This window comes from Marmota flaviventris, chromosome 16 (genome assembly GCF_047511675.1).
Source record: "Marmota flaviventris isolate mMarFla1 chromosome 16, mMarFla1.hap1, whole genome shotgun sequence".
NCBI lineage: Eukaryota > Metazoa > Chordata > Mammalia > Rodentia > Sciuridae > Marmota > Marmota flaviventris.
Window position 1 is genome coordinate 40,415,401 of NC_092513.1, and position 67,852 is coordinate 40,483,252.

At 35.8% G+C, this 67,852-nt stretch overlaps 1 protein-coding gene across 2 annotated transcripts; it reads left to right on the forward strand.

Annotated features, from left to right (window-relative positions):
- The first annotated feature begins 16,905 nt into the window (after window positions 1–16,905).
- Window positions 16,906–47,731, forward strand: Dsc2 (desmocollin 2). 2 transcript variants are annotated; one of them, XM_027935680.2, is made up of 16 exons: window positions 16,906–16,974; window positions 24,758–24,842; window positions 26,118–26,317; window positions 27,266–27,385; window positions 28,718–28,873; window positions 30,267–30,411; window positions 31,539–31,705; window positions 36,090–36,224; window positions 36,695–36,880; window positions 38,359–38,615; window positions 38,732–38,874; window positions 41,128–41,352; window positions 44,538–44,774; window positions 45,172–45,296; window positions 46,589–46,843; window positions 47,534–47,731. In XM_027935680.2, the coding sequence occupies exons 1-16, from the start codon at window positions 16,906–16,908 to the stop codon at window positions 47,729–47,731; spliced, it is 2,703 nt and encodes a 900-aa protein (XP_027791481.2). The 2 variants fall into 2 exon arrangements, with proteins under 2 accessions (XP_027791481.2, XP_027791482.2); XM_027935681.2 differs by lacking the exon at window positions 47,534–47,731 and adding an exon at window positions 47,401–47,436.
- Window positions 47,732–67,852: the final 20,121 nt, after the last annotated feature.

Sequence of the window (67,852 nt, forward strand, 5' to 3'; positions counted from 1 at the left end):
GAACTTAATGCTCATTCTGCATTGGTAATTATTTTAAAAACTAGAAAATTAGAAATAGTGTTTGGTTTGCATATGTTAAAATATTAAAATCTATTAGAGTAACACGGACAAAAAATTTGTTGACTGGTAGATAAATGAACAAACAGTTAAGTAAATAAGTTATTTTGAAGGCATAACATATTAATAGAATATCATGTTTTATTGATTTAGAGAAAACTACATATTTAAATAATGTTTTATTAGTCATTTGTGGCAAATTCTGAATCTATAAACAATAGTAATATATAAAATGGGGCAATTTTTCATTCAAAAAAACCTATTTTTTAAAAAATTTGTTAACTATTGAAAATGAGTGATAACTGTTTTAAATATTGTGAATGGTCTCTTATTCTCAGTTTCTTAGAAAAGGTGCTTTTTGATAGGAAATTGGATATTGGAACAAAATGTAGTCTTAATAAGTTGGATTTGATTTTATAAGATATCCATAATGTGCGATTTTTATAATCATTATAAGACAATTTGAGGGTGTAATGTAATTTTCATTTCATGACGTACATGTTACTCTGAAAATAATATGCATTTAAAAAATTTTAAGTATAGCATAATAAATTTAGACATATCATAATATTGTCAATTATATTATTAGATGTAGGTATAGAATATACTCTGAGAAATTAAAAATTGTTTGCTGAATGTAAATTTATATGTGTTTGTTTGTCTTCGTATTTCTCTTATGCTTGTTTAAGTATGGAAAATAAAATTTATAACTCAACATAAAAGTACAATTAATGTCCATAGTTAGATTTCTCAGTTAGCAAGCAAAGACACGTTAAAAGTATTATAAGAAATATTTTTAAAATGTGGAAAATTAATTTTGTATTAAGTAGTTTGGATTTTATAAGTATTATTAAAATGTGTCTCACAGCCACGTACAGTGGTGCATATCTGTAATCCCAGGGACTAGGGAGGCTAAGGCAAGAGGATCATAAGTTTGAGGCCAGACTCAGCAACTTAGTGAGACCCTGTTTCAAAATAAAAAAATAAAAAGAACTAGGGATATAGCTCAGTGGTAAAGTTCCCCTGAGTTTAATTCCTGGTACAAAATAATAATAATAATAATAATAATAATAATAATAATAATAATAATATCACAGAGAACCTATAACTGTTGTTTGATTTATTTCAGCAATTCAAAATCATTTTCTGTTTATGCACAAACTAAGTATAAATTGTATGATTGGTGAAATTTGCGAAACTCCACCAGACTGCTAATAAATTAGTTTGTTAATAAAATGCTATATTTCATGTAAGTTGTCAGCTAATTGTCAATTCACAAGCTAATAGTTATACTTAAGTCTATAATGAGGGAAAAAACAATTCAAATTTTCTCATCTTGATTCAGATTTCAAACATTTCATGTAAAAAAATTCCATGAGAACCCCACGTAGATGAAAATTGATCCGTGTAATTTTTTAGAGTTTCATTAAACACTTCCTAACTTTGAACTTTTAATTCCTCCTGAGTTTATTAAAAGCATTTCATAAAACCTGATACCTATGTATATGTTTATTTGTAGAAAATGCCATATGTTGTGCTATTGGGAAAATGTTCAAACTAGGTGTTTTCGAGTTGAGGATGTTCTTGATCCTTTTTGAAAATGTGTTGGTTATGAAAGTCTTTACCCATTGAAAATCTTAACTACATTGCTCCATTGATCTAGCCTCTTTTACCACTAATAAATCTGAAAGTGTCTGACCAAATAAATTTAATCGTACACTGCCTTTGTCTTTTTGCTTGGATATGGAAAAGGAAAAAGAAGTATAGCAGGAGATAGCATTACTAAGGATGGGTATAATGCCCTTGCATATTTTATAGGGCTTTAAAATTCTTGGAATAGATATTGTTTGCATAAAAGATAAAAAATTATACTTACCTCAAATTTTTAGTACCAACAATATGATAATAACTGCTTTCAAATATATAAACAGAGAATGAGTATATAAGTTCTATGAAAACAAATGTGTGAAGTACATTCAAAATGTATATTTTATGAAAAAAATGATTTTTAAAATTTTTACTTCTTAAGGTAAGCTTTTGATTGATGGAAATAAAATAGCCTTTGATCAATGAATTTACAGAATTAGATATTGCTTATTCCCTAACTTTGGTGGAAAACCAAAAAAAAAAAAAAAAAACAAAAACCAAAAAACAAAAAAACAAATGTGGCCCTCCTTTGATCTGCATTTTACCAGAGAATACACAGGCTTTAAAAAAAAAAAAAAAAAAAGAACTCTTATATAATTATCAGTGTGCAATCGAGATCTGTAGTTGTGGATTTTTTTGTCCATGTTTTAGGAATTTTTAAATGACAATTATTAATACTAAAATGAAAAGTCAAGACTTCATTTTAGAAACATGAGCTTTTATCTAGAATTCACACTTAAAATAGATGGAGAGTTATTTCAACCAGGTGAAGTTCAATAAAAATTTAAAAACAAAATAACAAACACTCATCCAAAGTGCAAATGAAAAGATTTCCTTTATTTGCTTTTGCCTTCCTGAAAATATATAATTAGGAATTAAAGGGTAACTAAGTAGTGGATAAACTTTCAGTCTCCTTTATAATGGAAATCCATCAGGACATTTTATCCATGGTAGGTATCCTACAAGGATGTGCGGCTATTCTAGACCTACCATATTTCTCTTCTAGGAGTACCATAGCTAAGAAAAAAAATTACATTTCTGTTGGGGATTTAATTCCAGACCTCACTTTCTACCCCTGAGCTACAACACTGATCTAAACCTGAACTCTCAAAAAACCCTCAAAAACCCTCAACCCCTATACTAAAATTCTAAATCACTGATTCCAGATGTGATTCTTGGACCAACAGGATCAGCATCCTCCCTACACTGCGTTGATATGTTAGAAATGCAAATTCCTGGATCCCTTGCCCACATCTACTGCAGAGGAAGCTCCAGGCTGTTTTAACCAGATCCCAGGGGGTTTCTGATGTCCTATCAAGTCTGAAAATGCCTGTCCTTGTGACATCTTTCTCCTCAGCACCAGCTCTTAGGTTTCCAGTATGCTATGCAGCCCAGCAGCACTTGGGGTAGTGGATTCCTGAGACCCACTCAGCCCTGTGGGATCAGAATCTGCATTTTAACATGATCCCCAGGAGGTGTGCATGCACTGGCATCTTTGATAAGCACTGCATTTATAGTTAAGTGAGATGAAAAGCACCAAAAACTAGTAGGTGAACATCATAGTCAATTAGAAGGAACAACACAGGCAGCCTAAGGCTGCAGGTCCATGACCAACCTACAGGGAAGCAAGTTTGTCCTGGCTCAGTTAGACACAAATTCAGGACCTGAGGAGTCTCAACTCTCACAAGGCAGTAACTCCTCCCTCTGTATATCCTCACCGCCCTGGACACTGATTTACACTTAATTACTGGACCACATATTGGAGGGTCTACAATGACATAAAATAAATCAAATTTAAGAAAATCATGTATTCATTTCCACTTTACAGAGTAAATTTATTTTGATAATCTATAATTAAGAAATCATATTAGTTTTGGTCAAGCCTATCCAACAAATTTACCAAATTATGTTTGAAAACCAATGTAAATATCCCTGAAAGTTGATTAAAAAGTCCTGAGATCATTTTGACAAGTAGGTGCCTTGATGTAATCTTTGCTTACTAAACCAATTTATCCCCATGCATGCTCTAAAAACTTTAAATTTGTGGGTGTAGCTGACTTCTAATATCACAGGTGTGGCTAAGATGTTGTCAGAACCAGTTATTTATATTAAGCAAATATATTCTATCAAGATTTTTTTTTTGACCTGGAAATCATGCAAAAAAAAAATTGACAGGTTTATAACCATTTTAAAATTGCAACATTTCAATGTAATATTAATTGAGCATTAATTTTGTTGCTAAATGTTGTTAAATATTCAGTATAAATATGTTATCTAATATAAGTAACAATTATTAAATATAACATATTATTTATCATATTAAAATTAATTTAAAGTTAATGTCTTAATATTAAATATATTCACAGTTAAACATTAAGAGGACACTTACCACTAACAAACACAGGTCCTTTAGTATCTTATAAGAGTTGTGGCAGTGACTCCCGTCTATCTATTAACTGTCTCTTAACCTCATTCTTTCCTGGAGATTAAGAGTTTCATTAAGAGTGGCTCTGTGCCTAGCTGAGAGACCATTATTTCCCAACCCCTTGAACTAAATGTGACCATGTTTTAAATTCTGACCAATAAGAAGTGAAAATGTTATAGATGAGACTTCTGAGTATGTGTCTGTAAGGAAATTGATGATGTTGGAAGATTTATTTTCCTGCTTCCCCAATTGTATTTCATAATATTTGAAACACAGATGTGATTCTCAGTGCCCATTTGGCCATTTTCTGATCTTCACATTGGAAACCTGGGACTTCCCTGACTTTTTTTGCTCATGTGAGTGAATTAACTTCTGTGTGTTTAGGTCAGAAAATTGCAGGTTTTCTATAATTTATAACTGAGTCTAATTTGACATAGGGAGGAAACAAAGATTGTATGGAGATAAATTTTACCCAAGTCATCATTCAATAAAGCTAAAATGCTGTAAAAACTCAATTTTTAAAAATTAAGAGTTTTTAAAAAAACTATATTGTCAATATCTTTCAGTGTTCTATTAAACAGCCTCAAAGCAATGCAAAAAAGGGATATTAAAGGCTGGGGTTGTGGCTCTGTCGTAGAGTGCTCGCCTAGCCTGCACGAGGCACTAGGCTCAATCCTCAGCACCACATAAATGTAAAATAAAGATATCATGTCCACCTAAAACTAAGAAATAAATATTAAAAAAGGGATATTAATTATTTCATGGAAATCCCACAGTGTAATGATGGGTCCCTTGGAAGTACTCTTCCATCCTCTAAAGTCAGAAAAGCCTTACTTTGTAATAAGTCACAGATCTAGGAGCTGGGAATCTCATATTTATTTACAATCTTGCTGTGTGATATTTATTAAGTCATTTAATCTCATTTACTTTGACCCTTCAACTCTGAGAAGTATTTTATCTGTTGGTTTACCAAATTGTGGTTGTATGTGTGTGTGTGTGGGGGAGGGGAGGGTTGGAATTGAACCCAGGACTTTCTGCATGCTAGGAAAGTGCTCTACCACTGAACTACATTCCCAGATCTTTTAATTTTTATTTTGAGATACATTCTAAGTTGCAGAGGGTGGCCTCAAATTTGTGATCCTCCTGTCTCAGATTTTAAGTAGCTGGGATTATAGGCATGCACCATCACATCTTGATAATTAATGATGATGCAGGGATAATGTTGTATTAATTTCCCTCATACCTATTGTTTGACAGGGTTTTGTTATATTTTGTTTTTAATACTCTTTTTCTTCTCTTGCAATGCCAAGATCTAACCCAGGAACTTGTGGGTGCTGAACACACCCTTTACTACTGAACTCCAGTGCTGTTGTTGTTGTTTTTTGAGTGTGAATACAAATGAAATTTAATATTTAACTGTTGCATTAACCTAAAAGTATAAGTAAAAACATATTAAGTATATACATTTTTAATTGGCATTGCTTCCTGGGTTCCCAATGGTCCAAGGCTCAAATGGTCCAAGGCTCTGTTTCTTTGACTCGATACTGTTTTTTTTTTTTTTTTTAAATGCTTGCTCATATAGAACAGAATGAGTAAAGGTGAGCTTAACAAATAGAAATTGTAGCAGTTTCAGCTTGTGACAAACGAGACCATTTTATGATTTTGTTGTGTGACAAATGGTGATTACATACTCTAACTCACCAAGTTGGAATTCTGCTCCACATAAGAAGCTATATAATAAGACATTTTATTTTATTTTTTAATGAACTGGACAGGACTTCCATGAAGCTGCTGGTAACGAAAATAACAGTGGCCTAAACAGGATACAAGTTTATTTTTCTCTAATGTAAAACAAGTTGCATTTGGGGCTCATGCAGATACTTCTTAATGCTGTCCAATGTCCTACAATTCTTCTCTTTTTCTGCCCAAATATCTTTTGTACCAGTTGTTTCACAGTCACAAAATGATTAATTCAACTCCTGCCATCACATCTGTGCCTAAAGCAAAAAGAGAGAGAAAGGGGATCTCTTGTTCTTATAGAACTTTTCCAGAAGCTCCCCCACAACAACTTCTGCCTGCCACACATTGATAGAACCAGCCTGGTTTTCTCTTAAAATTGGGAGCCATCTTGCCACAAAGCCATGAAAAGATAATTTCAGCTTTACTATAAATTACTGCAAATTCTGAACTTGCTTGGAATGCCTGCCCGTTCCTTGAACTCACCTATGCCTGACTCTCTGACCAGATAGCAGCCCTCTCTGAAACTTTAGTGACGCCTCATAAATCTTGGCCTTCCCTGGCCAGATAACGACCCTCTCTGAGCTCTGATGCCTTCAAAAATTCTGATGTCGGGGCCAGCTAAAATGTAAACTAGCCTTTGTTTTGTTATCTGTAACCCCCATTTGTGTAACTTTCTGGGCTATAAAGCTGGGCTTCAAGAAAGCTGCAGGGCTGTCTTGTTCCCTCGGTTTTTGTTGGGAGACGCAGCCCGGCCAGTCGAAATAATAAGCTTGCTTTAATTTGATTTTAATTGGAGTCAGTGGTCTTTTCTTGCGTCCTGGTCTAACAACATCTTTGGGAGCACTTGGTCACATGCTCAGCTCTGTCTGCAAAGGCAAGTGAGAAATATGGGTTTTCAGATGAGTATACCACACTGTAACTAAGGCTATCAGGTAATCCAGGGGGAGAGATACAAATCTTCTTTACCAATGTAACACTGTCCCAGGTCAATATAATTTCTTGCAAAATGTTCATTCCTTATATAATAGGTAAGGGACTGTATACTTAGAGTAGGGAAGCATGATGTTTCACTTGCCAAGTTTTATTAAATATAGCAGAACAAATAACTATTTGAAAGTTACATAAATAAAATCTCAGTATTTTTCAGAAATTAAAACCTGACTACCAGGCCAGATGTGGCTTGAGTTTTTTTAAAGGATTATGTTGGGGCAGGCCTTTTATAATTTAAAAAATCATGAAGAAATCAATTCAATAAAAATGAGAATATTTCACCCAAATGCAAAATTTGGGCTTCTTTTGAAAAATTAGAAAACCTGGTAACAGTCCATATTCCAGAAGGACACCAATTGACTGGAGGTAACAAATACCTCCATTTAGACAGTGTCCTTTGCATCTTGCCATTCATATCACACAGAAAGGACTATTTGCTACATTATCATGACATTTGTATGATGGTTTTCTGAAGGAAATTTAAAAGGGGGGGCACACTTTCTGTATTATTACCTTTATCAAAAGTGCAATCATAAAACAAACAACAACAAAAAACTAACCAAAAAAAAAATAACAAAATAAAACACCAAAAAAGAAAGAAAAAACTGCTCTTTTCATCCAGCCTGTCATTTTTATTATTTTTCTAGACCCTGGGGGACTGATACTGGTGACTACACTCACTATGTGAATTTCCAGCATAAAATGGATTATGTTGCCATTTGGCATATACTATAATGCACTTCTTTATCATGTTCCTTTTATATTATTTTCTCTCCCCTTCTGACTTAGAGTGCAAATTTCATGAGAAAAGGACCCAGGACAGTGCATGCTATACGTTTGTTAGTATATGTTTGTTGAAGAAATTGAAGGGGTAGCTACTATGGGAAAGCATTACAGAAATATTTCCCAAGTGTTGAAGTTTAGGTCTTTTTTATTATTCCTATTTACCAATAGGATAACCAAGGCTAATTTACTTAAAATCAGACTGGTAGATTTTCCCTGAGCCAGAATTTAAATACAATTCTAACTAATGATTGCCACCTGAACATTTCTTGAGACTGACCTTCTCAGATCCATAGTACAATAGAAGAAGATGCTTACAGCTTCTTAATCATAACTAAAATTCATTTCTTATGAATTTGTGTTAAATATTTCATACAATTCATACCTTTGTACTATGTGAATTTGATCTTCAGCTAACAAATTACTGCAGGAAGGAGAAAAGCAAAACACAATCTTTTTTTCATTCACAAAACTCTCCCTGAGAATTTTACAGTCATTGTAGAAAATTGTGATGTTCCTCAGAAAATAAAAAATTGAACTGTCATGCAACTATGCAACCCCTAGGCAGGGTTAGCACCCAAAGGAAATGAAAGATATCTGTATGCCCATATATTTGCAGTATTTTTCAGACTAGCCAAAATATGGTAATAATCTCGCTAGCTAATGATGGATGAATATAAAAAGAAATAAAATGGAATATTGTTCAGTCTTTAAAAATGAGGAAATATTGCCATTTGTAGGTATGAACTTGTAAGACATTGCTAAGTTAAATAAGCTAGAGGTAGAAAGAAAAATAGTGTAAAATCTCACTTACATGTGGAATCTAAAGAAAAGTTGAACACATAGAAACAGAGAGTAGAAGATACCTGGGGCAGGGATGGAGTAAAGGAGAGAAAAGGTCAAAGGGTACAACCTGCAGCTCTACATGATGAATAACTCTAGAGATCTAATTGACAGGGCCATGCTTAATATTGTATCCTATGTTGGAATTTTGCCTATATACTAGATTTTGGGTGTTCTCACCATATACCAAAAATGTAACAATGGAAGATAATGGATATGTTAATTTACTTGACTGTGTAATCATCTCACTAAAAATATACATATCAAAACATATTTTATACCTTCAATATAAAACTATCAGTGAGTAATCCTCTCCCTGATATAACCAATGAGTTAATACCATAAAGAAATTATAAGTATATGAGGCAATATACATATCCTGATTTAATCATTCCACAATGTATACACATATTATAACATCACATGTACCTTAATAACTATAAGTAGTGATTATTTGTCAATTGAAAATAAAATTAAAATTTTAAAATTAAATAGATCGCTCTAATTAGTTATCTGAAAGATACATTTACAAATTCTTATGTGCACAAATCAAATATTTCTTTTGAATTCCATATTCATATTGCTTACTGATTACTTCCATTTTTATTGTCCACAGAAATCCCATTCAATATTTTTAAATTATTTAACTCCTTTACAGACTAGCATTTTCTTGCTGTCCCTACCATTGTTTCCAATGACATCATCCACCAATTATCCAAACATATAATTAATCTGGAATTCTGCAATTATGCGAGCAAATGAAAATAGAAAATTAGTGCACTGTAGAAGAGACAGATTTATAAATCAAATAATTACAACACTTTGGTCAGCTGTGATAACAGAAGTACATGCCAAAGTTGTGTGTGTTCATGGAAGAATCCAGTGCTTTTTCCAACATGGAAAAGTCAGTGACGCCCTATGCAGGGGAGAAGAAGGTATTCTAGTTGAAGTAGATGTAAAGACTCTAGCTGGGTGTAGTGGTGCACACCTGTAATTCCAGTGGCTCGGGAAGCTGAGGCAGGAGGATCGTGAATTCAAAGCCAGCCTCAGCCAAGCTACTCAGTGAGACCCTGTCTCTAAATAAAATACAAAAATAGGGCTGGCAATGTGACTCAATGGTCAAGTGCCCCTGAGTTCAATCTCCAGTACCCCCTCCCAAAAAAAAAGAAAAAGAAAAAGAAAACAAACTAAAAAACATAAAGTAGAACAAAACAAGTGAGCTAACAAGAATCACATGAGATCCTAAAGATACTGTTTGAAAACAAACTTTATGCAGAATTGGTTGGAGGTGTTATGGAGCTGGGAGACAATCAAGATGAGAACCTGAAGATTGACAAGATGTGAGGGGGCGGTGGAGAGGATGCCTGGGATGATGCCCTAGTTTCTTTCTTGATTACATGAGAGGATCATTGAAACCATTAACCACAATGAGCAGAGAAGCAAAACAGTTTGGCTGTGGAAGGGTAATGGCTTCGGCTTGGAATATTTTGAACTTGAGATATTTGTGGATATTTCACAAGTTGGAAATGAAGAATGTATTAAAAGCATCCCCTTTGTTATTTAGCATTCATGTAATTCATTCCCAGCACTGGGAGCTCATTTAGGGCACGGGCCAACTTTTATTTAACTAAGTGACTGGTAGTTTGAATAATTCTTCCGGTAGGGATAGTCCAAACATCTTTTCTTTCTTTGCTTAGTTTTGTTATGAAAATTAAAATCATCAATAATATGCTAGAAGGATTACTTTTTTTGAGGGGGCTGTACCAGGGATTGAAACAAGATAATACCTTATCATATCCTATAATCCAGTCCTTTTATATATATTTTTTCTTATTTAAAGACAGAGTCTTGCTGAATTGCATAGGGCCTCACTAAGTTGCTGAGGTTGGCTTTGAACTCTTGATCCTACTGCCTCAGCTTCCAAGATGCTGGGATTACAGGCATGTGCCACTGCGCCCATCCTAAAGATTATTTTCAAGAGAAATAAGGATCTGTCAGTGTGTTTAAAATTTGTCTTTTAGTTTTATTTTTATAAAATATGCTGTTGTTTTTTGGAACTAATTTTTTGTTTATTAAATTTATATTAGATGTAGAAACATTCCATTTTAGTTATTTTACTAGATTGTATGCCACATGTAGGCTATCAGTTCCCAGTGACCCATGGGGTGGATCTGCCACCATATTTTACCTATTTACTCCCCAAAGATGGTAACCAGGTTGCTCCCACTTCCCTGTACCATAAACAACCCTTTGTAGACTTCAACAGGAATTTCTTTGGATTGTATAAGCAAGAAAGAAAATGCTGGATTATAGGATATGATAAGGTATTATCTTGAACCAGTACAGCTAGATTATCTCCTTGAATAGTTGAAAAAATTTGTAATTTTAAAACAATGTACCAGTGTTTTGTATGTTTTAAACATTTGCCCTTGTCTGTTTTAGTTATAACAAATGTGTTCTCTTAATCTAATATCTGCCTTTGCTAAATGGTATCCTTTGCTAAATAGAAAGCATGACTTAAACATAGTCAACTGCATCTTTTAAAAATTTCTTTATAATACATGCTGTTTGAATTTTATTTCAAAAATCTTTTTCTACCCCTGGGTGATATAGATATTTTCCTATATTAACTTTATGTCTTTGTCACTACAGTAAAGATTAATCCATGTGGAGGCCAGTTTGGTGTTAGGTAGGAACCAGTTTTATTTTTCTCTAAGAATGTCTGCTTTTCAGTTCTGCCATGTAATCATCTCTCTGTTTCTTTGTGGTATCTGCAACCACTTTAATCAGATATTAATTCCTATTTATGTACTAGTTTCTTTCTTTTTTCTTTTTGAGTTGTAGGTTAAAATGTATTAGCATATTAGTGTGCAAAAACAACAATGGAAATTCTATTAGGCCCATCTCCCATTGTATCAAATACATTCTACTACATGTCCATTATGTTTGGTATCAGATTAAAGAATTCTTACCCTGCTAAATGTGACCTTGGGCATCACTCTAAAATGTCAACAAACATTGAAAGTAGAAAATGAAAAGCAAAGAATGACTTTCCAAAAAATGTTTACAACCTGGGCTGTTCATTAGCCCTGTAATCATTTTCCATTTGCATACTCCTTGAACAAATACTTGTTGTCTGCTATGTACTGGGAATCACGATAGTGCAAGGGAGACATGGGTGGACCCCCAAAAGACAGAGTACTACAGTAGTGAAAATGCAGTCTTTGGTGAGAAAGAAAAAGCTATTAATCAAGTAATTAGACAAAGAAATTTAACATTGTACCTGTAACAAATACTTTAAATGAAAATCAATCATTTAATGAGTTTGACCAGAGAAGAAAATAAGTGACATTTGTAAGGTGAATGGGAGTGAACTGGGCCAGAGTGGTGGAAAAAGATTCTAGGCAGAGGAAAGAGTACATACACAGCACTTATGTGAGAAGGAGCTTCATGATTGCAAGGATGTTAAACAATACACATGTGGGTGGTGGTATTAGAGGCACAGAGATATTTATAAGTTAGGGGACTAGCAGCCAAAATGACACAGTCACCCAGAGAATGCACAGCCACAGCTGCAAGGAAAGAAGAAAACAGGAAGATGCTGCAGTTCAATTGCCACGAACATAAATGTTCTAGAATATGTTCTCTGTCCAGTGTGTTTCTCATCTCTGAACCCATTTAAGAAGAGAGTAACAATTAATGATCCACAAAGAGATATGAACAAAAAATTTTCATATTGGTAATTGCTCATATTTATAGAATGCTGTTGATTAATTGCTTTTTCCCAAAGAAGTCAACATGATCTAAATCTCAGGTAGATAATACTTCTTGTCCTGCCTAGCTATTTTATCATTCTTAAGTGCTGCCCTTTGTCAGGTGTCATTCTGCCTTGTTTATCACATCATTGTCAGTGTCCAGAACAAAGCCCAAGACATAATAGATGCTCAATAAATATCTGTTAGACTAGTTAGTTTGTAAAATCAGTGAACTTTTCATAATTTTAAGGACATATTCTTTCATAGCACTCTGGAAGGCAAGCAGCATGTGAACATATCAACTACATCTATTCATGGTAGATCAGACATGGTGAACTTTCTCCACTCTTACTCAATTCAGTTGCTTCAGAATTCATTCATTTATTGATTGCCTTTAAAAAACATTTGAGACATAATATTTGTATGTATTTTTATGGGGTATATTATGATAATCAGTATACATCTACAATGTGAAATAAACAAATTAGAGTAATAAGCATTTCCTTCTCATCAAGCATTACATCATCGTTAGGTATTGGGAATTATAATACGCTTCCTTTCTAGATAGTTTGAAAAGTTTTAAGCAATTGTGTTAGTCAGCTTTGCATAGCTGTGACCAAAATGCTTGACAAGAACAACTTAGAGGAGGCAAAATTTATTTTGGATCAAGGTTCCAGAGATTTAGAACATGGTTGACTGTGTCCATTGCTCAGGGCCCAAAGTGAGGCAGCACATCATGGTGGAAGAGCTTGGTGGGGGAGTGCTGCTCCATTCACAGCAGCCAAGAAGAGAGAGAGAGAGAGAGAGAGAGAGAGAGAGAGAGAAAGGGGCCACAAGGGAGATGAATCCTTCTAAGGCACACCCACAGCAGCCCACCTTCTCCAGCCACATCCCATGTGCCTACAGTTACTAACCAGTCACTCCATTTAAACTGGGCTGGACTCATCTCCAAACATTCCTGCATTAACATAGAGCTTTTGGGGGACACAACTCATATCCAAACTATAAAATCAATAATTTCCCTACTGTGCTAAAGGAAAAAAAAAAACAGAAGTAATTTCTCTACTCTTTACTGTGATTTTGATAACTCTCATTGAACTTGTCAGTAGCTTGATTCTACTCAGTGTCTACTAAATAAAATATTAATTGTAAGGATTGATTTATAGTTTATTTCTTACTTTACCATTCATTTATTTTAAAAATATACTTTGAAATATAATCAAAAGTTCATTTGATTAGTACACTATGTTTCTGTCTTTTCTTTCTCCATCTTCTCCTTTTCTTCTTGCGCTGGTATTAAATACAGGGCCTCCTCATGCTAAGTATGCACTCTATTACAGAGCAACACTGTTAGATCTGCATATGCTATATTTCATTGAGGTCAATTTTGAAAATCAAGTTTCTAAGAAATATGCACAGCATTAGAAAACATTTCACTTATTGGAAAATGCAAAAATTTAAAGATTTTTCTCACATTGGAAAGGATTCCTTTTTAAGAATTGGTACAAACCAACTGGTGTCATAAAAAATGACACTAATTGCAAAAATCTCTTCTTAGTGATCTGTAGCTAAGTCAACTTTGCCACAAATGGTCTGGAATCAGTGTTAAGGGAAAGGGAGTTGAAAGACTTGGGAGTGATGAGTGACTTAACACTAAAGTTCAATAGGAGACCAAGACAGAGAGCCACTGGTAGAGAGGTACTGAAAACACAGGGTCACAAAGGAGGAGTTAGGGTGGGTGATGGAGGGCCACAGATGCATGGAAGTACACAGTGCAGGGAAGTGAGACGCCTGTGGTGATTGACTTAGGGAGCACTTAGAATGCTCCAGGTTTTGTTCTGAATATATTTTATGCTACATATAATTTAATCCTTGTGACAATTCTTGGAGGTGAATAATTGTGCCTGTTTTATCTCTACTTCCACCTTTAAATACAACGTCCTTTAATCTTGTTTCTTTTCCCCCTTAGATTTGTGTCTCTCTTGCTTTTGAGTTTCACCTAGAGACAGACTTCCTCTAATGACCACATCTTTCCATGTGAGTCCCTCTTCCAGAGGGTCTGGCAGAGGGCAAGGACTGGCAGGAATCATGTGGCTCAGTAAGAGCAGCCCATATGTGTACATCAGTGGTAAGTGGGATTTTTATGTTGTCCTTAATATATTAAGTTACTGGTTTCTGAAATTAGAAAATTATGAAACTTGGTGGAATAGACTTGGTCCATACGCCTTGGACTATAGACTTTTCATCTCTTTAAGGACCCTCTGGTTCTGCCTTTCTATGATGTCTATGAAATAAAAACAGCCAAACTTCTCTATAAACCTTTCATAAGCATTCTCAGTAGATTACTTTTGCATGTGGAAAGTACAACAGACAGCATCTAGGAATATTTTGGAAATCTTTTAACGAATCAAAGTGCTAAGACCTAAGAGGTTACTGGAGCAGCTCAAGACATACAGAAAGTTGCTCCTTGCTTTGGTCTGATGCACCTGTTATTTTAGTGCAATGGAAAACCTGTTCATATCAGTGGAATTACATTCATAGCCAAAGGACATTCCTAAAAAGTATCACATCTACGCATGTTTCATTATCTCTTTAAACTTATGTCAGATGCTTCAAACCTATTTAATAGAGGAATACATTTCAGTGGCTATACAGTCTAATCAAAATACAGTCAATAAGTTGAGGGCTTGTTATTTAGAGTAACTTATATTTCATTCTTTTGTTTAAAAAATTTTTATCATGAAACAAACAAAAACCACCATTTTAATTGCCCAGTCAGTTACCTAGGATGAAAGATGACAATAAATATCTATGATGACTTCTTGTCAAATTGTCCTCTGCCTTCTTTGGAATGAGGAAAAACATGAGCCATCCTTAAGGCTGAGGGACAGGCAGGAGTTTGGAAACATCCTATTGTCAAAGGCTATGATGACAGTCTGAGTAGATTTCTGGAACCTGAAACTAGCTTGCTTCTTACTTCTGAAAAGCTTCACGCTAGAGACCATGATGTCATCATTAAGTCATTAACAGGATGAGGGGTATTTATGAAGTCATACCTGCAATAAAAAAAGGATTTAAAAATACGGAAATGGATGGATGGCAATTCCAGTCTCATGCTCATGAGCCAGGCTGATTTTACTAGCAAAGGCTCAATGACAATTTTATAGATGTGGAGACAATGGTCTAGTTCATTATGTGGCATTGGCTAATAAACATATCATGGAAAGAAGACATACAAGGCAACCCAGGCACTGTCGGACATTAATTTTGAATCTGAATGTGTGCTCAATAGTACGGTATGGGTATGTTTGACTCTGTGCATAATAGTGTTACCATGGTCATCATGTTCAAGAATTGGAATGCTGTGAGTGATATGGTTGGCTTTACCAACAAGTTTCTTCCAAATATCCCTGAGGAGATTTAAGCCAAACAAAATGTTAGAAGTTTCTCCTTTGTGGTCAGACTTACCTGGTTTAAGTCAGTAATTGAAAAGAAGTTCAGGAGGATGAGTCAGAATGCCATGTCATTGCTTTCTGAGCTGAAAGTGCACAGCGTGTATACTTTAATCTTCCTGGTTATGTACTGCAATAATTCATCCAGTTTAAGTGCACTTCAATTCAAAATTTCAATTACCCCATTCTTTTTCACTTCTCACCGTGAACAGTTTTAGATGGCAGTAAAGAGAGAGACAATGTTCAGGAGTCCAATATAGAAAAGTTTCTGAAATTAGAAAATTTGAAACTTGGTGGGATAGACTTGGCTTGGCTTTATTTATGACAGGGGAGATTCTTGGAGGAAATAACGCAGCCTACATTTAGCCAATGCCTAGGACTTCAGATCTAGGATCTCCGAGGATGCGTTTCCCAAAGTAATTCATCTTTGGTTTCATTATTTTCCTGTAGTCCAGATTCCTTAATTTTACTTACTTAGATCCCTAAGTTACGGCAATTTTTTCCTATCACTGTCATGCCAGGAACTTTCTAAAACAAGAGACCCTGAAAAATGGTGTGTCCAGATAAAGTCCTGTCTGAACCTCAATCAGATGTCCATAGGCATTTTATTCCAGTAAAGATGAGTGCACAATCCTCCCTGGAGTCAACCCTGTAATAGGTGGGTGATAGGCAGCAGTGACAAATAATGCAAACTCTCCAGCTCTGGGCTGTTTTCTTGGGTCTAATTGCCCCCAGGGCAGGGACCTCGTTGGACTCCGAGGGCAGTGGGCTGGGCGGGGCCTGCGTGGCCAGCAAGCTGGGGAGTGAGTCTTTGTACAGTCAGGGCTTCTGCTGGGCAGGGCCAGCGCTAATCCAGCCGGGCGGACACCCGGGCGGGGGAGGGGGAGATGGGGCATATAGGTGGCGTCCGCTGGTGAGAAACACCTAGCACAGGTAAAAGGGTGGCGGCCCAAGGGAGTTCCCACCTGTTGAGTTCTTAAAGAAATGAAGACTTAAGAAAATAGCAAGGAGGGGCTGATCGGTGTCTTTGGAGCCCCACCCTCGGCCACAGGAAAAGCCCCTTGGGAGAGAGGCAGGCGCTTCAGAAAGACTAAGAAAAGCACCGCTTCGCCTCGCACTCCTGCGCGGGCCCAGCCTGCAGCCGCTTCACCCGGCAGAGCGCTCCTACCCCGGCCCTCGGGTGCCTTGGCCGGCGACCGGACCTATCCTCTCCATGGCGGCAGCTGGACCCACACGCTCCAGGATCGGAGCCCTCTGTCGGCAGCTCCTGCTGACCCTCTCAGTGAGTGCCGCCGAGGCCACCGGCTCGGGGAGGGCGGTACGATCCCCTGGGAAGAAGGGAGAAACTTGGGGACCTGGGGTTGGCCAGCGAAGCTGGAGTTAAGGGACCTAGTGGTGGTTGCTAAACATGGAGTAGAGGGTGGGGGGAGGGCAGACAGGAAGAGGAGCGGGACCCGGGCGCCCGGATCCCTAGGGGAGGGAAGGGCGTCTGGGGTAGATGTAATCAGCGCGAGCAGATTGGGAGGGAGGCGTGAGCTGCGAACGCCCATCCAAAAGCTTAGCCTCTGGGTGCTCGCCGGGGAGCCGGGTGCGCCAAGGTTGCTTCTGCGCGCCTCTCCCAAGTCTGGGGAGTGCGCATCCCCTCGGCCTCAGTGCCGGCTTCAGGCCAGGGACAGGGCAGCCGCTGGGCGGACCCCACTGAAAGCGAGTGTCCTTGGGTGGAAGAGGGGACTCCTGGTCTTTGCGGGGGGGTGGGTATTGATCTTGGTGTGCTTTTAGATCTATGTGGGGGATCTTAGGGAAAAGGAGAGGTTCCACTCTGCTCCTGAAGACAGGCACCTAGGCGGACACTAGGTGACCCTTTGAATAGTTTCCATTGTTAGCATAGGAAGCTTCCATCCCCCACATCATTGGGGGGAAAGGTCATCCTGGTACTGATCTCTGGTTCCCAGAGGCGTCTGGATCCCACCCACTTATCCTTCCCTTGCTCCAACTTTTTTTTCTTCCACACGTACAACAACGTCGACTTCACTCCTTCCCAGAGCTGGGAGCCAAAGCAGATGGCCTTATTTTGGACAGGACAGTTCCTCCCTCTCAGGCAGAAAAGACCGGATTTCGCGGGAGAGTCTGAACTCGCAGAAATCCTAAGTGGGGAAGGAGCTCTTGAGGAAATTTGGAATCAAAGGTGCCCCAGACGGGGCTTTTCCTGGGTTTCCTGCCAGAAAACGAAAAAAGTTTAATTCGGCAAGGTGCGAAAAGGTGCTCAAAACTGCCCTTTCGTGTTGAGCCTTCAGCTTGGGCGCAAGTCAACTTTTAAAGACAGGAGGAGGACCTCAGAGAACAATGGAAGAGCGATTCCTTCTGGGAGTGGTAGAATTGAGGGGCAGAAATATTCGAATAACCTCCTCTTCACTACGCTGATTTCACAAAGGATTTCTAAATTTTTAAATTGTAGGTTTTACTATTATTAGAACGTTTTTGGACTTTAAACCCCTAGCCGAAATCCCCAGGGCATTATTAATAATTTAGCACATAGCAGTTAACATTTTATAGTTGAAGAAACTAAAAATAAATAACGGTCACAAAATATATTGCTGATGACAAAGAGATGATTTTTGGTTTGGTTCTTAATCGTCATTTCCTTTTAAACCACTAGTCATTATTATTTAAAGGAAAAGGTATGCTTCAGGTACCACAGTAAATAGCGTTGCTTTGCAGATATCTGCACTCAAAGCTTTCTGTGTGTCATCTTAGATCCTTTATAGAAGAAAGCACAGTTTGAGGGAATGAACTGAAATTGAATCCACCCTCCCTTCCAAGATCTCCCTTAGTTTCAGAGTTTGACAGGCCAAGAGTGAGGCAAAGAGAAATCTGGCCCTGCCTGAACTCCTCATTGTACTTTCAAGTGTTTGTCCCCCAAGTTGTTGTTCCATGTTGTAGTGCATATCTGTTCAAAGTCCTGGCAGCCTCAGGTGGTTGGTGTGGTTGTGAGAAATGTGTGCAGACTAAGTGTGAGATATTAAGTAAGAATGACATTAAGGGGTGGGGCACCCTTTACATTGTGGCCTTCCCATGCAACTTAGTAATCCTTCACCATTCCGCAAATCAGCTTCTCCCCACTTCTTAATATTTATTCACCTCCTACATATCTTAACCACTTAAACTTTCTTATGCTTAAACACCTAATGAAGCCTCTCAGAGATCTCTCAGGCCACCAGGGATGTCCCTGACCCAAATAAGAGACACTTTCCATTCTTTGTACAATGCCACTTTGTAGATTACATATGTGTTCTTGAAATTCACCCCCACCTCCCTTTTCTGACCTTTCTGATCACTCAGAATCTGAAGCTGTTTTTTTTTCCTCCACTAGTGTGTGTGTGTGTGTGTGTGTTTAAAGAGACATGACATGAGATCTACCCTCTTAGCAATGTTTTAAGTGTGCTGATGGTGCAGTTTTCAATATAAGCACAATCTTGTTCAGCAGATCTCTAGAAGTTTTTCATCTTATATAACAGAAACTTTATACCTAATAAGCAACTCCCTATTTTCTCCACACCACAGCACCTGGCAAATGCCCTCCTGTTTTCTGCTTCCATGAGTTTGACTGCTTTTTCCTCCAATCTTAAATGGTGATTTTTTTCTTCTGGCCTTATTTTAGGTCCTATTCCTTGAAATTGACACCCTTACCTAGACCATTTCATTCACTTGTGTTGCTTAAAATATCATAAGGATGATATTTAGGATATCAACAAATCCTAAATTGCTAGTTCAGATGTCATCACTGAACAATAGGCCTTTATGTCTACCTACTAGGTGTGATGCAGCATTCATTGTCTTCCCAGACAATGTTGCTTCTCTTTTAGTGTCCTATGTTTCAATGTATGGCACTCCTATATGCCTTTCTCCTCAAGTAGAAGACTGGAAGCTGTTTATTTTTTCTTCTTTACTGCTTTCCTTCCCTCTTGATAACTCTGCATTCAAAGGTATCTCATTGATCTGTTTACTTGTATTTATCACTTCTGCTGCGAGTTTTTACTATTACAAATAATGTCACAGTGAATAAGCCTGGTATGTTATTTTACTGTGGGAAGGTATAACAATAGAATACCAAAATGGAATTGGTAGGAAAAAAGTATAAATTACTCTATAATTGTGGCAGATACTATGTTCATACACAATAAAGTTGTGTATGACTAGATGAAAAGCTTTTTTATAATACATGGCATGTCACTAATATGTATGATGTTATTAAATAAGAACAACACTACCTGAACTCATTAGAAATTGGCTAAAAGATAAAGTAGAACTCATGCTTTATGCATAACACTATAGAAAACTAAATAGATGAAATTTTTAAATGTAAAATATGATAGCATGTGAGTTATATAAGCAAACACAATGAATTCTTATAAATTTGGAGTCAAGCTGGACATGATGGTGCATGTCTGTAATTCTGGCTATTTAGGAGGCTGTGTCAGGATAATCCACCTGGATCCCCTGCCAGAATCCAAGTTAAGAGCAGCCTTAACCACTTTTCGAGATCCTGCCTCAAAATGAAAATAAAAAGGGCTGCAAATGTAGCTCAGTGAGAGCATGCTCCAGGATCCAACCCCTAGTTCTGAAATAAATAAGTAAACAAACAGACAAACAAGTAGGCCCATTTATGACTTACTTCAAAAGCTGTTTTTAAAATTGGGAAAATCAGTTATATAAAACACACACATACACATAAACACAGTTTCCATAGCAAAAAATACAAACTAAACAAAGAAGAAACACCATAAACCTTTTTTTTAAGTTAAAATGTAGTTGATAAATTGAACAAAGTATTTGCAAACCATATTTTAAAGGGCTAGTCTAGTATAAAGTGTTTGTATAAATTAAGAAGAAAAGATTAGCCAGATGCTATGTTGCACACCTGTAATCCCAGCAGTTTAGGAGACTGGAGGCATGAGGATCGTGAGTTCAAAGCCAGCATCAGCAAAAGGGAGGTACTAAGCAACTCAGTGAGACTCTGTCTCTAAATAAAATACAAAATAGGGCTGGGATGTGGCCGAGTGGTTGAGTGCCTCTGACTTCAATACCTGGTACTGCCCCCCACCACCAAAAAAAAAGAAGAAAAAATCAATGTGAACCAGGACATTAATTTTTTTTTCAAATGACTGTATTCAGTCATATCAAATGCAAATAGGAATTGTTGTATCTTTTCCAATTCATGCCTCTAATATCTGCCTATTCTCCTACTGATAACTGCATTATTTTAATTATTGAGACTATAGAATCTCTTAATATATGTTTGAGCTAATGTTCTTTTGTGGCTCCTCTTTTTCATAATTTTTATGTCTAATTTTAATCTTTCCTATGACATTTTGAATTAACTTCTTTAATTTCAGGAAATATTCTGTTGAGGCTTTGGGTTTTATTTGGATCATAAAATTTATGATTTAACTTAGTGAGAACTGATGTATTATGTTGTTGATTTTTCCAATCTGAGATAATGATACTTCTTTCTTTCTTTTTGTGCAATTCTACTTTTATGACCTGAAGAAATACTTTCAGGTGTTCTTCAAATGGGTTTTGCAAGTTTCTTGTTAATTTCCTTACTTGGCATTCTAACATTATTTTATTGCTTTTGAAAATGACTTATCATGTCATCTAACTGGTTTTATTTATGGGTACGAAGAGTAATGTTGTCTATATTTTAATAGTTATTTCTGCTGCCTTGACTGATTCTGTTATTCTTTATGGTAACTTATTGGTTTATTTCCAGGTAAAGTGATAGTAAATGAAGACATTTCGTTTCCCCTCTTCCTTTGCAATTCATATGTTCTTGCCTAATATACCTTCAATGTAATGTGAACTATATATGATGAGCTTGGAAAGTCTATTTTGCTTGTAAGTTTAGCGGAGTTGCTTCTGGTGCTATTCCCATTGGTTATAATATATAAAAATCACATTGCAGAAGCACTCATTGATTCCTAGATTTTGAGGCTTTTTAAAAGATAAGAATGATATTGAATTTGGTCAAGTACCTTTAGGTCACTAGGTGGTAACCACATGCCAGGCCCAATTCATGGCTCCAGGATTCTAGACCAAGCGAGTGCTGTGAATGTGGATCAGAAATCCACACAAGGTCTAATTTTCTTTCAGCTCAGCTTTAGAATGAAGGGTTAGCATTTGGGAAGCCCAGACTACTGTGGCAACGGTCTTTTGATTGTTGGTGATTTCTCTGCTTTGATTTCATTCCTTCTCTGTAGAAGTCAGCAAATTAGAATAGAATCTTTGCAGATTGGAATTTGTTTCTGGGTTCCTCTTATTGATCTGTGTTCTAGCTTTATCTTCAATTTTTGCCTAGCAATTCCTTATTATTTTTGTTAGCTTTTGGATAGTTTAGGATATTTTAAAAATATGTTATCCAGCATTTCTGGTTAGTTTTGTTTTGGAGTTTTACCTCACCTGCCTGCATTAGAAATGAAAGTTGTTCCCTCCATCCATTTTGAACTTTGCTCAGACTTATATTCAAATATCAAGATGCAAATGCAATTTATTTGCTTGAAGCAAATCTTTGGTTTCTTCTCATTATTATTTTATTTTTTGGTATTGGGGATTTAACTCAGGTTCACTTTACCGCTGAACTACATCCTCAGTCCTTTTTTTTTTCAAAGACAGGGTCTCACTAAGTGGCTGAGGGCCTCACTAAATTACTGAGGCTGGCGTTGAACTTGGAATTCTCATGTCTCAGCCTTCTAAGCTGCTGCAATTACAGACATGTGCCACTGATTTCTTATTATCTTTAGAGAGAAAAATTCATATATTTGGTTGACATCATTTAGAAACTATTCCTCACCTAAATCCTGAATTCATTTTAAACCTCTTCCTCTTTGTATTATACATATCAGCCATTCTAGGTTTCTTTCTCAGGTCTGTGTCATCTTTGGGACTTTATATTATGTTGTTTCTGTATTTTGAATTTAAGCTCTGCTCTTGCCGTGGCTAACTTATAGCCACTTTTCAGGTAATTTAATCTGGCTCTCGGCCCAGGTTATACCTAACCCTCTCACTTTTCCACAGTGTCTTGTACCTCCCTGACATGGTATTCTCTACTTTATTGAAATTACAAATATGTCTTACCTTGAGATTGAACAATTCATGTGGATCATGAATATAAATATTTGCTGAGCATATGAATGAATGGATGTCCAGGATGCCACTACACCCTCCTCCCCAAATTATCTTAATCCAGCCATTTTTTCACTTTCTCCACCATGATTGCCTTCATCCACTTCACCATTGTCCATCTTAGAGTCCTGTCATGTCCTCCTAATTGGCCTGTTGGCTTCCACTTTCTCCTTATTCATGATCTGTTCTCCACAAACTTAGCAGATGTATTTACCACTCCCCATGCTCTAAACCTGCTGTGGCTTCTTTTTGCATTAAAACAAAACCTGTTTCTTACCCTGGCCTTTTAGACTCTACATGATATGCCCTGACTGACCATTGTTTTATCTCCTCATTCTTCCCCATCCTTTTCTTCACTCTGCAGGATTACCATGGGTTCTGGGGAAGTCCTCTTCTAGGGCCTTTGTTCTTACTCCCACCTGGAAGACTTCCCCAATTTAGGAACTCATTTGTTTCCTCACTTCATTTAGGTTTCTGGTCTTCTCTTTGTCATCTTCTTTCTCTGATCTATTTTCCTCATAACCTTTATCTTTCTTTGCCTTGGGATTATGTGAGATTTGTATATTTATTTTTTTGCCTCTTATTACAATGTAATCTTTACGAGGGAAAGAACTTTGCTTTGTTCACTACCTATAGCCTTTGACTCTGTTGAACACCTAGTTACCAACCAATAAATGTTGGCTGAACGAATAAGGATGTATTCTGTCAATCACCTTGAACTAGAATCCTTGGAATCATCTGATCCTGCTCCTACTAGCTCTCAACTTGCTGCCAGTGGAAATTCTTCTCATCTTTTAATTTTCAATTCAAATACAACCTCTTCATTGTGTCCATCTTTAACTTCCAAGTAAAACACAATCTCTTATCTGATCCTTTATATGTTATGGAAATTGCATGATTACAGGTTCCTTAGTATGCATTGCAAATAAAAAATTTCCTTCTAAACTTAGATGGTAATAGGTCATATTTATGAATTTTGTAAATAACACAGTGTAAATGTTTGTTAGCTGTGTTTTGTTTTGGTTTTGGTCAAATGCCTTTGAAAACTGAGGAAAAAAGAATGTAAACATTTCAGAAGCATCCATTGTCAAGTTTCAGAGAGAACAGAATTAAATTTCTACATATTCAAATATATGTTGGGATGGGTTCATCATAAATCATTAAAAAATTATTAAGTAAAACTATTTTCTGAAATAACCTTAAATTAACTTTGACTTATGAGAAAATGCATCTTCACAGTAAGTTCCCATATCGAAAAGTTGCATTGTTTGTGTGAAGTAATTATACATAAATACTCACCAGATCACTCCATGGTGTTTTCTTTAAAAGCACCATTTGGAGATAATGGGTTTGGTATCATAGCTCATAGTCAATTAAAAATTTACTGCAACAATTTGCTGGCTCATTAAATTCATTTTTACTCTTCATTCCTATTTATATCCCTGTGCTGTCTTTAGAACTGTCTTTAGTTTTAAGTACTCTCCACATAGGTTGTTGAATCCTTACTAAACCCACTAAGTTATTCAGAGCTGTTACAAGTAAATAAATTTTATAGAATAGGAAACAAAGCTTAAGAATGTACATAATTCTCTTGAGTTTATGTGCTTTGTGAAGGAGGGAGATAAGACTTTCATGTTTCATTCACCCCTTTGATAACATTTTCTTCTGATTTCTTACTCTAGCATGTTTTTAATTTTATTTTACTAATTATATAAACTGATTCAAAATTATATAAATTTTATGCAGCAATACATATATTTACATATCTAATATTTTATCTATGTAATTAAGTGTATATTACTTAAAATATAAATAAAATTTATATAAACAATGTACTCATTAAAAGGATCTTTTTAAGGCATAGTCTGGATTTGTTTTTTTAATAGATCTTATCATTTGCCTGTGACGCCTGCAAACAGGTGATACTACATGTTCCTTCCAAATTAGATGCTGAAAAATTTGTTGGCAGAGGTAAGATACTACTAAAAGTATGTAATTACCCTAATTTGTGTGATCTGTTAAAAGCTAGTGTAATTTTTAAAACTATAACTGTATTAGGGAATAGTTAAAACTAACAGTCCTTTATCATTTTTAATCCTTGTATCTTGTCAGTGACAGAATATTAGTCTTTGTTTTAAAAATGTGCAATTATTTGAAGATAAAAAAGTTTTAGCTTGAGTAATAAAATAATTTTAATATTAGTTGAAAGATATGGTATAGGCTAAATATGCTTCTAAGAAATTGAGAAATATATTGAAACTATTTCTTTAATTTAAAGATATTGTTTTTGGATTTTCATCATGAAATATTTAGACATCTTATTATATTTTATTTCCATGTACTGTTTTTTATTGCTTAAGCTTTTTACATAACTCACTTATATAAGGAAAGATCAAACTAGTGGGAACACAGAATTTGATGAGTATTTCACAATAGATGTTATGAGTTCTGTGATATTTTAATTTAAGAACCACTGCTTCTAATCAATTAGATTGTGTTAGACATACTTCAGGTACTCTTATGTATTCCTCTACAGCTAATTTCAGTTAATAAAAACATTTTTCATTGTTGGCTTAAACATTCAACATTGTTTCAGGACAGACATTTTAAAATAAGAATGTAAAGTAAACCAGGTGCAGTGGCACTCACCTGTAATCTCAGGGGCTCTGGAGGTTGAGGCGGGAGAATCACAAGTTCAAAGCCAGCCTCAGCAACTTAGAGAGGCCCTATGCAACTCAGTGAGACCCTGTCTGTAAATAAAATATACAAAGGGCTGGGGATGTGGCTCATTGGTTAAGCATCCCTGGGTTCAATCCCTAGTACCAATAAATAAATAAATAAAATAAAATAAGCATTAGAAGTGATGTTTGTGTTTATGCACAGTGTAGCCCACATAGTTTCATATATCCTTTTTTGGGGGGCAGGTACCAATGATTGAACTCAGTGGCACTGGGCCACTCAGTCACATCCCCAGCCCTATTTGTATTTTATTTAGAGACGGTGTCTCACTGAGTTGCTTATTCTGAGGCTGGCTTTGAACTTGCAATCTTCCTGTCTCAGCCTCGTGAGCCACTGGGATTAACAGGTGTATGCCATGGCACCCAGCCTCATATGTCCTTTTAAAAATGCTAAATGTACTAGTGGGAGTGTAATTTAAGTGGCTTCCTACACAAGCATGCATTACTGTTAAAACTATGTATCATTGTGTTTCACCTTAAAAATGATTGCTATGTTTATTTTATACAGTTAACCTGGAGGAGTGCTTTAAATCTGCAAATATCATTCACTCAAGTGATCCTGATTTCCAAATTTTAGAAGATGGTTCAGTCTATACAACCAATGCTGTTCTCCTGTCCTCAGAAACAAGGAGTTTTACCATATTACTTTTTAACACGGACAGCCAAGAGGAGAAGGAAATATCTGTCCTTTTAGAGAAAGAAACACAGGTATATGAAAATAATATGAACAAAGTATAATGATGTCTCGTCTTTAGGTTTTATAATATTGACAGGGTAGAAGTGGAATCAGAAAAGATATGGAATAGATTGGTTTGAATAATGAAAACAATGAAACAACAGTGTGTAAGTGAAAAAGGGCTGTATAAGGTAGTTTGTTAAAGGTTGTATTCCTTCTCATTTAGGACCTGAAAGGAGAAATTGGGATAAGCTACAGCATGAGAATTTGAGATTAGACACAAAGAAACATTTGCTGGTCTTTACTATAGCATGGATTTCCAAAAGCAAAATTTGAAACTCTGTCTCTAGTAAAGAAAAATGTTTCTTTTTTTCTCATGCATCTTAGCATAACTTGTAGTCTTAAATAGATGGCTGTTTTAGGAGGATGGACCACATGCATGCTTATTATCTTGTGACACCAAAAATCAAAGTGTCTTCAATTCAGCATCGATCGTTCCTTACTGCAGTAATTGAGAGGTGTCACCATATTTCTCTCCTCATTCTGACACAGATCTCTTTGTTGGTCCCCTGGCTCTGCTTAGTTGCTGGTGAGTGGAAGATGCTTATGCTAAATTTGGAAGGGCACATACTCACTTCTTTTCTTTGCATATGCCTCCTCCTGTGTTTTGGCATGGCAATGTGACAACAGTCATTTTCTTTTTAGTTTTGCTTCTAGGTTTCCAATTCCATCTCTCTTTCTTCCACATTTCCTCCAAGTTATTCTCTCAAAAAGGATTATTGTCATCACAGCTATGCAGCTATTTGTTTTTTTTTCCATTCTCTTTATGCAATGTTGATATTCCTTTTGGTTTTCAAGCACTATTGTCTTATACCTCCCCAGCTAATCCTCATGAGAGAAGATGTGTCTGACTTCTAATGTTTGAGAATAAAGTGGTCATTGACTTTATTTGTTGATGTATTTCTATCTTCTAAATTGAGGTTCAAAAGAGAAGACATTCTAAAGAAAAAGTTCTAAGACGTGCCAAGAGAAGATGGGCTCCTATTCCTTGTTCCATGATGGAGAATTCCTTGGGTCCTTTCCCACTTTTTCTTCAACAGGTACAGTATATTTTCCTTCTACTGTAAAATCCATTGTTTCCATCTTAACATCAAAATTTGACATTGATCATGCAGTTATTTAGAAATAATTGTGTCAGGGTATAGGATGTACCTCTATGGCAGAGCACGTGTCTAGAATACACAGGACCCTGGGTTCAGTTCCCAGCTATGCAGAAGAAAAAAAAAGCCATAGAAAAGTGATATCATATGAATATTTGATTGCATGGGGATATGTATACATGTTCAGCATATGGATACAAATATATTTCTTTATAGCTTTATACACTTTTTGTAGCTTGAGTTATACAGAGGCTAGCTATCGAACTATAAAACCCATCTAGCACTTTCGAACACCTTTCTTTAATGATTTCTTTTTTTTAATCAACAGAGGAATCACAGACCTTGGGCACAGCCTAGAAAAATTCCCAGGTGTCTTCCATAATAAAGGATGAAATTGCAATTGCCACGAAAGAGGAAGACACATCTGCCTTTCCATTATCAAGTCCATTTCTTAAATCCCACTAAATGCACATTTTCTCTTTTCCTTTTTAACATTTAGTGGACACCCCAGTCAATCTTCTTCCCTTCTTCCACTATTAGTGGCCACTATCACTCAATCTATGACTTGGGTTTCTTTTCCTTTAATTTCTTAAATGGTGAGGGAGATTCTTCCTTTATACCCCACCAACAAACTGAATGCAGCTCAGAGGAGAACAAATTAAAGTTGAGAAAAATGTGTTAGGAAATAATTGTGTTAGTCATCCTGAGATAATGACAGTCAAGATCTCAAAGAGAAAATGAAAACAGCTTGGAAGAATTTTTTTATGAATCAAGGACCAAATATTACCCTTACCTGGATATTATTCCATTTTTATTCTCCTTCACATATTTTTTTCACTTAGCTCTTATAATAAGGAAGATAATAACAAATACTAAAACTCAGCAAGGAAATAGTATACTTTAAACCCACTTTCTTAATTATTTTGTCACTTATACTAAAAATTTATTTTTCTTTTTAAAATAGCCAAGTAATTTTTCATGCTCAGAATATTTTGTTTTCTAATACAGGAAAAACTTTTAAATATTGATTCACATACATACCATTTAGCCTTAATATATTTATTAGTTATTCTTGGAAACCAAGATTCTACTACATCATTTTGCTCTTGCCTTTTTCTTAAAATTTCTCAATCATGAGGCTTTTAGATGTATAATCATAAATTAAAGAGGGTAATATTTATTGTGATAAAATTGAGAATGTGATTGTACAAATATACAGGTAAAAGTTGTGCTGAAATAAAAACTTGTCTCATAATTATATCTACTCTCTAGGTCCAATCTGACGTAGCCCAAAACTACACCATATACTATTCCATTAAAGGGCCTGGAGTTGACCAAGAACCTCTAAATTTATTTTATGTGGAGAGGGATACTGGAAACCTGTACTGTACTCAACGGGTAGATCGTGAGCAATATGAATCCTTTGAGGTAAAACTTAAAGTTTGTGTGTTATATTAATGGTTACTAAGCTTGGCCATTGTTTCTCACATCTCTAATTCATTTACCCTTTTCTATTTTGTGAATTTGTCATTAATACTCTGGCTTTATCTGATAGCACAGCATTGACTTGAAACATAAGAATTTTCATAACAATCCTATAAGATTGTTCCCGGGATTATGGTTTTACTCTTTGTTTTTGATTTTTGTTGTTTTTCTTTCAAAAGAAAAAAAAAATAAGTATCATTTTGAGAACAGGTCTTGAGTTGGTAGAAAAGATTCATGAACCTCTTTATAGTACAGAGGTAACATGGGAGGTAAATGAGGCTCAGAAGTGACATATACCTGAGAACCTTTGCAATAGGAGAAAGTTAACCCATGGGATCAAGTAAGGAGTGTGGCCAGTGCTTAATGTGCTTCATTCAGGCTTCTCCAGTCTCTGCATCTCTTTCCTGTGGTGCAATGTGAGTTCACGTGTGAGAACTTGACCTCATGCTTGTTTTATTTCCCAACAGGACCTGGTCCTCTTGCTTAACTCAGTTTTTTTATTATTTTACATCTATTTTAGATGAATTAATATTCATCAGAAAATCAAATTAACCTACCAGACAGATAAATTTTGGATTAAGTGTTTAGGTTTAAGATTTCTATGATATGACCTTCTAAGTATTTGTGATGCTCTATGTCTATGATATCTATTATGAAAAAAATTAGAATTGAAATTCATATTATGGAATCACAAGAATGGAATATGTTCCTTACATAATTTATAGCCATTCATGTGTTCTGTTTCTGAATCTTGCTTTTTAAATAAAAAAATGATTAGGAAAATACTAATCTAAGTATAAACATTGATATGCATAGGGTTTTAATTAGTAGAAAATAAGATAATATATAGTTAAATCCACCTGGAGAATTTATAGTCCTGAAGATCTAAGTTAAGAAAGACCCAGACAGTTGTATTAAAATCCTTGCACCCAAAACTTTCAAACAAAACAAAATCCTCAAGCCTTTTTTGAAAATAATAACAAGAAAGTTATACTTATGAACAAATATAGCAATGGTGAGGAAATTAAAATGATCTATGTTACTATATTAGATAAATTTAAGCATCAAGTGCTCAACTTCACCAAGGAATTAGCAACCTCTTTTGGCCTTAAAGTTATGTCCACATTCAAAATCAGAAACAAGTGGTGAGACAAACATTGCAGTTCTGAACAATCTCCAAATTAAAGTCCAAGCAAGTTGAAGCCATACTTTATTTTAGAGAATAATTTGGGGAACTGAGGCTCAGTGGTAAAGCATGCATTTAGCATATGCAATGCCCTGAGTTTGATCTCCAGCACCATACACACAAAATGTATTATTTTCACTCAATTCACAGCTAACTGCCTTTGCAACAACTCCAGATGGTTATACACCAGAATATCCATTGCCTCTGATAATCAAAGTAGAGGATGAAAATGATAATGCCCCGATTTTTACAGAAACAACATACACTTTTATGATTCTTGAAAGCTGCAAAGTTGGTGAGTATCCACTTTGATGATAGAAGACAATTTTAATGCATTTCAGCTCATGAACTGAGTTTCACTATGGGCACTAGAAAGCAGCATATAGTGGTGGTTGGAAACACTGAGTGGGATTTTACTTTACCTTTCACTAGTTGTCCTTGCTCAAGCTTCCTAGTTTTGACAAGCCTTAATTTCCTCATCTGTAAAATGGGGTTTCAGTATGCCAGATTACTGTGAAGATTAAATGAAGCATAACATAAATGGAATGGAAATCACAGTGCCTCAGAAACAGGAGTTAATAAAAGTTTTTTTGCCTTTTTTTATAGTAGGGCAAATAAATGCTTGTAAGAGAGCATACTCCAAAAAATGAGTCATTGAGCAATTGGACATAGTCCTAAAGGTGTCTACTGGTGTTCTATAATGGTTAAGTGAGTGATGATATTCTGCGGGTGGTTATGAAAGTCATTGAGAATAATACAAATGTTTTCTCAATCTTGCAAAAACAGTCCATTTTATCTGGAAATCAGAATGAGTCTTTCTTTAGAAAGACCCAACTGCACCATCAATTTTCAAAGAAAACTGGCTCATGTGGTTGAATATAGGCTTGCAAATAAAAAAAAGGCTAGGGCATAATTAGAATATTTTAGTTTAGAAATGCAAAGATCGTAAGGTGTTATATCGACACTTATAAATTCAAACGTGAAGTACAATTAAATGGATTTAATTACCAAACTCTACAATGTAGCAATGCTTGTTTTTTTTTTTAATTTGTTCTAATTAGTTACACATGACAGTAGAGTGCATTTAGATATACATACATAAATGGAGTATAACTTCTCATTCTTCTGGTTGTACATGTTGTAGAATCACACTGACCATGCAATCATATATGTACATAGGGTAATAATGTTCAATTCATTCTACAATCTTTTCTACTTCCATACCCCCTCCCCTCCCTTCATTCCCATCTGCCTAATCCAAAGTACCTCTATTTTTCCCTAGCCACCCCCTCTTATTGTGAATTAGCATTTGCATATCAGAGAAAACAAATTTTTTTTTGAGTTATGTGAAGAGTGAAGTCAGTAAGAATTTGATTATATGAAAGCTTTGACAATTAAATAGGTTGTTTTATTCACAATTAGGTTCCATCGTGGGACAGGTGTCTGCAACTGACAAAGATGAGCCCGACACGATGCACACACGCCTGAGGTACTCCATCCTGGAACAGCTCCCGTCCTCCCCCACACTCTTCTCTATGCATCCAACTACAGGTGTGATCACCACATTGTCATCTCAGCTTGACAGAGAGGTAACAGAATTATTAACAAGTACTACTTGACTGTAATTCATAGTACAGTTTAATTTTCCCTAATCTGAAGATCTGACATCTGAAGTATTCACACTGTTTTGAGAAATGAAAAGAGATCACGAGTGGAAAATTCTATACCTGATCTCATGGGATAGATCACCATCAAAACAGAGGCATAGTAATATGTGCAGAGTAAACAGATTATAGTGGCACCCAACCTGCAATCCCAGAGATTTGGGAGACTGTGGCAGGAGGCTTTCAAATTTTGAGGTCAGGCTCAGCAACTTATGAGACTTTGTCTAAAAATAAAATAATAAAAAAAGGATTGGAGATGTAGCTCTGTGGTAGATGCCCCTAGGGTCAGTCAATCCCCAGTGCCCTCAAACATACAAACTCAACAACAACAACAACAAGGCAAACAAACAACAACAACCAAAACCAAAAACAAAAACAAAAAACAACCCACAGGCACAAGCTATGTATAAATGAAATACAAATGAATTTTGGGTTAATGTGGGTCCTATCACCAATTTGTCAAATCATGTGTATGCAGATATTCCAAAAATCTAAAAAAATCTGAAAAACAAAACACTTTTCATCCCAACTATTTCAGAAAAGGACATTCTACCTGTATCTGGTTATCTCTGTATACCATCTCTAAGTGTGTGGTTTTTTTTAAAGATATATTCTCTTTTTTTATACATTTTATTTTTTCTATTTATTTTTTAGTGGTGCTGAGGATCGAACCCAGTGCCTCACATGTGTGAGGCGAATGCTCTACCACTGAGCCACAACCCCAGTCCTAAATGTGTTTTTTAAAAGCATGATGTGAAAAAAAAATTAGAAAAAATATTTTTATTATTATTATTATTATTATTATTATTATTATTATTATTATTATTAGAATTGAAGCCAGGGCCTCATGCAGCCAGGAAAGAGCTCTACCATTGACCTATCCCTCCATTTTTAGGAAAATTGTTATTTAAAGTAAGTTTTAATCTTCCAGAGTGCTAATTTTTAATCCTATGAATTTAATGTTTCATGAACCAAAATTTCAAATAAAAAAATACTTACAGCATTAAACATAATAGGGAGTGTCAAATATGAAAAGTGAACTGTTTGGTAACATGCAGAAATTTGTTATCTATGAGAGAGATGTTCCTCTTATCTCATAACATAATAGGGAGTGTCAAATATGAAAAGTGAACTGTTTGGTAACATGCAGAAATTTGTTATCTATGAGAGAGATGTTCCTCTTATCTCATGCCCTCTTCAGGGGTCTAATCAATGTTCTTCTTCTTACATAGATGGAAAAAAAAAACTTCATCTCTCTAACTTTAGGTTGCCATGTCCAATTGACTGCTAGAAATCCTTATTTTGATGTTTCACAGGTTCTTTGATGTATCTAAAATTTAACTCATCTTCTAAACATCCTCGCTTTCCCATATTTTTTAGTTAAAATAATATTAATGAATCACCTATTCATAATTTTCTGTTGTTACCTGGGAGTCATATTTTCAAAGTTCTATTTGATTTCTACTTGTACCCTCTCAATCAAATCACTTTACAAAGTATGTTGACTATTTTACTTTCATATTGTCTGTTTCCACTGTAACTACCTTATTTTAATTATACATTTACTTATTCAACTATTACTTCTCCAACACATTATGCTTCTGAATTTTTATAGTAATTTGTCTTGTGTGCTAATTTATATTCCTTAATCTCAAAACATAGTAATATGTGATTATCTGGTATTTTTTTGATTCTTGAAACTTCCTAAAGATTCATTTCCTCTCCATTTCCTTATCCCCTTGTGAATGAGAGCAGTAATCTTCAAAATTTTTGGTCTATGGCCCCTTTACATTCTTAAGTATTGTTGAAGATGCTGAAGACGTTTTATTTATGTGGGTTGTATTTATTGCTTTTTAATCCATTAATATTAAAAGCCAAGGATAGTTTAAAATATGTGTTAACTTACTTAAAATAACAACAAAAATACTACATATTAACACAGATAAAATTTGTATAAAAATAAGTAAATTTTCCAAAACAATAAATATCTTTACTATTTGGCTTAATATAAGACAGGTGGATTCTCAATCGCCTTTCTGTCATAATAAATAGGTAGTTGTAGCAGAAGTGTACAAAGAACATTTGACATTATATGAAGTGAGAAAAGAGGAGCATTTCAATAGTAGTTGAAGATAATTGTGTCTGTTCTGTAATATTAAATCAAAACTTAATAAATGGTTGTTACCTAAACATTTTTAGCAATGCGGACTTTGAAGTCTCATCAATGAACTTTTTTACTTTGTTCCAGTAAAGTCCATTAATCTGTCTGGTACTATGAGTGGATACTTCACTGTTGTATAATATTTACTATCATTGGTCATTTGGAAAACATTGGTTCAGAATTATATAGATATTCCAAATGTTCATGTATTTCATTAAACAATATTAAAAAAATAACTTCTTGATTTCCATTATTATCTCAATGGTTGATAGAAGTTTTCCCAGGTTCTTACTTTTGCTTGAAAACCCTAATTTATCATTTACAAAAAATAATTATTTGTTAAGTGATTTGACAAAGTATCTTCCAAATACTCTAAATAACCACATGAAAAAATAATATTCTGTGGCGAAAAAAATTCCCAAAACAATTTTTAAAAATCACAATGGCTGGTTCAGCTTGCAAGTCAAACAACCACACAAGTACTTTTACCTTAAATAGATGCTTCTTGTAGAATCATTTGAATGCATTTTTACCACTGAGTTTACCCAGTAGTGCTCTATAATGACTTTTTGACTTCAGGATTCCAGTTCCATCTGTTGTCTGTAACTTTAATGCACCAGAATTTCCCTGCCATCTGAATATATCACGAGTATTTAGGATAACCAAACTTCATCTTTCTTTCTTTCTTTCTTTCTGGCACTGGTGATTGAACCCAGGGTGCTTTGTTACTGAGCTACATCCTCAGCCCTTTTTTCTTTTTTATTTTGAGGTAAGGTCTCACCAAGTTGCTGAGGTTGACCTTAAATTCAAATCCTCCTGCCTTTACCTCTTGAGTTGCTAGATTACAGGGATGTGCCACCCCACCTGGCTAAAACTTCATTTCTTTATCAGCCAATTGATTATTTCCAACATTTCTAAGTTCACTGCAAATAAAATATATAATTCCTCTTGAAATCATAGTAGCACAAGGCTTATAAACTTTTCAGTTGAAATAGGCCTTTATTTTTTAAGTCTACACATAGGTTATGAGGGAGGAGTAAATCAAGAAAATTACATGTATCAAATTATGGGAAGAAGGTGGCTTTGTAAAAGAAGGGGGAACATTTTAGGTGGATAGATTTTCACAAATTATTTTGTCTTGGAAAAAGATATACATTAGGTAGGAAAATAATCATTATAATCAATTTATGGTAGAAAACTAGGCAAAGATATATATGCCACTGCCCAAGATTGCACATGTTGTGTTTTGGGGTTGAGAATGGAACCCAAGTCTCCTAAAGTCCAGTCCAGTCCAGAAGCTATTATAATCTTGCTGTTTTATTCCTTCTGTATCTTAATTACTCACGATAAATGGAACCATTATGAGGAGAAGCACATATCTTTAAGGAAATACATGAGCCTTTTGTAACATCTGATGAAAAACCTAATAGCTGGATTCTGTGTTCCGTGTTACATTGCCCCAGACCTTTACCTTCATACTCATTGAATGATCTTTTTTAAAAAATGTAAAGTAAATCCCTAAAATCTTATCTTTACTCACAAGAGGGCATTTCATTTTGTTTATTGCGGAACTATTGTAAAAGTCACTGCTCTATATATTTTTAATGTAAGAATCTACTTTGATAGGAGAGCAAGATTTTGATTAATTGCCAAACAATTTTAAATGTACTTATAACTATAGACCTTCTTTTTTTCTGCTGCAGAATGATAAAATCAATTTATTTCCTATTAAAGTAGATGAGATTACTCAATTTTCACAAATTGAAAATTACTAGAGTAAAGAAGATTCCTTTTTTAATTTGTTCTAATTAGTTATATTTGACAGTATAATGCATTTTTGACATATTATACACAGCTTCTCATTCCTCTGGCTTTACACGGTGCAACATCACTCCAGTAGTGTAATCATATATGTATATAGGGTAATAATGTCTGTCTCATTCTACCATTTCCCATTCCCACAGCCCCATCCTCACTCCCCACTACACAAACTGAAGTTCCTTCAAGTTTTTCTTAATTACATGTGCACCATTAGATTTAAATGTACCTCAGGTTATTAACGAATGGAAAATTTTAGAGTATAAACAAAGATTTCATTTATAATGTTGCTGTTTTCACCCAGTAATTAAGTTCTTTCTTTGTTTTCAGTTAATTGATAAATACCAGTTGAAAATAAAAGTACAAGATATGGATGGTCAATATTTTGGCTTGCACACAACTGCAACTTGTATCATTAATATTGGAGATGTGAATGACAACTTGCCAACATTTACCCGTACTTCTGTAAGTATACGGTATTTATATAAGAAAAATATGTAACAGTGTTGTTAAATATGCACATCTCCATCTGTGCCTCATGATTTCAAATGAAGTACCACAATGACATACTAGTTTGGTGTTGTCAACATAGTTCTTTAGAAATTGGAAGAACAGGATGTGAAGGTGATCTGGCTATGACGTCTGTCACCCACTGATTGACTGATCTGACTGCCTAGGCAGATGTCACCTTCCTCCCTGACCATGTGCATCCCTCCTGAAGCTGCTGTGCACTTAGTTGAAGGGGATGACCTTTCCTGATAGAGGAGATAGAGGAGGACCAGTCTTGGGTCAAGGGTATAGGAGTTGCTGTGCTCCCTGGTAGAACCTCCAAAAACACTCTCAAGAAATTGGAAGAACATAGCTTTCTTCATATGGTGGTTTATTTTTCTGAGGGCTAACTAATGAAATATTTTGTTTCTTTTTATTATTTTTAGTATGAGGCATCAGTGGAAGAAAATACAATTGATGTGGAAATCTTACGTGTTACCGTTGAGGATAAGGATTTAATTAATACTCCTAATTGGAGAGCTAATTATACCATTTTAAAGGGCAATGAAAATGGAAATTTTAAAATTGCAACGGATCCCAGAACCAATGAAGGAGTTCTGTGTGTAGTTAAGGTAAGAATAAATTAGTAAATCAGTTGTTTGTAATTTATAATATTATGGAATAGCATATTGGGGTTTAATAGGAACAAAGAAATTATGGTAGATGCAGGAATAACATACATACAGAGGTAAATGTAAATGCCTATACACACACACACATATACATATATATATATTCAGTTGTGGTGATCTTTATAAAGTCATGGTTTCAAAAAACCATTTATATGTATTCAATTAATTTGATATAGTATCCGCCTTGTAACCAATATCTCTCAACAATTCAAAAGCTAGCATAGCTTTGAGGCTAATTGAACAGAGTCAAGCTCTTCTAGACTGCTCTTTCTTGTAGCTGGGTTAAGAAATCACCACTTAGTACACTTTCCAAATGAGTCACTCCTGGTCAGACCCATAGAGAAGCTGTCTGTAGGTTTGTTCATATATATCCAGCATACAATATATTCGTAACTTCCAGTTTCAGTATGGGAATCCTTCTAATATCATTTTTTATATCTGAGGAGCACTCAGTGCTAATTCAGGAGCCAGAGATAGCACATAAAGCAATCTGAGCTGTTTTGACCTTGGGCAAAGTCATACACATTTCTGCTGTATTTTTAATAACTAGAACATGATTCTCTTGTGGATCTATAGAACTTTCTGTTTGTACTTATTCTCAATTAGTTTTATGGACCAAAAAGGGCAATTTTTTCCTTGCAATGATGAAAATTAGCTGTACTTTGTGAGTTAATTTCTATTTTTCAAAACAGCAAAGAAAAATCTTTTTGAATCCTGTCTCTGTCTTACCCACCCCTTGCCCTAATCCTAAGAAAATGTATTTTTGTGAAGTCTAAAACCTGAAAAAAAATCTTTTATTCATTTTCATTACAAGTACAAATCAGGTCAAATACAATAAAATCTTCTATCAAACTTGGTACTTCCAGTTTTTAAGAAAGGGGGTGGAGGGCAGGAAGATAGAAAAAGAAAGGGTCATGTTCTTAAACTTTCTATATCTGGTATCTCCCCTCCTAAATATATTTTACAAAGCTTGGCTCAGTTTCTCTACACAAATCAAGTCCAAGTAATTTTTATTCATCTCAACAGTGTAAGACAAGCTGTCCTCAAAAAGGGAATGGTATAGTAATGACCATTGATTATGATTATGAAACCACTAAAGGAGGATTCTTATTTGTTAACATCGATTTTAGTAAATTCTTCCTGAAATCATTACCAAGACCTGTTATACTGCCTGTGCTAAATTTGTAGTTGAGGAAGAATTTTTTGTTTAGTTTGTGTCAATTGCACTCAAATCTGAATGAGTTGAAGAATTCCCCTCTCTTTACCACCACCATGATTTTAGATATATGTTTCATATTCTCATGACTGTTTCCAACATAGTACTTACGTATTTCCAAATTTAACAAGTTATTGTTACTTGTCAACATTGCCAACTCTTAAATATCTTGATCTGATTTCCAACACATTTAAATTGCCAGCCACTGAATTATGAAGAAACACAAAAGGTGACCCTACAAATTGGAGTAGTTAATGAAGCTCCATATTCTAGAGAGACTAGCTCAAGATCCGCCATGAGTACAGCAACGGTTACTGTTAATGTGAAAAATCAGGATGAGGGCCCTGAGTGCAACCCTCCAGTCCAGACTGTTCGAATCAAAGAAAATGCACCAGCAGGGACAAGAAGCAGTGGATACAAAGCATATGACTCAGATACAAAAAGTAGCACTGGAATAAGGTATTTATCATTCTATTGTTCACTCCAAATTTATTGTGTTTTAAAGATTTATAATTTACTTATTGTCATTTCACTTATAATACTTTTTATGACTTTAATTCATTGTTGTTAAACAGGTATAGGAAAATAAGTGATCCAAAAGGGTGGGTCACCATTAATGAAGATTCAGGAATAATCACAGTTTTCCGAAGTCTTGACAGAGAGGCAGAGGCCATCCCAAGTGGTGTATATAATGTTACCGTCCTTGCGTCAGATCAAAGTAAGAAATGTGTTTTTAAGCCTGCTACATACATCTTTGGCAATATACTTCCATTTTAAAAAGTGACTCTAGACACTTTTAATTTTTCCCCAAAATGACATATAAAGTAATTGAGAGATTTGCTATAATTTATTAACTCATGTCTGCTTTCTAATAGCATTTCCAGGGTTAAATGTAATTATAAAGCAATTTAGTCACAGACATACTTGAAACAGTAACATATTAATATTAAATAATTAGGAAAAATTGAGAAAATGACTTTGGTAAAACTAGCTTCAATTTATCTACTCATTTCTCTTAAAATCTTCATTTTATTGGGAAAGTTTATTACAGGGAGAACATACTTATTGCCACATAGCACACTTCTGGAAAGCAATTATAACTTTTACAGGAATTTAACAGTATATTGAGGGGCTAGAATTGTGATTAAACACATTATACAAAGATAAATCATCCTCACAGTAAATGATATAGTTATAAAATTAGACAAAACTATAATAAATACTATAATACTATAATAAATACGTTATTATGCTCTCACTTGCAAAATTAGGATTCAGCCATGATTTTGGAAGACGATTTAGGTATTCCAATTCTCTCTGAATGAATTCTGGAATATACTCAGTGACTAGTCTCCTTAAATATTGTTCTTCTGCTATTCTTTTCTTTTTTTTTCTAGAATTCCCATTAGATGAATGTTGCTATTTTATTTCTACTGGAATTTGAGCTGTAATTTCCTTTTTAAATAATTAATGCATTTTCTTTAAATCTTGGAAGAGTCTAACCATACCTGCTTCAAAGAAGTCTTACATAGAATTAATCTAACAGTGATTTTGTTGGATTTTAACATTGCTCCTTTGGGAATTTTAATTGGCAGGCTTATATTAAGTGGGAAGTATTTGGTTTGCTTTCTGCTTCTATTTTTTTCCTCTTCTACTGTACCCCATCTCAGCTAGCAGTCTTGTAGTTGCTTGTACCTGCTTTTTTTCTGGCCCATGGTTCAGGACCAGTTTTGAATCTGGAGTCCCAAGTATTCCTGGCCCACAATGGCACTGGAACTACTGCAGGTCCAGTCGCTGGTTATGACTGCCTGGTCCTCTGGCTTTCCTATGTTGATAGCTCCCTATGAGACAGAGCCTCAGGTTTTTTTCTTCCTCTTCTTCGTCTCAGTGTTCAAGGCATGTTTAATAATTAAAAGGAATAACTGATTGAGAGACAGGACTCCTGACCCATGCTCTTCAACTTCATACCTAATAACGTCATTTACTAATTTGTGTCCCAGATTTATTTCTGCTTTGTCTTTGAATCTTCCAGATTTGTCAGTGTAGTGCCTTGTACAGAGTACTTACTCAGTAAGTTTTTGCCAAATATATAGATTAATTACTTAAACTACACCCATGGTGATTATTTCAGTTTGCAAGTGATTTTTCACTCTTAGAACATTTTCATATACTATTTTTGTTTTATGCTCCAAAATATTTATCTTCTATCATTAACTTTTCTTGGAAAACCTTAAGCGCTTCCTGTAAAAATGGATATTGAAATCTACACTCTCTAGTATGGTTTTCAAAGATCCCCAGCCCTTTTCTCCACTCTCAATTTCCTGCTCCCTGCTCTCTGCTTCTTCCTTTATTTTCTCCAGATCAGGGGTGTATACAACATGCTTTCTGACCTCCTTGAATTTTCCCATGCTTTCAAACATTCCAGAAGTACTATTGTTCATACTCTTTTCCTTTCTCCTCTTAAAAACCAATCAAAATTCACCTCTATAAAGATTTCTATCTTTATTGTAGTGAATTCTTGAATGGGTGAACATACCTAATATAGTAGTTATTCTCTACAATCCACTTGAATATAGTATTCTATTCTTATTTTTCCTTTTTTTTTTTTTTTTTAGTACTGGGCATTGAACTTAAGGGAGCTCAACCACTGAGCCAGATCCCTAGCCCATTTTATATTTTTAGTTAGAGACAGTGTCTTGCTGAGTTGCTTAGGGCTTAAGCTAAATTGCTGAGGCTTGCTTTGAACTTGTGATCCTCCTGCCTCAGCCTCCGAAGCTGCTGGGATTAAAGGCCTCCTGTGATACTACACCTGGCCATAATATTCTTTTAACATTCCCTGAGGACTTAGCTTGTGGCTGTGCTAGTAACAGTAACTTATAGGTACTCAACAAGTATTTAAAAATTTTCAGTGTATTATTTTTTGGCAAAAACTTCAAACATTAAAAATGTATTTTTCCTTTGATTTTCCTAGATGGGAGAACTTGTACAGGGACACTGGGGATTATACTTGAAGATGTGAATGATAATGGCCCGTACATACCTAAGCAGACAGTAGTAATCTGCAAACCTACTATGTCCTCAGCGGAGATTGTTGCTGTTGATCCTGATGAACCCATAAATGGCCCACCATTTGATTTTAGTTTTAGGAGTTCCGATTCAGAAGTACGGAAAATGTGGAGACTGATGAAAATTAATGGTATGTGTTTCGAAATGTTGCCCTTTTCTTTTCAATGTCATCTAGATGTTTCTTGATGAAACAGAATAACGCAGTTCTCATTTTGGGCCGGCTCTAGGCCTCTCTAGTGTCTGCCTGTAATTCTATGCCAGAGTTTCTTGAGGCAAAGTTTCATGAGTTTGCATTTCCCACTCTAAGAACCCATCCACATAGATTCTTTACATGACAATCATACCTTACATTATAAGGGAATCCCTCTCTTTTGCATATTCGTCCTCTGGGAAGTGGAGTCTGAGGCAGTCGCTCAAGCAGAATATGTATTAAGAAATTTGCTTGAAATCAGCTGTGAGAGGAAGGACTGGGAAAAGGAGAAATGGAGGTACAGCGCAGACCAGTAACAGTGAGCTGATCCTATGGGGAGTCTGAGCTCAGGTCCAGTGGTTCCATGTCGATTCCCCAATCTCTGTCATTGCTCCATTGGTGGACGAGGCAGCCCAAAGGAATATGAGTTTGAGTAAAAGGGATACTCACAGAAGACACTGATGGCAGTCCTGAATTGCATAGGGATCTGGTGCCCAGACAGTGTCCCCCATGCCATCACTCCTGTCTACCCCTGTGTTGACTCCTGACCATTTTGTGTCTGTTGGTTTTCTTGGGATCCTTCCTCAACTTGGTTCCCAGTCTTTACTTTAGACTTCAGCCCATAATGGTCTTTGGTGACAAGAATGGTGAAAGTGAAGGTGACCTTTCCATTTTCACCTTCCCGTCATTCTCTACATCCGCAATTCCCCATCTCCTGCTTACCTGCCTGTGGACCATGATGTTGGTACTGCTGGTTATCAGGGACGAGTCCTGCTCCCTCACTTGTTGAAGTATAATATTAGAGAAACATGCTAAGGCAAGCATATAAAAGAGGGTTTATTTAAAAAGGGGTAACATAGATTTCTTCTGGGAGGGAGAACAGGGCCATAGCTCGTATCCTGGTATCTGCAGAAGTGAGAGAGTTTGGCCTTTTTATATGTCCTAGGCTTCCTTGTTCTCCTGCTCCCTTTCCCTTATTTCTCTCCTTCCTGCATAGGTGACTAGGTGACTAGGTGAGAAGCAGATGGGCTGGAGGGGCCAAGGTGAAGTGATCTGGGCAGGAAGGGGACTAATTTACAACTCCCTGTAGGAGGGAGAGGTTACCTTAGCAACAGGTTGGAGCAGGGTCAGGTTATCTTGATAAGGGTGGAGGAAGAGCTCTGAAGGAATTAACAGTTCAGTCCCTCCATTCTCTGGATCTGACCCTTGCCTATCTATCTGCCTGTCTAATTCTGGCTGCAATGTCATGCTCTGCTAGTTTTTATGACTCAAGAACCTCTGTAAATTCAGTGAAGTTTGCTTTAAAATATCCTTGACCATCGCTAAATCCCACCTTTTCAGTGACTGACTCTCACATTCCTATTAGGACAAATTAGAAAAGAAAGGTGAGAAAATGTAAAGTGGGATGGGATAGGGAAAGGAAAAGAAGGACCTGTAAAAGTAAGTAAGCTACTGACTGTGTCTTGAAGTCTGTCTTGTGAACTTACAAAATAGCTTTAAAACAATATTCCATTTTGTGTGTATTCTTTCTTAAGAAGAGTTAACCTTATTCTTAGATTTTTGACTTTTCTATTCATTTGGTGTCATAACATCATTGTTTTAAATAATGTTGATAGGAAATGATAATTTTAAAAATATATATCCCTACTTGCTGGGTGCAGTGTCGCATACCGGTGATTGTAACAATTCAGGAGGCTGAGGCAGAAAGATCACAAGTTCAAAACCAGCCTCAGCAACTTAGTGAGAACTTCAGCAACTTAGCAGATCATCTCAAAGTAAAAAATAAAAAGGGCTGGGATGTAGCTCAGTGGTAAAGCACCCCTGGGTTTAACCCACAGTACCCTGCCCCCAAAATATATTCATACACACACACACACACACACATATATACATACTTTGGCAAAAGTATGTCCAAAACTTTGTGGGTTTTGTTTTGTTTTGTAGTTCTGAGTATTGAACTCAATGCTTTGCACATCCTGGGCAAGTTTTATACCCCTGAGCTACACTCTAAGCCCTCAAATTATATTATTTTAAAGAGTTACTGCTCTGTGTGAGTTCATCCCAAACCAGGGAAACAACAAGTTAAGAAACACCAAGAAAAGACTTTGAAGTCATATGGTCAAATGCTGGCCTCACCATTTATTAGTTCTGTAAATCTGAACATACTGTTTATTTTGTTTGAGTATCAATTTACTCATGTGTAAAGTGGGATTATTTCAGAAAGTAAATGAGATCATGAATGAAATAGACCATAGCACACTGTGAATCATTAGTTTTGGTTTTGTTTGTCTTATTATTTTTATTATTCCTTGTATAATAAACTTGACAAGTTAACCATGGTTTATCTTAAAATATTAATAATTTTCTCACCTAAACATCCAATTTACATTTAGAGCCTCAAACACCGCACACACAAAAAAATCAGAATGTCCAATTGGGCATTTAAGTGAGCGAGGGATTGTCCTTTGGCATGTGACAACCATATTTAGTATCATGTCTTTCGTTCTGAATCCAAAACTGGGCTTGTGGTCTAGACCTCTTCCTACCTTTGATCTAACAACAAAAAAAAAAAAAGTCAAAACAAAAATCTGTGCAGGTGGACCCAGTGTCCTTTAGGAGATGCAGTTCTAGCAGTTTGACCTATGACCTACTAATATGTTCAAAGTCAGGTGTGTTCTAAGTTGTTAGGATCTGTCTCTGATAATAAATCACAAGTGTGTGTGTTTACTCGGCACAGTATATGAGAAAAAATAAAGGGAGATACCCAGAATTTCAGATCATTCCTTTCTGATAAATCTCATATGAAAGGAAATATGCACTGACTGGTTTAATTGAACATTTTACAAATATGATAAAAACCAACCTCTTATGCCCCTTAGTTATGATAAAAGGATTTGTTTATGAACAGATAAAATATATTATTTCAAGACCAACTTTTATGTGCAATATGCAATGGCTGTAGGTTAGAACTATTCAGACCATTCACTTTACAGTCTGCTAGCAGTTGTGCTATCCCATTGAATATCCATTTGTAGGTAAATATGATAACTGTCTGATAAATAGTTATTTTTTGCCCAGGACAAATCAGTGATGTTCTATAATGTTTGGTTTTATTTCTTCCTCAGATACAGCGGCAAGTCTTTCTTATCAGAATGATCCTCCATTTGGGTCCTATGTAGTACCAATTCAGGTTACAGATAGACTTGGCTTCTCTGCAGTCACTTCACTGAATGTTGTTATATGTAACTGCATTACCGAAAATGACTGCACCTTTCGCACAAGTGGAAGGACTGGCAACGGAGAAGTAAAACTTGGAACGTGGGCCATCCTGGCAATATTGTTGGGCATAGCATTGCTATTTTGTAAGTCCTTTCTTGAATTTCAATAACAGTCTCTAAGGTAACTTCCAAGACACATTCTTATAACCGGCACTCTCACCTATAGCTGATTGTTTGCATATAGCTTAGTTTCTATTTAACACATAAATATTTGTAGTGAATATTTTAAGTGCACTTATGTGGAGCTCTGGAGTCTCCTCAATTAGCATAGACATATGTCTTTCAGTGTAGACATAACAGCATGTGGCATGCACTTGCCACATGTATTTAGAGCAAACTTTTGTATACTGCTTTGACATAAGCAGTCTCACTTATATGCTCTAGAAAGTTATGATTTATTTTGCGTATGAATCATTGTAAATTCATACTTTCACATTATCTTATGATAGACTTAAGTAGAGTTCTTTCTTTCTTTCTCCAGGTATACTATTTACATTAGTCTGTGGGACTTCTGTGATAAACAAACAACCAAAAGAACTGCCTGATGATTTAGCCCAGCAGAACCTCATTGTGTCGAACACGGAAGCTCCTGGAGATGACAAAGTGGTAAGTCATTTGTCTTAAATAAATACAAAGGATGAATTAGTGTATAATGTAGATTCTTTCTAGAAAGATCTTTTCTGAGCAAAGTTCTTTTGAGATCAGGTAATTTACCATAAAATGTCATCTCCCTCATGGAACAGATAAAAATGACTGATTTCTCTGGGGACACATGGTATTTTGATTTGGCCACATAGTGCTAGTTTATAGTAAAAATCCTTTAGCATGTCATTAGTACTTTCTACTTCAGATGTTTCATGGTTTCAGTGTTAGGCCTAGTTTTCTGCATCTATTTAAATTACTGCTTCTGCTGTAAACATGTTGCATTTAATTAGTCACAGATCGCCAGGGTAATTGTTTTAAATTTTTTTCTGGCAACAGCAATAAAATTGCTACAAGCTTTGATCATCGTGGGAAGAAGTTTAATGGATTTTTTTTCTGGCTGTAATGTGGGTTAGAGAAGAGCCTGAGGTTGAATGTCCAAAAGAGCAGTGCTAGCAAGTGACAAATATTTCTCTGACTTTTTTCTAGCCCAATATGTGGAAGAGGAGCAAGTAAATTCCTTATATAAAGCATAATTAATGCTCAGAGCAGAAAAAATTTGGAAAATAAAAGCCTGAGGTATTTAAGGAGAGATTGAAAGAAATAAAACTTAAATTACATTAGTGGCCAGAGCTTTGATGTTCTTGGTATCTTCCCTGCTTGGTTTATTATTTGCATTTATGTGGATTGCAAGAATACATTATTACAGCTAAGATTCTTACAGCAACATTATTCTTTTTATTCAGTTGAAGTGAACGGAATTGCTGAACAAAAAGGCTGATTATTATTTCTGTTTCCCCCTTGTCAGATAAAAGGGGATGGATTTACCTATGAAAGTAACATTTCATAATTTAACTATGAAAGCAAATGTATATGAGACCGTAGTAATGCTTTGGGGTGTGAGATGCAGGAAGGAGGTAACAACCGAAGTTGTGCAATATAAGAAGCTTTTAAAGAAGGAATTATACATCAAGCTTTCCAATTTATCCAAGTGCCACTGACAGCTGCAACTTGTTTCTTATGATAAGACCCTAAATTTAATATTGGGATTGTAATAGTCAGATGCTCGGGATTGACAAAACAGGCTTAGTTTCTGTCCCCAGAGAGCTTACTACTTTCTAGGACACAAAACAAATCAAGGCAAATTTCAGTAATGATGTTGATTTTTCTTTGTCTTTTTTTTTTTGTGTGTGTGTGTGTGTTGTTATTATTATTCTTTTCTGTAATTTCCCCAATGCAAATTGTTTTCATTTCAGTATTCCACAAATGGCTTCACAACCCAAGCTGTGGGTGCTTCTGGTCAGGGAATTTGTGGCACCGTGGGATCCGGAGTCAAAAATGGAGGGCAGGAGACCATCGAAATGGTGAAAGGACACCAGACCCTGGACTCCTGCCGGGGGGTTGGGCATCATCACACGCTGGATTCCTGCAGGGGAGGACACGTGGAGGTGGACAACTGCAGATACACTTACTCCGAGTGGCACAGTTTCACTCAGCCCCGACTTGGAGAAGTGAGTTTCCCTAGGTGTTCTACAAATCTATTTTAATTTCCCTTAAACTTTATAATGATAAAGATTTTACGTTTATTTCTATCTCTGTTTTTATTTAATTATGAATCTGCTCATTGGAAGTAGTTTCTTCTTAATTCTGATTTAGTTATGTTCCGATTTGAGTAGTTATTTACTTTTCCTCAGATGTTGTTTGGGTTTTATTATTCTTCATGAAATCAGATGTGATGATATTTAAATTATTCTCTCAAGACTTTGTGCTAACATTTCACATCTGACAACTCATGTCTTAGAATCCAGAAGTGTAGTACAAGACAATACCCATGTGCTTCATCACTGAGCCTGTCTGTGGATATCTGAGCTCATATCCATGTGGGTTCAGTTTAATACATGCATTTTCACTTTTCGCCATCATATTTGAAAGGGGAAATGTCTGATTACCTAAAATGAACACTAGTTACTTGCTGCCTTGTGTGTGACAAATAGAAACTTGCTATATACTGAATTGATAGTGTGATTCTTGATCATACGGACCAATCATGTGCATTTTTTATATGTAGGAATCCATTAGAGGACACACTCTGATTAAAAATTAAACAATGAAAGGTAAATCAAAGCAATTATTTTTATGTTAGTACGTTTTGGTGTTTAAAATAATAATAATAAAATGTGTTGTGTTTTTCCCCTTGACAGAAGGTGCATCAGTGTAATCAGGATGACAGTCACAAGCACGCTCAAGACTATGTCCTTACGTATAACTATGAAGGAAAAGGATCGTCAGCTGGTTCTGTGGGCTGTTGCAGTGAACGACAAGACGAAGATGGCCTTGAATTTTTGGATCATTTGGAGCCCAAATTTAGGACACTGGCAGAAGCATGCATAAAGAGATGAACATGGTCTCATAAGTCAACCAAAGCCAGTGGCTTATCATCTTTTAATTTGTGTTCCTCTTCCTTTTAGTTACAAATGAGGATTTTTCAAAACAGAAGATGTTATGTTTGGAACTTTTCTCTGTTTATTTTGCACAATCTCTTTGGCCAAATGCATATTTACGGGAAACCAAATAAGTACACAATTGTTTGGACTTCCATGTAGTTTTTGATTACGTGCTCCCAAGTACATTTATTTACAAACAGGAAACTTGCATTATTGTTTACATTTGGGTATAATGACAACAGCCAATTCATAATGCAATAAAATTTAATTAATTCAAAACTGTATTTAAAGACCACTTGAAATATAACCTAATAGAAGAATGTAGAGAATATTATCTCTGGTTAATTAATTACTTAGTTATTTGTGTGGTGCTTGGAAACTGTTGTTTTTCTAAACATTCTAAAATGTGTACACTTTATCTTGCTTTATTTTGTAGCATGACCTTTCTTCGTAATGGGCAGGGAGTTTTCTAACTAGATATTGATTGTTATTATAATTCCATTTTGGTAGAGCTCACTTTTAGATTTTATTCCATGTAGAATCTTATACTGAGTCTATAATTTCCCTGTTACCGACTCTGTTAGTGAAATTTGTTTCAAAAGTGTTTTCAGAATGTTTTTGCTCTTGCAGTTTTTTTGTCTTTGAAATGCCCAGTGGTATGTCTGTCTGTCTGTCTGTCTCTCTCTCTCTCTCTCTCTCTCTCCTATTTGTCTTCTATTTTTTTCAAAAACTTCTACTTAGGTTAGAGAATCCAGATATTTTTCAAAGTTGTCTCTCTTTTTCCTTTTGTATAAAGTGAATTCTTTTTGTTTTATGTAAGCATATGTATTCTTTTTTTTTCTGAAAATCAATGTGTTAACTTTATTGTTTTAAATATCTTGGTGATTGCTTCATTACCTCCTCAACAAAGAATTTTGCCATTGAAACTGTAGAACTATGTTATGATGTTTTAGATGCAACATTCTATGTTAACAAAAGGACTGGTGTAATTAGATTGGGATGAGGATATTTAGTGTGCAGTAGCACAGTTATAGTTCATATCTTTAAAGCAAAGGATACAGTTTATAAATACCAAATAGTGTTGATTGTTTGAAATAAGCTTCAAAATACAGGGATCTTGAAAGTTCTCTAGGATGACAATTTTGCAGTTTTTTGTTTTGTTTTGTTTTTAAGATAAGATGGTTAGTCCTATCTGTTTGTAAAGGTTTTTTTTTTTTTTAATATTACACAGTTACAGTTTTTAGCAAATATACCAATGAGCCAGACAACTTAAATTTTAAAACAATAAGACAAAATTAAACTTAATAGCCAAGCAAATTTCAGATTTATGGCTTACTTCATTGAATTCTTTATGTGTGCAAATATATGGACATTCTAAATATATTTCTAATATTTAATATTGTTAATAATGTGCCTGCCTTGAATGTACAAGGTTGGCTTATAACAATTATTTTTCAAAATTAGCATTGGATAGTTATTCAGTAACCATCTATCTTTTCAAAAGTTTCATTACTACTCAGTCAAAAATACAATTTCCCAGAATTATTTTTAATAAATTATGTTTAAAAATCTTGTGTATTACTAGTTATGCAATTTTTAAAAATGAGTGTGAATTTTTTGGGTCTGATATGAATTTAAAGGGTCATGCTTTTCTGATATAGAGAAATTGAGTCCCTTTTATAGACTCCTGTTATACATTTTTAGAACTTCAAGTTTGATTCAGAGAGATCTTTGGAGCACTGTTCTATTTGTCTCAACACATTTATGTTCATGCCATTATAAGAACTGTGAAGCTGGGGTCCTGATTAAATTGCGTTCTTTTTTCTTGTGTGTATTTCTATCATTTTAAAGTGGGGAATATACTAGAACTCCTTTCCTATGATGGTTGTAAGACACTTGAATAAAAAATGGTTTTTAAGCATGAAAGTCATATAGAGTGGTCCACCTAAAAAGGCACATGATAAATGATTTTAAATAAGTCAAATGTACAACCAATTCATGTTAACAAAAAAAAAATCAATTAAAATAGGATAGTGGGGAGATCTTTTTTTTAAAAAATCTTACAACATGTCAATCAATAATATGTCTCTTCATAATGATTGCTTGATGACTGGGTCTTAGATTGGGTCTCAGCTGTTCAGAACATATATTGCAAAGATTGCTGAGATGCATCCATGTAAGATGACCTAGTTTGTGATACTATGAAATTACAAAGTCGAACTTGGATGGAAAACAAAACCTCTTCTTAAACTGGGTGCTAATTCTGGAGCCCTATAAAAAAAATTACACATTTAAGATTCCTTAGCTGCTTTTCTAGCTGTCTTGCTAAACATTAGCAATCACTTGTTGAAAGTCTGTGTCTTTCTGGTGGTTGCCATAATAACCCTAAGGGCAACGACTCCAGGGTAAGATTCCTTGATACAAGTCTCTGAGACACACTCTTGATAGAATTTGAGAAGTCATTTAAACCTTCTTTGCCTAGTTTCCTCACTTGTATTGAGCTGGGTGGAGAAGACTACTTGAATGGATTCCTGTCAGTATTAAAAGAGTTAATTCATAGGAATTGGTGCAGAGTTGCTGTCAATGTGTCTTTAGTACCCGCTCTGCTTTACAGCTGTTTGCTTGCCTTGTCACTTGGCTTCACCTTTCCCAGAAGCCCAACCAGCATTTTACCTGTGATGGCCTTTGGCAACTTCATGGTTCATAATAGCTTCTAGGTCTCTCATTCTTGGTATTGAGAAAGCTACATCTTATTCATAAATCAGGAGTCAGTGTGATGCAATTTTTGATCAGCCATATTTTGCCTCAAGGAGGCCAAATCTTAGGATTCCCCAAAGTAATAGGTGGTGCTTCTTTACAGGAGGAAAGCATTATTAGTTCAATACAGTTCTATTTGGTTTCTCCCTATAATTATTTCCTGCTTTTTTTTTGAAAAAAAAAAAAAAAAATCCTTATCTTAAGATAAGGTGGTTACTTACTGTTTTTTTTATCTTGGATCCTGATTCCCTCATGCAAAATCTGACTTTGACTAGGCTTCCTCCTTAGTCTTCATCTCTATCCCTTTTCCTGGGAAACTGGTGGAAATCTTGACAACTTATTTTGCTCTGCTCAACACTGTTAGTAACATCCTGAGTCTAAAAATACTTTTTCTTCTATGTGTTTAGATCCTCCTTCAGTAAAAGAAGTCCTAAGAAGTTACATGATACATGATGTCTATGAAGACTTAACAGCTCTAATTCAGCTCTTCTGTGAGGTTCTTGTTAACCCTCTAGGATTTCAAGCTCATTAAGTAAAAAACAAATATGTTATGCTTCACACCAGATCAGGTTCTTCTGAGTTTCCCATCTGAATCATGTGCTCCTAATTACTTAGACTTGAATCTTTGATCTCTATCTCTTCTTTGCATAACTCATCCTATTTGTTGTCCAAAACTGCAACAATGTTTTTGCGAATTTTCAACACAATTTCATTCCTTAAAAAATTCATTTTTATGACAGTCACTTAATGCCTTCCCAGTGCAGTCATGCATGCTCTTCCTAGTATGCACTATAAAGCCTGTGCTTCTATGACACAAGATGAATCAGCTTCTCTCTCCACCCGCATACTCTAATGCAGGTCTCGACATGGTGGATTGAGCAAGGAGTAGACCAATGCCTGTAAAACATGTTATGTGATGCTTGGCACAGAGTTAGTATTCAACACATGTGAAAAAAATTCCAGATGATGCCAAACAAACTGTAGTGTGTGAACTTGTGCCCCACTCTTCCCAAGCCAGGTGTTCCTACTGATGACCTGCATCCTATCTCACTTATTCCCCACTCCTCTCTTCATTATGCTCCCACCAGAACCCCATGCAAACTCTCCACATGTCTCAGCTCCACTGGTGTTTGTGCCTCCGATTTCTTCCCTCTTTTCTTCATACAACTGCCCCCAAAGAACAGACATGATCATGGCGTTCTACTGCCTACAGGCTACTTATGGCTTTGTAGGATAAACTGGAAACAAAATCACATTCAAACCCCCATCTCCTTGTACCCCATACACAGCTACCTGTGGTACAACTGGTTACAGGCACATTCGCACAGTTCCTGGTGGTAGGGGGTAGGTGGTAGTCCAGGTAGCTTAACTGGACCACAATACGTGGTTGGCACCTCCATACATACTCTCCATCTTGCTCATGTTGGATCCTACATCTGCAGTGTTCTGGCTCACTCATTGTTTATTTCTTCCTTTGAAAAAATATGACTTTTTGAAGATCTAGTTCAAAGACATCTCCTGTAAAAAGAATTTGTATGTCTAGAGAAGATTCATTGATACAGTTTTCACCTACAAGCTTATATGTATAAGTGTGTGTGCGTGTCTTTCCTCATATAGGAAACTCACTGAGGTTGAAAAAAAATAAAGATGCATATCCTTACAATGCTATCTGGCAATATTTTTTTTTTCCCACCAATATTTTTTCAAGTATTGGAGATTGAATCTTAGGGTGTTTTACCACTGAGCCAGGTATCCCCAGTCCTTTTTTATTTTTTATTTTGAAACAGGGTCTTGCTAAATTGCTGAAGTTCTCCCTAAGTTGCTGAGCCTGGCTGTGAACTTGAAAGTCTACTTCCTCAGCCTCCCTAGGGGTTCACAGGTGTGTACCATTGCTCATGGCCTGTCAATACATTTTGATGAAATAAAATTGCATTGACCAATTCTCAATGGAAAAAAAAAAAAAAACTATTGAAGATGAAAAACTAGGATTTTTGGTGGTTCCTACCTTATTTCCCTTGGCATTAATGTTCCATTGTAGACATAATGCTTTTAAGACCCTGCATTGAATTCTTTCTCTAATGCAGAGATACTGAGTTAAAGATTTGCATTTACAACTTTGTACAAGAAAGCAAAGTTCTGAGGTTCTGGAACACTTTCCCTCTGGTGCATAGTGTGGGTGGCAGACAGCAGAGATACTGCCCCAGCATTGTGGTTTGGGTCAGCTGAAAGAGTCCTACCACCAATAATTGCACAATCCTGCTTGTAACCAGCTGTACCACAGTAAAATATAACCATCAAGCGCTCTTGTCTGTCTTCTTCACTGTATGCCAGCACATAGAGGAGTGGACACTCCACAGATTTGTTGGATGAATGAGTGAGTGAATGTATTAGGTACCGGACCAAGATTAGATCTCAACATTGCCTTTTTTTCCTCATTGGCCAATGTGAAAATACTTTTGCAACTATTCCTTCATATTCTAATGCTATAGTGATTATTTTATTTATTTATTTTTTAACTAAAGAAGCACTTGTGAGAAAAAACAACTTAAGAATGAAACAGAAACATTCCCAGCATTAGCTGGACAGGACTGTCCCTCATATGGTAAAATAACAGGAAGATTGGGCCCATATCTTGTGTGTCATTTTTTGGAATATTATCAGCTCATAGCACAGCTTGGGGGATTTAAGAAATGATTCTTGAGTTTGCCAAAGCTACATTAATTATTATTTTTTAAAATATTTTTTAGTTGTGAATGAACACAATACATTTTTTAAAATTTATTTTTATGTGATGCTGAGGAGCGAACCCAGTACCTCAACACATGATAGGAGAGCATTCTACCACTGAGCTACAACTCCAGCCTCGCCATTAATTATTTTTGCGCTGTCTTCAACTCAAGAATTGTCTTGTGAAACCAGAAAGCAGGGAAGGGGCAAACAGATTTAAGAGGTTCCTCTGAGTTAGACGGGGAGGACACTGTGGCAGGGCATCTCAGAACTCCTGTGTGCACAGAGAGAAAGCCTTTAGTAGGCCCCACCTTCCTGTTCTCTTACCACATGAGGGACAGACCTGTCCAGCTAATGCTGGGAAGCTTTCGGTTTCATACACGGCAGACAGCTATGTGCCTTGTTTCTGCCCTTTAGGGGGGTATCATTTCTATGCATTCTTGTTATTACAATTTAATAATAATAATAATTTCTGTTAATAATTTTCTCTCCACTGGTTTGGGTTTCTGAGATTTGGGGGTCTGAGGTCTCTCCCTGCCTGTCTATGTCTTAGGAGCAACTTAAATTGCTTTTGCTTAAATTTTATTTTAGAGTGCAGTTCACAATTATCTGTATCAGGATCACTTGTGGTGTTTATTAGAATAAAGATTCCATATTGGATCAAAACCAGAGACAACAGACTGGTGGGGGAGGAATGGAATTCTTCACTTTTTAATATTTTCTAGATCATGTTTGCATTCTCCAAAGCATGAGTACCATTGATAGGGATTTAGTCCATTGGTTTATGTGATTATTTGAGGGTTTATGAAGAAAGTGTTTTAAGTTTGCTGTTAGAAGCTTCTTCATATATAAGATATGTTAAGCATAACGTTAGAAATGTAAGAGTTTATACACTCTTACTAATAAAATACCACAACCTCAGTAAATTAAGTATTTCAGAATGTATATTTTCCCTCATGGCTTCTATTTACCATATGGGAGAGAACTGGAGGAATAATCTTGGAACATAACCAGGCCACATAATAAGCATAATAAAAAGGAACTAACTTTACCACATTACTGCTCTTAGTCAATAAGATGCATGCACATTGTGTTGCATATATTCCAAAGTCCAAGTGGGAATATCAAATCTTCGGAGACAATAGGACTAGAAAGGTCAACTCCAGATGAAATTGGTGACTGGCCAGGAGGTGACAGCTGTTCGGTTATGCTATGCCGTCCTGTGGAGGCCATGTAGGATAAGGTGACAAATTATCTCCATTGAATGATTTCTGTATGGTCAGGACTCAGAGAGGGGCCTATGAACAGGGAGGTGGATAGGGGCAGAACCAAGTCTTTTCTGCTTAAAATATATTTCCATGGGAAAGAGGTCAACTGGAAAATTTCTAGGAATCAAGAACCTGAGGAAATTAGAGGCTAGGAAAGCCAGAGCTGAAAGTGTCTGAGGGTCTTGATATACAAAACTCTGATGCAAAATTACCATTCAAACAAGGGAAAATATTGATCTCAAGAAGTAAGAGAAGAATGAACGATTCTACACACCTGCAAGGATGTTTGTCTCAGGGGCATTAATTACGTGAAGAATTGAACTAAATGTCCCATGTCAGAGAAATAATTAAATTATTTATGTTATTGTGAGACAATGACCACAATTGAGGACAATGGATATAATTATCATGGCCACTGACTTTGTAGTCAGATACAGATCAGTGTCACAGCTTGTTCTCACTGAATAAACTTTTGAAGCAAATGCACAATAAAAAACTCTGGCTTAGTGTTTGATTTATCAAAAGATTAATAAATCACAGTTATTAGTTTTGGTACAAGGATGATGATGATTGAATATCATGCAGTTATTTTATTTTGAAGAGAATGGAAAAGTCAAAGCATAGTATTAATAAAAAGAGAATAAATTTTTGGGTCAGTGCAATCCCAAACTTAAATAAACATAAGGCCATGTGTAATATAATAAAATATTGAGTGATTATCTCGAGGTCATGGAAATATCTTTTATGTGTTTCTGTGTTTTTATTTTATAATGAACATGTATTATTTATAAAGTTGAGGAAGAGGTTAATATAAATGAAATATGGAACAAGAAAAAGTTCGGGATTTAAGGTTTTTCAAGTCTCACAGATTTGTAAAGAAAAACCCTTCCATATTAGTATATGAAGCTTACACTAAACACATTCACAGGGAATGATTGAACTGAAGCAAGAAAAAAAAAAGAAAATATTGCATTCTCTCACATTATATTCAAGTGCACTCATTTTTTTTTTTTTTTTTTGATCTTAAAATTTTACTTTAACACATTTGGGGTTTGGCATCTTTAACTTTTCACCAACAGCCTAGACTCAGCAATAATTTATTAGAAATGTCAAAAGAAATACTTCAAAGAGTATCTGTATAATAAATGTAACCTTAAACCAATTACATTGTTCGTTTTGTTGCAAGCTAAGCTACTCATTATTTCTTTAAATCTTTGTCCAATGAATAATACGCCGGTCTCCTTAGTTTAGTCCTTAAACAATATAACAAGGTGATCTGGGCCAGAGCCTGAACTCTGGAGCACACGGAGCCGGATCCTTAAGGTCCAACCTGGGCTCTATTGCCAACTACCTGGGAGAACTCAAGCTCCTTGGCCTTTGGCCTCCTCATCTGCAAACAGAATAACTCCTATCTCAGAGAAAACTGAGGATTAAGGAAGTTCATACACATAAAACACTTAAAACAGCAGCAGAACCATAATTCTATGTAAATGCTGGGCATTAAAATTTATTCAGTATCTATTATATACAAGATAATTAAGATAAGTCTTCTGCTCTAAAGAAATATGTAGTCTTAAGAACTAGATAAAACATTCACAGAGTTGTGCTATTAATAAGTGCCATAGAAGATTTTTTTTTTTTAAACCAGAGAATGAACCCAGGGGCACTTAACCATCACTGAGCCACATCCCAAATCTTTTATTTTTTATTTTAAGACTGGATATTGCTAAGTTGCTCTCTCTAAATTGCTGAGGCTGGCTTTGAACTTGCGATCTTCCTGCCTCAGGCTCCTGAGCTGCTAGGATTACAGGCATGCACCACAATGCCAGGCTCCACAGAAGGCTTTTTTTTTTTTTTTTTTTTTTTTTTTTTTTTTTTTAAATTTGTAGATGGACAGAATGCCTTTATTTTATTTGTTTATTTTTATGTGGTGCTGAGGATCGAACCCATTGCCTCACGCATGTTGGGCAAGTGCTCTGCCACTGAGCTACAGCCCCAGCCCCAGAAGTCTTCTTAATTAATGGAATGTTCTTACAAATGTTAAGTGTGTGTGTGCCTACACAATTGTGCCCCCCCACCCCCCCGCAAGGGAAATGGGAATCCCTTCACAGCTTAAACCAGTAAGAAATTCCTTAGGAATTAACTGAGAGTTTCCCTCAGTTGGAAGATAGGTATATTGTGGGCTTCTCCATCATTCAGGAAAGAGAGTTGTGGAAATAGTATCTAGGTTTAAGATTTTTAAAAAGATTTTAAACAGAATTATGCCTGACATTAGGACTTTCACATTTGTAGGAAAGTTTAAAATTTACCTTTTTTTTTCTCTGAAGTTCTGATAATTTTAGTCTGTTAAATAAACTGACAGGGGTCTCATAAAAACAGAAGAATGACCAATAGAGTAGAGGAAGGGGATCAAGAAGGACAGAAGAGGGGAGGGCATGCAGAAGTACCAGAGAATGAAATCTACCAAATTATGCTGTGTGCACGTGAGGTAGCATAAAGAAAATAAGAAATAGGTAGAAAGGAGACATGAAGGAAGGACAAATAAATAATATTTTAATTCTGAAGTTCCCTATAATTTTTCAGGGCAGTCACTCCTTAAGTCAGTCTTTCTTATAGACCTGATACTCCTCAAATTTTGGGAAAACTGCAAATCTACTTGTTCACTGTTAATTAATGACCCCAATGAATAGATTGAGCAAATAGAGATATGATGCTTTGAGGAATCTCTAATTTAAGGGATTTTTCCAATGCTATTGATCAGATAATGAAGACCATATCACCCTGAGGAGCCAGAGACTCACCAGACCACCAGAACCGGTCTTGATATCACCAAACGGATCCCATTCCTACATACTTTCCATACCACCTCTAAAGAAGTTTTCTTTACAACAAGACCTGATAACCCCAAACCACATATTTCACTCTTGAGATGGCCTACATTCTACCTTGAACATGTACCTATTTTTCTAAATAAATCTCTGTGAATGCCTCTGTCTGTCATGTGTTGAAATTCTTTTCTATCAAGTATGACAAGAACCTTGCTGGTCCTGGGTCAAATTACCCTTCTCTCAGAGAACTCCTCTTTGAATGCTGCTTCTGAGACATTTCTTCTCCTGTGTACAAATATATCACAGTAGTGAATCTGGTATATATTTAAGTGCATGCACAAACACGGCATATTGAACCCCACTATTGAGATAGTAGTTTAGGATGTCAAGATGGCAGAGGCAGGGTACAAAATAAATGTCAGGGTACAAAATAAATGTCTGTGTACAAAATGGAGAGAGAAGTCATCACGTCCCTGTTTATGGTAAGTCCCATTACAATAGCAATATCTGCCACAAATTCTACATTTTAATTTTGCAAAAATAAAGTAACTGATGGAAAAAAATCAGCAAGGTCTTCAATCAGGTCCATAGGAAGGGGAATGAGGCACAGCTCAGCATATAAGGCAAGACTTGATCAGACACCAGGGCCTTGGAGCCACCCGTCTTAGTCCTGTACCACTCTACCTTAGGGAGTGTACCTTCACTTTCAGTAAATCTATCCTCTGGCTGCTGCTTTGTGTGTCTTACTCAATTCTTTGTTCAGGCAGCCAAGAACCTGGACCCCCAACTAGACCTTTCACAGGTACCACTATTATGTATAATCATAAAGCACCAATAAAAATCATTTTTTAAAAAAGAAATGAACAATAGATAACAAGTAAAAGAGTATATGGATTTTATTAAACACAGGAGGATGAGACTCAAAGAGGGTTAAAATGATGGAACAATATATAAAGTTTAAAAAAGGGATAGGGGCTTGGATACTTTGGGGAGAGGAAAGGTGGCACAGGCTACTGATCCAAGGTTGGGGGAAGGATGTGCACAGTGGGCAAGGGTTGTGTTGTTATGTAGATGAATCTCTCAAGTAAGACCCACCTGTGATAATCTCTGTCAAGACCAGAAGTCAGATTCCCACCTCTTTTTCCTATGGAAAATTCTTTCCCAGGTATAAAAAGGGTGGAGGTAGATATCAGATAGAAAAACCACTTCTAGTGTAGATAGATGCAGATTTCTTTCACAAAAGGACAGCTTTTCAGGCGATTCCTCTGCCTAAAGAGGTCTACAGATCCTCTGAATAAACCACCTCTTAATGTGCCAAAAAAAAATGTATTTGGGATGGGATCTTTTACTCTCTCACACATTATTATTAATGCTGAATGTTATTCTGGAGGCAGATTGTTTTTTATGGAATCAACTGTTTCCCTTTGAAGCTTGTTCTTAGGGAAGGTTTAGGGTAGATTTTTCCTTTGGATAATTTACTGTCCTTTACTATAGTGTAACTCTGCAGCCAATACCAGACTGTCCAGTGTGGGCAATCTTTCCTTCTCATCTTCCCAAACTTTAATAGTATGCAACTCACCAGATGCCTCATGCACTTGGGATTTTATGTGGAAATTAGGAAACAGGTTATGTTTCACATCTGGGGTGATGCAACACAGAGAACAGTACATAGAGAAAATGTACCATCCACTAAACTGAGCTAATGAAGGAAGATGAAGAGCTCAGAACTGGGGCTTAAAAAGAAAATGTCAAGTGGCTTTCTGGAATATGTAGGGAATTTGGGAGTCACTGCAGAGAATGAGACTTAGCTTACTTCATTTAAATTAGAGTTCAGTAGAACTAAGTGGAAACCAGGAAGAGGAACCTCTGGGCATTCATCTCTGGTCATTATATTTACCACCTTAGTAATACTATAGCATATGAAGTTAGCTGACAACTTTTCTTGTTATAACTCCTTTTCTATCCAAAGGTCTTCTTTATGGTATAGAACTGGGGTAAAAGGATTGTCAATTGAACTTCAGTAGAATTCAAAAGCCTACTTACTCCAGTTTTTTAAAAAAATATTTACTTGTTTATTTTTAATTTATTTATTTAATTAGGTATATATGACAGAAAAATGCATTTTGATTCATTGTACACAATTGCAGCTCTACTTTTCATTTCTCTGATTGTACACGATGTAGTGTCAGACCATATGTGCAGTCATACATGTACTTAGGATAATGATGTCCATCTCATTCCACCATCTTTCCTGCTCCCATACCCACTTCCCTCTCCTTCCTCTCCTTTGCCAATCAAAGTTCCTGCATTTTTTCCATGGCCCCCATCCCCCCATTAGAAATCAGCATCAACTTATCAAAGAACATCTGGCTTTTGGTATTTGGCTTACTTTGCTTAGCATGATATTCTCCAACCCCATTCATTTACCTGCAAGTGCCATAATTTTATTCTCTTTTAATGCTGAGTAATATTCCATTATGTATATAAATAGCAGTTTCTTTATCTACTCATCTGTTGAAGGGCATCTAGGTTGCTTCCACAGTTTAGCTATTATGAATTGAGCTGCTATACACATTGATGTGGCTGTGTAACTATAGTGTGCTGATTTTAAGTCCTTTGGGTATAGAACGAGGAGTGGGATAGCTGAGTCAAATGGTATTTTGACCAAGTTTTCTAAGGAATCTAATACTGCTTTCCAGATTGGTTGCACCAATTTGCAGTCCCACCAGCAAAGTATAAGTGTACCTTTTCCCCCATATCCTCGTTAACACTTATTGTTGTTTGTATTCTTAATAACTGCTATCCTGACTGTCGTGAGATGAAATCTTAGAGTAGTTTTGATTTGCAATTCCCTAATTATTAGAGTTGTTGAACATTTTTTCAAATATTTGTTGATCAATTGTATATCTGAGAAGGGTCCGTCCATTCAGCTCCTTAGCCCATTGGGTTGTTTGTTTTTTTGGTGTTCAGTTTTTCAGTTCTTTATATATCCTGGAGATTAGTGCTCTATCTGACATGGGTGTGGCAAAAATTTGCTGCCAAAATGTAGCCTCTCTCATCACCTCATTGATTGTTTCTTTTGTGAAAAGAAGCTTTCTAGTTTGAATCCATCCCATTTATTGATTCTTGATTCTATTTCTTGTGCTTTAGGAGTCTTGTTAAGGAAGTACGGGCCTAATCCAATGTGATAAACATTTGAGCCTACTTTTACCTCTATTAGGTGCAGGGTCTCTGGTCTAATTCCTAGTTCCTTGATCCACTTTGAGTTGAGTTTTTTTGTATGGTGAGAGATGGGGGTTTAGTTCCATTTTGCTGCATATTGACATCCAGTTCTCGCAACACCATTTATTTAAGAGACTATCTTTTCTCCAATGTATGTTTTTGGCTTCTTTGTCTAGTATGAGATAACTGTATTTATGTGGGTTTGTCTTTGTGTCTTTTATTCAGTACCATTAGTCTACATGTCTATTTTGGTGCCAATACCATGCTGTTTTTGTTACCATAGCTTTGTAGTATAGATTAGGTCTGGTATTGTGATGCATCTGCTTCATTCTTCTTGCTAAGGATTTCTTTGGCTATTCTGGGTCTCTTATTTTTCCAGATGAATCTCATGATTGCTTTTTCTATTTCTATAAGGAATGATGATGAGATTTTAATTGGAATTGCATTGAATGTTTATAGTCCTTTGGGTAGTATGGGCATTTTGACAATATTAATTTTGCCTATCAAAGAGCATGGGAGATCTTTCCATCTTCTAAGTTCTTCTTTAATTTCTTTATTTAATGTTCTATAGTTTTTATTGTAGAGGCCTTTAACCTCTTTTGTTAAGTTGATTCCCAAGGGTTCTTTTTTTTAGGCTATTGGGAATGAGGTAGTTTTCCTAATTTCTCTTTCAGAGGATTCATCACTGATGTATAGAAATGCATTTGATTTATGGGTATTGATTTTTATATCCTGCTACTTTACTGAATTCATTAATTAATTCTAGAAGTTTTCTGGATCCTCTAAGTATAGAATGATGTTATCAGCAAATAATGATAGTTTCAGTTTTTCTTTTCCTATTTGTATCCCTTTAATTTCTTTTGTCTGTACAATTGGTCTGGCTAGAGTTTCAAGGATATGTTGAATAGAAGTGATGCAAGAGGGCATCCCTGTCTTTTTCCAGTTTTTAGAGGGAATACTTCCAGTTTTCTCCATTTAAAATGATGTTGGCCTTGGGTTTAGCATAGATAGCTTTTACAATGTTGAGGTATGTTCCTACTATCCCTAGTTTTTCTACTTTTTTGAACATGAAGGGATGCTGTATTTTGCCAAATGCTTTCTCTGCATCAATTGATATAATCATATGATTCTTATCTTTATGTCTATTGATGTGATGAGTTACATTTATTGATTTCTATATGTTGAACCAATCTTGCATCCCTGGAATGAACCCCATTTGGTCATGATGCACTGTTTTTTAAAATACCTTATTGTATACGATTTGCCAGAATTTTATTGAGAATTTTTTGCATCAATGTTCATCAAGGATATCTATCGGTTTTCTTTCCTTGATCTGTCTTTGCCTGGTTTTGGTATCAGGATGATACTAGCTTCATAGAATGAATTTTGAAGGGTTCCCTCCTTTTCTATTTCATGGAATAATTTGAGGAGTATTGGTATTAATTCTTCTTTGTAGGTCTTATAGAACTCAGCTGTGAAATCTGTCTGGTCCCAGACTTTTGTTGGTTGGTAAGCATTTGATGGTGTCTTCTATTTCCTTGCTTGAATTTGATCTGTTTAAATTGTGTATGTCCTCTTGACTCAGTTTCGGTTGATCACATACTTAAAAAAATTTGTCAGTGTCTTCAAAGTTTCCTATTTTACTGGAGTATAAATTTTCAAAATAATTTCTAATTGTCTTCTGTATTTCAATAATGTCTGTCATGGTATTTCCTTTTTCATTGTAAATTTTAGTAATTTGATTTTTCTCTCTCCTTTTCATTAGGGTGGCTAAATTTGTCAATTTCATTTATTTTTTGTGTTGTTAATTTTTTTCTTTTGTTTCAATTTCATTGATTTCTGCCCTTTAAAAAAAATATTTCCTGTCTTCTATTACTTTTGGTGTTGGTTTGTTCTGTTCACGATATCTTACCATCTTCAATGTATGGTCAACTTTATTTTCAAGATTGAATATTTTGTCTTCATTATCTGATGTTTTTGTCTTCCAAGTGATCTAGTCTGCTTTCTATTGAGTTTTTTTTAATTTGGTTTATTGTTTCCCTCATTTCAAGGATTTCTGATTTTTATTTTCCAGAATTTCTGTCTCTTTCTTGAAGTAATCTTTTGCTACCTGTGTTTGCTCCCTTATCTCTTTGTTGGAGTGATCAATTTTTGCCTGTATTTTCTCACTTAGGTCATTCTTTAATTCATAGGTCATTTTAATTATGTAAATTTTGAACTCCTTCTCTGACATTTCATCAACTGTACAGTCTATGGATTCTATTACTGTAGTATCTTGGTTTGTTTGGCGCACTTTCCTCCCTTGTTTTTTTCATGTTTTCTATGTGTCTCCCTTTCTTGCAATGCAGATCTGAGACATTACAGTTTCTACCTTATAATCTTGTGATGTCCCTCCAGATTACCTATACCTCACCTTGGTGTTGGGCTTCTATTCCCCAGTTGGTATCCCATGATAAATGCTAATACAACTAAAGATGTGTGGTGGCAATAACGGAGATAACTGAAGATAGCAGATGGGGTGACCCAGCATGGCTGCAACCACTTTCAGAGGTGATGTTGAAAGGCTGGGTTGCCTATTTAAAGATGCAGCTGTCTCCAGGTCCTATCTGTTGTCCCAAGGTGGAGGCTACTGTGTGGGGAGGGCTATGGTGGTGGCTGCAGTGTCCTAAGATGGAGGTGGGCTAGTCTTGGGCTCCAGCTTGGATTTGTCCATTGGTAGGGCAGTCCTGAGTCTAACTTTGGCCTTGGCTCTGCCAGAGGTTGGCAGGGGTGGTCTTGGGCCAGGGTGTCCAGCATGGGTCTCCTACTTACTCCAGTTTAAGGGCTGGTCTCAGTTTAATATAATAATTTTTTTAAAAAATTGCAAATCCATGCCTAACTGTGTTAAAAACATATACTTACTAGATGTCTTCTTGAGTATAGAAACAGGAGAATTACTATGCCAACCTCATTGCAAAATTTTCTGAAACTCTTTGTGCTCCAGGAACAGAAAGGAAATTAAGATATTTTAGGGAAAAATTATTCAAAGGGTATCTTGCATTCACAGGTTTGATGGGTGTGGAATGAAAACAGGGAGCAAAAGCAATAGGTACTGCTTCTTAGTGAGGAAGTGTGGGTCATCTTGTACTCTTTCTCACTTTGCTGGTTGAAATTTTTCTTTTCCAAAAAACAGAGAAAAAGAACAGAAAAGGGGGAGGGGAAGGATAGAAAATGAAAAATAAGGATCATTTTAAATTATCATAGTGGATCTCTTATCTCACACAGTTTCCATAATCATCAGTTAATTTGAATTCTTCTTCATTACATAACATATATGAAAATCTTATGAGAATCAATGTAGAAAAACAGTTCTCTGTAGGAAAAATACCCTTAATATCTTTATATGGCTCATTGATTCCTCACAAGGCTCCAAACAATAAATTCTAGAATGATGAAAGAATTTGGATAGTTTCCTAGAAAACAGGATTTAACCTGCAGATACAGCTTCATTTTCTACAACTATAATTAGGCACTGTTTCTTCCAAGAAAAACAGTAATAATTTAAACCCTGCCAAAACCTTTCAGACTTAAGTAGAAAAAAAAAAAAAAAGAAGAAGAAGAAAGGCCACACCCTACCTGCCTGCAATTACCACACATTAATCCATTCAAATTATTAATTTATCAAAAGAATTAATCCACAGATTAGGTTAAAGCTCTCATGATCTAATTATTTTACCTTTGAACATCCTCTTCATTTTCTCAACATAAACTTTTGGGCAGCTATGTAGATAGACATGAATCGGTGAGCAGGGAAAAGATAATGAAGGGTGACTGAAAACCACAGGCACCTTATGTGACAGATAACCATACAGAAGAGGGGGCTTGGCAGATTAATTCACAATAGCCACACTATGGAACCAGCCTAGGTGACTGTCCACACATGAATGGATGTAGAAAATTGTGTCTATATATATAATGGAGTTTTATTCACCCATAAAGAAAAAATAAAATTATGTCCTTTGTTAAAAAATGGATGGAACTTGAGACAAAATATCTCACTCATGAGCTTTAAGGGGACACCTAATATCTAAACCATAACAGGGGGAAGTGATATTGTCCAAATTATGTTTTTTTATTGTATGCATTTATGAATATGTAACATCAAATACCATGATTATGTGCAACTATAATAAAAAGATGTGGAAAGAAAAAACAGAAAAGATGGGGCCTTGGTATGTTATAATCTTACCCACCCTTAATTAAAAAAAAAAATTACCATTTACAGACCATGTCTTGTACCCAAGTCTTCAGGACCCTCCTTTGTCACAACCTCAAATCACCTTGAAAGCAAAAACATCAAGACTCTCACAAGGAAAAGTTGATGAGTGCTTTAAGGAGGCAGGAAATTAAGGCAAAAACCATATAGCGAACCTGTTTTAATCAGCTTTTCGACAACTGTGACTAAAAGAACTGAGAAGAATAATTTTAGGGGAGAAAAAGCTTATTTAGGGGCTCATGGTTTCAGAGGTCTCAGTCCATAGAAGGCTGGCTCCATTTCTTAGGGTCAAGGTGAGGCAGAACATCATGGTAGAAGAGTGTAGCAGAGGGAAGGGGCTAATATAATGATCAGAAAGCAGAAAGAGAGACTCCAAGTGCCAGATACAAAATGTATACCTCAAAGGCATGTCCAGATGGCCCGCCTCCTCCAGCCATACCCTACCTGCCCTTAGTTTCCACTCAGTTAATTCTATCAGGGGATTAACTCACTGTTTGAGTTAAGGATCTCATAACCCAATCATTTCTCCTCTAAACCTTCTTGCACTATCTCACATATAAGCTTTTGGGGAACATCTACTATCTGAACCATAACGAAACCCATTATAGGGACAATAGAAAATTGAGGAAAAAAAAAGTTGACTCAATTTCCTTAAAAACATCAATTCTGAACACCACACCATCCTCTTTTGGAAGTAGTCTATGATGTTCCAGTCAAAAGTCAAGAGGTGGTCTTGGGCAGGATTCAGGAAACTTCCTGGAACCCCCAATAAAACTGTAAGGCAGGAAGGATGATCCCTTTCCGCCTTTCCCTTCTAATAATCGCATGCCAGTTACTCAGCCAATATGTCTGAAATTTTTCTGACATGATTTCAAGAATAGGGTGAAGTGGGGGCCTTCATGCTGTCTCAGTTTCCCAGAAGGTCTCAACCCTATACCAGGAGGACACTTCATATACATTACAGATTGATTTGGGGTTAATTCCGTACCTATGTGAAGATGGTAAGTGGACCCTGATAACAGGCCTCTAAGGGACAAATTCAAATTGGCTTCTGTCTTGAATGGAGAACTTTTCTGATGTTTCTACTGTATTGTTTGTATGAATGGTCACCTGCACTCAATTGCTTAAGAAGTTTCCTTTGTTTTTGTAGCCTGAGTCCCTTTAGGAAAACTGCCAATGGTATGTTTTAGCATTTTAAAAGTCTCTTAAAGTTTGGGCAAAATTTCTTGCTCAACTCTTAGCATTTTGATGGGAACTTGAAAGTTGCTATATTTTACCATGGGATTTAGTCAATTTACCCTTTTTCCTTTAAAGAGAATAAGAAGAACCAAGCCTTAAAAAAGTTGGCCCTACCCAGAAATGAGGGACTAAGTGGCTCCCAGGCAGGTCCTTCCTCCTGAGGAAGTAATCCAGGGGATCTCTGTGCTAAGGGATACTGTAGGAGGGATGGACAGCCCACACTAAGAAGCTATATTGCTTGACACAGAACAGAGATTAGATGCTTAGCCCTCTGTATTTAAAATGTTCAGTATTGGAACATCACACAACACCACTGTTCCAAAACTTCTGAAATATCCTATTGAAAACTAGATTCATTTTGTTATTGTGTTATTCTAGTCCTCTTAGCATGCTAATACAAGGCTAAGACAAATCTTAACACTAGAGATAAACTTCCATATTCCCTTGTATCAAACTATGAGAGCGATATAACTGTAAAACTAAATCAGTTACTTTGTCTAAATATCCAGGAGTAAAAAGTAAAATTCAGAACTTAGTGGTTCATATCAGATGCTCTACTGATGCCTAAAATTTTAATCTGTTTTAGATTATTGATTTGATAAGCCTTTCTCAAAGTAGTTGGAACAACAACAACAACAACAGGTTAAACCTTCCCACACTTAAGAAAAACTACCATTTCTGGACCATGTCATCATGATCTCTTGTACGGGCAAAATGTAGGCAACTCTTAGCTGGAACAAATCATGAACAGCTTCTAGTCCAAATTCCAGGAGAGTCCTCCTTCTCCTCTGAAACTTCAAGAGTTCAGACTTTACTCTCCACAGTCCTATCAACATCCTGATCTTCTGAGCTTCCCATCAGCACAAAAAACTTCTGAGCTTGATGTTAACTGTAACATCAACAAGCAAATATGAAAGAAGCAACTAAAATTTGACAATACTGGGATACAACATTAGTTTGAGAGCTGTCAACCTATATTATCACTGAATTGGAAGATAATGAATAGAAATAAAATACATTAAATAGGAATAGTAACTATTTATGAAACTATTGTTCAAGGTTATATATATATATATATATATATATATATATATATATATATAAATTGATTTCCAATGCATGAAATTGGACATTTTTATTTATTTGTATTTTGTTTGTGGTGCTGGGAATTGAACCCATGGCCTTTTACCTACTATACAAGCTCACAGACCCAGAAATATTTCTTATAGTGGATTGCAGTCAAGAATTCCAAACACCGACCTAGTAAATTTTCTATTTTACACTTTGTCTGTCTTTAAATCTCTAATCCACCTTCCTCCCTTCATGTTGGATTTCAATTTCAATTACAAATCAGAAGCAGAAGAAAACTCCTTCATCTTCCCACCACCAACTGTACCCGACTGCAATTATCTAAAGTGGATCCCTTCCAGTTGAGACTTTAGATGACTCTGATGGGCAGCTTGATGAGCCTTGAGCACAGAGGACACAGCCAGGCCAGGCCTGGCCCAGACTTCTGACATGTGGGTATTAATGTGTGTTATTTTAAGCTTATATTATTATGATAGCTTGGAGGTACTTAGTAATACTTCTTATCTTCTGAATATCAACTCCAAGGTGCATTCTACATTGTTTCTTAGAAGGTGATCAACTGGATTAAGTCCATTGCATTCATGAGTTCCATAACACACCTTTTATTGACCTTTTAATTTTCCCGTTTTTTTTTTTTTTTTAATTTTGCCTCTTCCTCTGGGTTTAATCTCTCAGTAGACTAGCTTCTCTG

Coding starts and splice junctions, on each gene's coding strand:
- Dsc2 (XM_027935680.2), top strand. CDS start 16,906: ATGGCGGCAGCTGGACCCACACGCTCCAGGATCGGAGCCCTCTGTCGG. Junction 36,881..38,358: donor GAGTTCTGTGTGTAGTTAAG/GTAAGAATAAAT, acceptor TTAAATTGCCAG/CCACTGAATTATGAAGAAAC. Junction 44,775..45,171: donor GGGCATAGCATTGCTATTTT/GTAAGTCCTTTC, acceptor TTCTTTCTCCAG/GTATACTATTTACATTAGTC.